Raw genomic sequence first — 72,089 nt, forward strand, 5'->3', positions numbered from 1 at the left:
TCTTGATGTCCATCTTCCAGTTCCTGATCTCCGTGTTCCAGTCCAGATGTCCGTCTTCAGTTCCTGATGTCCGTGATCCAGTCCAGATATCTGTCCTCCGTTCCTGATGTCCACGTTCCAGTCCAGTTGTCATGAACCCCTGGTTCCTCGTCAAAACCTTTCCTGGCGTACCATGTCATGGTCCGTGACCAGCCCCACAGGTGGGCTGTGTAGGGTGCCTCCGCAGTGCAAGCCTCCAGAAGACATCTGCTTGAATCCTAAGTCTTGAACCCCAAGTTGTCTGAAAATCCTGTATCTTGTATCCTGACCTTGAATCCTGTCCTGGCCTTTGGAGCCCCTTGCATTTGCGCCCGTCCATGTCTAAGACTCTGTTTGAACCTGCCCCGTCCCAGCATGGTCCGCGACCAGCCCTGCGGATGGGCTCTAACAGCCAGAGTAACTTCCTGTCTAGCATCAAAAGTGTACAAAAACTAGTTCCCATTAGCCAGCCTCCCAACTGATGACGGTTGCATGCTAAATTAAATTAGCAAGTCCTAGGCCACCACTATCCCATTTCCTCATTAGGGGAGAAAGAGAAATGGGGGATTTGGCATATTACCTGAGGAACTGATACCTAACATAGTAACGATGGCAGAAAAAGACCAAAATGGTCCATCCAGTCTGCCCAGCAAGCTTTCCAAGGTAGTAACTGCCGCTCCATGCAGGCTACCCCCATGTTTTTGTTAAGGGTAGTAACTGCCGCTCTGTGCAGATTACCCCCATGTTTCTGTTAAGGGCAGTAACTGCCGCTGCATGCAGGTTACCCCCATGTTTCTGATAAGAGCAGTAACTGCCGCTCCGTGCAGGTTACCCCCATGTTTCTGTTAAGGGTAGTAACTGCCGCTCCGTGCAGGTTGCCCCCACGTTTCTGTTAAGGGTAGTAACTGCCGCTCCGTGCAGGTTGCCCCCACGTTTCTGTTAAGGGTAGTAACTGCCGCTCCCTGCAGGTTGCCCCCACGTTTCTGTTAAGGGTAGTAACTGCCGCTCCGTGCAGGTTGCCCCCACGTTTCTGTTAAGGGTAGTAATTGCCGCTCCCTGCAGGTTGCCCCCAAGTTTCTGTTAAGGGTAGTAATTGCCGCTCCCTGCAGGTTGCCCCCACGTTTCTGTTAAGGGCAGTAACTGCCACTCTGTGCAGGTTACGCCCAAGCTTTTTTATTCATTTCCATCCTCTAGCTTTTAGAGATCCAGTGTTTATCCCATGCCCCTTTGATGATCCCCTTGTACAGGTGCTTGGTGAGGCCTCACCTGGAGTCCGTATCTCAAAGGAGACAGGATGGAGGTGGTCCAGAGAAGGGCGACCAGAAAGGTGGAGGGTCTTCATCGAATGACTTATGAGGAGAGATTGAAGAATCTAAATATGTACACCCTGGAGGAATGGAGGAGCAGGGGTGATATGATACAGACTTTCAGATACTTGAAAGGTTTTAATGATCCAAAGACAACGACAAATCTTTTCCGTCAGAAAAAGGTCAGCAGAACCAAGGGTCACGATTTGAAGCTCCAGGGAGGAAGACTCATAACCAATGTCAGGAAGTATTTCTTCACGGAGAGGGTGGTGGATGCCTGGAACGCCCTTCCAGAGGAAGTGGTGAAGACCGAAACTGTGAAGGATGGGGGATAAATACTGTGGATCCATAAAGTCTAGAGTATGTGAATGAAAAGAAGAGGCATGGGGGTAGCTTGTGGGAATGACTGCTACTACCTGGTGATTAATACCCTTATTCAATAAACATACACACGGTAATGTGACTCCAGCATTGCTCTATGCTTCAAGGGCAAGAGGAAATGTGGGAAAAAGGATTTGCATTCACAAAAAAAAAAAAACCGGGGAGTAGCTTGCTTGTTGCGGTGGTTACTACCCCAAACCAAATAAGCCTGATACTTTACTTTCAATGCATATCCAGCATAGCTCTCTGCTTCAATGGCAGGGGGAATGAAGAAAAGAGGATTTATATTCAGACAACCACCAAGGACTGAATGGCACAGGCTGGGTAAACAAATAAGCATGGGTGTAGCTTGCTTATTGCGGCAGTTAATACCCCTAACCAATTCAGCTAGATACTTCACTTAGATGCAGCTCCAGCACTGCTCTCTACATCAATGGTGGGGGTGGATGGTAACTAGAACCAAAAAGTTACTAATAAGGGCCAAGAGTAACAGATAAGTATGAGAAAAAAATAAGTATAAAAGCTTGCTGGGCAGAATGGATGGGCTGTTTGGTCTTCTTCTGCCGTCATTTCTATGTAAGATACAGCCTTGTCACATTGCTTTGCTACCTTCAGATCAGTCACTTTAACCCCAAGATCCCTCTCTTGGTCTGGGCACATCAGTCTTTCACCCCCATCACATACATCTCTTTTGGATTACATCTCAGATGCATGCCTCTGGACTTCTTGGCATTAAATCCCAGCTGCCAAATCTTCAGCCATTCTTAGATCACTTTTCATTCTCTACTCCTTCAGGTGTGTCCACTGTGCTGCAGATCTTAGTATCATCCGCAAATAGACAAACTTTACCTTCTATCCCTTCTGCAATGTCACTCACAAAGGTATTGACCAGAAGTGGTCCCAATACCGATCCCTGTGGCCCTCCACTTAATTTAAAAGCTCATATGCCACTAGATTCCAGAGTGGAGTATTTGTTTAAAGCAGATTTCATTATCACATCCATAATAAAATCAAACACTGCTCTCTTCAGAGTAGGCTCCATTTACCATTACAGTGTCTCCTTTCAGTCTGCCACCTGGGTGCTCACTCCCAAGCTTCTCATTTTATTCACAAGGCTCCCGTGCACAGACCATATTTAAACTTATAGATCGCTACTGCATTAGCCTGAAGCAGCTCACAGCTCAACATGAAACATACATAGCACTAGCAGTCTCAGAAGCTTGTCTGAAATCCAAGTAAATCACAGTGGGATCTTCCTTAATCCAAACTTCTAGTCCCTCAATCAAAAAAAGTCAGATTTATCCAACAGGACCTTCCGCTGGTGAATCCAGGCTGGCTCAGGTCCTGCAGCCCACGGGATTGTAGATAATTCATTATTTCCTTCTGCACTATCCTCTGCTTTAGGCACCCTAAACCCATTTCTGGAAATGCAGATTTAACACACAACTCACACCTCTCAGGACCAGATTAAAAAAAAAAAAAGCTAATATTCAAGTGAAGAGCAGAGTCAGACGAGCCCTGCATGGCCCCGAGGCAGAGCTGAAGTGTTTAAGAAGGGGTAGACCTTGCATCCATAGAACCTGATGAAATGGTGAATGCTGACATTTTCAGACAGCATGGCTTTTTAGAAAGTACTTTGATCTGAGATTATATATTTCTCACAGGACAAGCAGGATGTTAGTCCTCACAAATGGGTGACATCGAGGATGGAGCCCTGTACGGAAAACTTTTCTGTCAAAGTTTCAACAAGCTTTGACTGACACTGGCACACTGGGTGCACTGAGCATGCCCAGCCTGCAATTATCCCTGTGAGCCACAGGTGTCTCCCTCAGTCTTCTTTTTTCCGCTCTGCAGTCAGCATAGCGGTTGGAGCTCTGTGAGGATTTTTTAACTAATTACCTCATGGAAACACTTAACTTTTCACTTCAAAAAACACTTTTCCCTGCACAGGTCTCCCTCCGCGTACGTTTTTTACGACGCTCGGTGAGTACTAATTCTTATTTTTCGGTCGGTTCCTGTCACTATCTTAAGGCTGTTAACTGACTGAAGCCTTCCCTTCCCCCATTTTTCAGTTAGCTTTAAACAGCTTGCGAGTATCTCTGTGACACTCTGCTTGCTTATGCTAGTGGGGTAGGGATTTTTTCCTTAACTTTAGGACCTCTGTAGCTTCAAGTCCTTCGTTCCCTGATACCCTCACGCAGTCGATACCCTATCGCTACACCGGGACCCTCCTAAACCGCCCTGGGCTTTTATATGTCATCAGCGCCCCTCCCCCCACGGTGCCCTGATGCCTTTATCCATGTTTTTTGCTTTTCAGTGCTACCAGGCTTTTTCCTCCTACGCACTGTTTTTTTCCTTGGGCTTCCTCGGTGCCGTCCCTACCCGGATGCATGCCATTGACGCACACGCTGTTAGTCACTGCCATGCATACTCGGGTCGCCGCCACCGCTGCCCGAGACACTTTTTAACGATCCCAGGGTCACTTCATCGATGCCACCCCCCCTTTTGGGGATGCCATCGATGCCCCATCCTCCCCACCGATGTCCAGCCCTTTTCCATCGGTGGGCATCGATGCCGGATGGTCCCCATCGGTGGACATCGGTGCCGGATGGTCCCCATCGATGGACATCGGTGCCGGATGGCTTGTCCGTCGATGGCATTGGTGCCGGATGGCCGTCCGTCGATGGCATCGGTGCCAGGTCCTTTTGCATCGATGGACACCGATGCCCAGGTGTTTCATCCATGGGCATCTATGTTAGAATGCATCCATCGAGGGCAGTCGATGCCAGGCTGCTCCCATCGGTGAAATTCGATGCCCAGGTGGGTCCCATCGGTGGGTATCCATGCCGGCTCGATTCCGTGGATGGGCGTTGATGCCAATGCCAGCCTTATGGCTGGCATCGATGCCCATGCCGATTCCAGGACTGGCGTTGATGCCGGGATGGAATTCATCGACTGGGAGATCCATGCCATCGATTCCATACGTGTCCATATCGATGCCACCGACACACGTGTCTGGGGCACCGATGCCATGTACACTTGGAAATCTGAGTCTGTCCAAATCGATACCGTCAACGTCTGTGGCCCTATAGTTGATGCCCGTGGCCATGCCACAAACGGCATAAATGCCCGCCTCCATGCATCGATGCCCTCGACACCTCCGTTTTCCTTCGGTGTCCTTGACGCCCTATTGATTCGACTTCGTCGATGCCGGTATCTTTTTCAATAACGGCAATGTTTTTCGATTATTCAATTCCACATCGTTTCAAAGATACCTATGCCACTGCTGTCAGTGCCCGTCACTGTCATCATTCTCCTGGCCAGTCATCGACGATTTTTCATACCCATTTTGATGATATCCTCGAAGCCCCTTAGGTTGCCTTCAATATCGTCAATACCGACATAGCACCGCCACATAATACCCTCACCTCCTCACATTGCTCCACGCTTGGGTTCTTTATTAAGCCCCGTATTAGCTTAAGACACTCCATTGTGTCAGGAGCAGAGCAGGCGTGCTGACAGTTCGTCATCGATCGCCTTCCAGGACGACGAGGGCTTCCATCTCGGCGCTGGGGAAAGACCGGGCCGAGCACCGTGGCACCCATCATCGCCGACATCGTGATCGTCCGCCGCTGACGCCATCCAGCACATCGGTGCCATCCTTCTCCAGGCTGGACAACGCTCGGGCAGAGCGACATCACCACTGCCATCAGCACTGTTCCTACAGTTTTGGCAGTCCTTGGTGATCCAGAACTTCCGGATCCAGGTCCGACAGCTTCTGCATTGGCGTCACGACACATCGAGCCGCTGTGACGAGGGAAGGGAACATGAGTTCCGTTAGGGCTCCTCTGTTCCTGGCGTGCCCCACCGTCAAGTGGTGTGGGACTATGGCCATCTGTTACACTTAGCAGTCTAAACGCCACTCACGCCTGGCCTGTCTCCTCTGTACCTGTGCCACCATACCGGGTTTCAGAGCGAGATGGACGTTTACGTCCCCGGCCTTACCCTCGAGGACTCCGGAGACCGTCGGAGTCAACAATCTTCACCGGCTCGTCTTGCGGCGATACACGTCGGATGGTAAGTACCCGCTTCGGCGGCATTCCCATAGAGTTGTGTTCTCCCATTCGGACCGTGGTTCGAAAAGTTCTGGGTCATGTGCCTTTTAGAACTGTATTAGTGTCACATATCACTATGTTAGCCACAATATCAGGAGAACCCCTCTATCTTCTTGGGATTGCAGCAGGGCTTCTTCTCTTGTCAGTAACAAGTCCCTGTGCCGACCAATGCTCTGACTCTTGGTTCCCTCCCAACCAAGGTCCAGCTGCATTGGCTGATCTGCTAAACATGAGATTCAGCAACCATTGCCCCATGTACAAGTCCACCTTGAGGCCTGGCCACAGGTCTCAGTGTCTCCTTGTACAGCATACAGAAATGCGGGTACCACTTACCGCTCACACACCTGCAGGAGCCTACATGATATCCTCCATTGGGACACCTCCTGGTCTCCCATCTGGTCAGATATCAGAGCGGCCACCCCACCTTGTACCAAAGTCCCGGTACACTCCCCCAGGCGCTACGAAGTGCAGAGGGGAGAAGGGAGGGGGGTTGGGGAGTTTTAATTGCACTATTCTTTCTTTTAACAGAAAATAGTTACTCTCCGCACATCCTGGACCTAAGAAACTCCAACTTTCTTTAGAAGTCACAGGTACAATGGTATCTTTGGTTACCATCACTCCATATTGCAGTAAGTACATTATTTTAATGTTTCTATGTGCTTTATGGTGAGTCAACATTACAACCCCAAGCTCTGCCGCTGGCACCAGCTTCGGTAAGTGAACTGTCTCTTGCATCACTGTTGGTGAATGCTGTTTTCTCTGCGGAGTGTAACATCATTCAATTTCCTTGCATAGACTACTGCTAACCACTTTCAGTACATGCAAGGAGCTCTCACTTTTTCAGGACTCACTATACATTTACTAACTGGGATTACTGTCACTGCCATAAATCCCTTCTGTAACACTTCTGGACACCACAGTCTTAAGACCCTCTTGTTCAGCATGCGCACAGACATTCTGATACATTGTTATATGTCCCTGCGCATATTTTCCATAACCTCAGCCTTTCAACTTTTCATGGTTGGGCTATGGGGTTTCTTCCCACTATGCATTTTTCTCATAATTCAAAACTGCTATGGGTTATATTCAGTGACATTCTATACTCAATGGACCTAAGTGGTTTCATTGCTTTCGTCCCTGATTCTTATCCCAGTTCGAACTAGGACCTAGTCTCCTTCGACTCATGCTCGCAATTCCTTAGGGTTATAAAGTTTCTCCTGAAAGCTGTCAACCCATTATGCATCTATTGCACTCCAGCATAGTTTCTCATAAACTTCCTGGACGTTGCACCCATGAGTTATGCCCTTATGCCTTCCAATACTGCTTTTGCAACAATTCTTTGTGCATACAGACAGACAGCATAGGGACAATGTGCTTTCCAACTCATAAGCACGCATTACCTCTTAGCTGCTCTGCTAGACAGCTGCGCAGCTCTACCCTTGGCCCTTGTTCACTTCATGCGTCCTTGGGCCACATATCTAAGAGATTTAATGAACGCTCTATCAGACCTTCTCCACGTAGGTTCTATCCTCTCGAATGGTCTCAATTACATGTGTACAGGGCAAATCTTTTAACGCTGAGTTTAACTAAACTTTCCTCGGAGTCTGCATCATTCCATACGATGCACAGGTTCTGCTCCCTGCACATGTTTCCTATGCGTTCCCTTAGATGCCTTTTCTTCCATCAAAGGCCTCTTCAATATATCTCTTCTGCTGCCTCTCGTAGCCAGCATTCTTCTAATGTTGAACTGGGATGGGGTTCAGTATTCTTTTCCCCACTCCCTGACTGAGATCAGAATGCTTCCCATACTTCTCAATCCATCATATCAGTAACCTTTTATTCCCTCACCAGTCAGTCCCAAATCATAGACTTACTGATGTTCTTAGGTTCTGGTAGCGTCACAAAACCTTCTAAACATAAATCTTGCCGTTTAATATGGCAGGCTTTACCTCCTGACGCTAAAAAAAAAAAAAAAAAGAGGTATTACCCCTTTTACTTTTCCACCATTTTTTCTTACTCCCTCGGATTCTGTTCTCCAGACATCCTCCACATAGATACACCTTTCTCTTAGGAGGTGTATCGTTTTGGGAGTTGGGTTCCCGTTTTCGGTAATCCTCTCTGAGTCAGCTTACCATGGATTATCCACTGATCAAGCCGCCTCTATTTCTCTAATCACGGAATGAACATATATATTCTCCTTATAAGTCTCATACATTCTACGTTTGAGCCTTTCCATTCCTCTCTTCCACAGTTTGGCAAGGGAACTTCTTTCCCTCTTAATGTCATTCCTGCCAGCAGGGTCCGTGAGTTATGCACTCTTTCCATACTCACCTGACTCCGTTCCTCTGCCACTGAGTAGTTCTACGCATTCAACTTTCTATCCTTTTCAGGTAGATGTTGTATCTCCTTTCCTCAGGAAATACTCTATTAATTTTTCCTAACCTCTCTCTCTCGCCCTAGGGAGAGACTGGGTTTTCCACATTCCTGGACAGTAATGCTGCGCTTACATTCTATCTACATTGCACTGCATTCCATGTGAATTCCACTTGACTCTTTCCTTCATGCAAGGGTCAAGCTGCTACTTCCAGTGGCCACACAGACCTAATCCTTCTGATTAAGTGGTCTATATTTCCTTTCCTACCAACAAGCAGACATTTCACTACAACACTGTGGGTATCCACATACTGTTGTGTCCGTCTTAGCCTTAACAGCTTCCCTTTGGTTACTGCTGCTTGTACTTTTTTATCAGGTTGCAGCCTGGAGTCCTCTCCATACCTTCGCAGCCTATTATTGCTTACATTTGACTAGCCGGCATGCTCCATGTTTGGCCAGTCCGCCTACTCTTACTTTTTTCAATTCACTACCCAACATCCTTCCACGAACCCATTATGGTGTTGCGGATGCCCTCCGTTCCCATTTCCACCTCAGTCGTTACGCCTTTGCGCATCTGCGGTGTTTCTGGTGCATTCCCGGGCATCCTCAGCTCGGTACTCACCCATTTGTGAGGACTACCATCCTGCTTGTCCTGTGAGAAAGCAAATGTTGCTTACCTGATGTAACAGGTGTTCTCACAGGACAGCAGGATGTTAGTCCTCACGAAACCCGCCCGCCACCCCGCGGAGTTGGGTCTGTATACTTTTATTTTAGTTTCGCTTGCGCTTTTTAGCTATAAGACGAGACTGAGGGAGACACCTGTGGCTCACAGGGATAATTGCAGGCTGGGCATGCTCAGTGCACCCAGTGTGCCAGTGTCAGTCAAAGCTTGTTGAAACTTTGACAGAAAAGTTTTCCGTACAGGGCTCCATCCTCGATGTCACCCATTTGTGAGGACTAACATCCTGCTGTCCTGTGAGAACACCTGTTACATCAGGTAAGCAACATTTGCTATATTTTTTTTTATTTCAAATCAGATTGCATTCAGGTAGTGGAGATATTTCCTGTCCCCACAGGGCTGAATGTAAAGTTGTACCAGAGGCGGCAGAGTAAAGTGACTGGCCCAAGGATTTGAACGCTGGTGTCCCAGATTTATGTAGTCTGCTTTTCCTTCACTAAATATAGCCTGGTGCTTAGCATTTATTGCTGATAATTTTAGGTAGATGTGTGCATGACGGTTAGATGTGAATTGAGATGGTTTGTGAACATTAGATGTCAAGAGTCACATGTTGTATGTAGTAAGACCTAGGACTATGGCATGCAGAGCCAGACCAAGGTCCTTCCAGCCCAGCATCCTGTCTCCAACAGCAGCCAAAGACTAGATGCATTCCCTAGCTGTCAAGAGTCACATGTTGCATGTAGTAAGACCTAGGACTATGGCATGCAGAGCCAGACCAAGGTCCTTCCAGCCCAGCATCCTGTCTCCAACAGCAGCCAAAGACTAGATGCATTCCCTATTGCTGATGCCCAGGGATAAGCAGCAGTGGCTTTCCCAGTCTACCTGGCTTAACAATGGTTCATGGACTGCCTGACTCTTAAACCCCACAGTGCTAGATGCCTTCACCACACTCCAGCAACAAATGCCACAGCTTGATTGGCGAAAGCTTTTTCAATAAATGCACAATTTGTGCTAAATCTGCTACTTTATGGTGTCACGAGCCTCCCAGTACCATTTGAAAGGGTAAATAACCATTCCCTGTTTGCCTCTTCCACCCCACCCAGGATTTTTTGGCCCTCTCTCACCTCTTCTCCAAACTGGGGAGCCCTGAGCTGTTCTAGCCCTTTGATAGTTCCACGTTGAGATTGACTATTGTGCATCCTGACAGACCAACTCAAAGGGTATGGCGAGCGGGCACTCTGAGCTGAGTGCCCGCTCTCCTGGGCATGCGATTCTCTATTTAAATGAGGCCGAGTGCTAATAAGGAAGTGCTAGGGACATTAGTGCATCCCTCATGCCTCCTTAATGATAGAGGTGGCTGTCAGCAGGTCCAACTGATGCTTCATTTTACCAGCAGCTGTTTTGAACCCCCTGACAGCCACAGGTTAGAGAAACGCATGCCAGCAAAGTTCAGTGTCTGTTTTTCTAACTTGCTGGCAGGTGGACAGATTTTTTTTTTATTTTTGGTGCCTCTGACTTAACATTGCTATGATATTAAGTTGGAGGGTGTACAGAAAAGCAGTTTATTACCCCTTATACTGTAAGAGTGTGTCTAAAATGCCCGGCCTGAAAGTGTAGTCACAATTGGATTGATAGAGAGGCAATGTTTTGTTTTATTCTTTTTACTTCTGCCAGACGAGGATGTCAGTATATTTCAGTGTATAGGTTATACATCCCCTACAGCAACAGTAGTATTTCTAGTCTGATGAATAAGTGTTCAGCTCTGGATGATGTAGAGAAAACCTTACTCTGCACAGAGATTAGTCTGTGACGAGGGCAGCTCCTTAAGGCCCTTCTACTTGCTAGCGCAGTAACCCACAATCCCAGCTAAACTCTAGCAGGCTTCAGTAAAGCACCAGAAGGAAGCATTTTCCATCAAATGAAAAGCTGATGGACAAGGTGTCATCCTATCAAGCTGAAGGGAGGGAGGCAGATGTCTGAAATGAACTTCCAGTAGAGGTTACAGGAGTCGAACATGCATGCTACAGCCACAAAAGGAATTTTGCAGGCATGGGAGAAGGAGACCACAGATCACACAAGACCAGTGCCCACAGGCAGTACAACGGGGGTGCTTCTCTGCCTAAAGATTGTCTGTTATAGGAGTGCAGCTGCTGCCATTTTACATTACTGCAGAGTTGATATAGCCTAGAAGAAACTCCATATTATTCAGGAGCTCCAACAAGGAAGGACATTCCCCAATAAGCTATATGGAGAGAACTAAGGGCCTGAAGAGACTAAGAATGGACAAACCAGCTAAAGCAAATCTAAGCTAGACAGTTATTCAATAGTTACAAAAGAGCCATTGCCTTGCTTAGCAGCAAGAACCACTCTGCATACCTCTGGGGACAGAGGGGACGAGTCACCAGCCATGCAAGAGACCTGGGTTCAGTTTACAGCTGTTAGGAGAAAAGTGCTAGCCATTGCACAATGGCAACACCAAGCGACCAGACTCCAGGTGCACGAGTACCAGAATGTACTGTGCTCCATGGCTGGGTTAGTCTGGGAGGAAAAGCCTAGCTGCTTGTGCATGAAGTCTTATGGTTCATTTAAACAGACCCAGGAGAGTCTGCTTCCAACTCAGCTGAAAGCCCAATGGTGTAGGAGGAAGCCAGCCCGCTGGTTCATGATTGTACGAAGGCAAACCAAACTTTCAGAAGAGCATTCAACATCTTGAGTTTTACACCAAGACAACCTTCATTCAAAGCATAAACAGAATCTACCAGTCATCCACTAGATATGCTTTATTCTCAGATTACGGTGTGCACGAGGAAAACTGGTCAACTACTTTGTCACGTCTCAAATTAGGAACCTGTCAGTCATACAAACTTGTCTTCTACTGTTGGCAGACAAGCCAACTCTGCTTTCTAACTATATAAGTTACTGGTAAGGTAGTAAACTGTTTCCAAGACAATCTTACAGCGCTAGGAAGATAGCCAGAAGCAAATTAAAGGGAGCCCAGTGATTTCCAAACCACTCAAGATTTTCCCAGACAGACATGAGATAACTGCACGAGTGGTCAAGAATCTACAGTTCATTTCCAAAAAGCTGAATTTTTCCTTCCTGAATGCAAGGAAATTCTAAACTGAGGCTGCACAGAGGTCAATAGCGGAGGGCACCTTCAGTCATTCCGTATCTTTTATGGAAATGTAGAACATTTTACATCTTTATTAACAGGTGGTGGACTCTGCCACACCAAGCAAGGACTGAAGATGCAGAAGAAAAACTACCCAGTCAAATGCGTTTAAAAAGATCTGGACTGATTTTTATTATAGAAAGGGCATCATAATGAAACAAAAATAAGCTCCATTTGCAGAAATAAAATACAATCACAGTATAGGGCGGAATTAATATTCCTCTCCCTCATCTTCATCCTCGTAAGAATCTATCCCAACCTCTTCGTAATCCTTCTCCAGGGCAGCCATGTCCTCCCGGGCCTCCGAGAACTCCCCTTCCTCCATCCCCTCTCCCACATACCAGTGCACAAAGGCTCGCTTGGCATACATCAGATCAAACTTGTGGTCCAAGCGAGCCCAAGCTTCAGCAATGGCTGTGGTATTGCTCAGCATACACACAGCACGCTGCACTTTGGCCAGGTCACCCCCAGGCACCGCAGTAGGGGGCTGATAGTTGATACCAACCTTAAAACCAGTTGGGCACCAGTCTACAAACTGGATACTACGCTTTGTTTTGATGGCAGCAATGGCTGCATTGACGTCTTTGGGCACCACATCTCCACGGTATAGCAGGCAGCAAGCCATGTATTTACCATGGCGTGGGTCACATTTCACCATCTGGTTAGCCGGTTCAAAGCAAGCATTGGTGATCTCAGATACAGAAAGCTGCTCATGATAAGCTTTCTCTGCAGAGATCACTGGGGCATAAGTGGCTAGAGGAAAATGGATACGAGGATAAGGCACCAAGTTGGTCTGGAACTCTGTGAGATCCACATTCAGGGCACCGTCGAACCGGAGGGAGGCTGTGATTGAGGATACAATCTGACTAATAAGACGGTTCAGGTTAGTGTAAGTTGGGCGTTCAATGTCCAGGTTTCTGCGGCAGATGTCATAAATGGCCTCGTTGTCCACCATGAAGGCGCAGTCGGAATGCTCCAGGGTGGTGTGAGTGGTCAGGATGGAGTTGTAGGGCTCAACTACAGCTGTGGAGACCTGAGGAGCTGGGTAGATGGAGAACTCCAGTTTGGACTTCTTGCCGTAGTCAACAGATAGTCGCTCCATCAGCAAGGAGGTGAAACCAGATCCAGTGCCACCACCAAAGCTATGGAAGACCAGGAATCCCTGCAGTCCTGTGCACTGGTCAGCCTGCAGGCAATTGACAAAATTCAATGTTACAATCAAATCAGTAAGTGCAAGAGATGCATGGTAGGTTAAAGCAGATCTTCCAAGGCCTTGCTAGGGGAAGGCTGCGTTTTCAGAATATCCATGAATTCTATTTCCTAAACAGGTCTCTAATGGATGCAACTATAGCCTGGGTATTCTCATTGTGAATATCCTGACCTCCTCAGGACAGGTTTGGGAAGTTTTTTCTCCCTTATACATTCTGCTGCTAGCACCTTGGGGTGCTGGAGAACCAGGATGGTATTCCTTCCTGTCTTCCAGATCACTTAGTTTAGGTGATGTAACTTTGAAGGAAGGGTTTCTTGCCTTTTTTGATCAGATACTCACTGAGATTATAAAAATGTATAACTGATAATCTGCCAAATAAATTCTATTTATATTTTACTATGGAACATAATCCAAAAGCGTTCCGTGCTCCATAAGTGATGTCACTACGCCAAAATGGATGAATTGATGCACAAGGCCAATGGGATCTCACACTGTCCTGCTGTCTGTCTCCTTCCCCCAGAGAAGGCAAGAGAAACTGAGACAAGCCAGGCTGTCTTCATCCTCCCTATCCAGCTGCTGAAGCACTGGGACCGTCTGCTTCTACCCCTCCTGCAGAAAGGACTCACATTTTCTACATTTGTACATATTTTATTCCTCTCAGTGGATAAGTTTAGTTGGGGTAGCTTAAATAATTAAATAATTTCTGGAAAATGCAGCCTGGCAAAGAGGTGCTTGGTGCTCAGAGCTCTCGTGAAGCTTCTGGGAGCCTCAGATGACCAGCACAGAGCATGAGCAATAGGTCTGGGTTAAAGGTCCCATGACAAGGGCAGTTTGTGCTGCACAGTGAACGTCTTCACTCCCCCTGGCCACTGCCTTGAAGGCGTCCGTGCATAGCACCAGGGCTGAGCCTGGAAGAGCACGACTCAGGAACAGACTGGGTAAACTTCATAGGCCATCTCGCAGAACCTTGGATCTGGGACCCTGCAAACAAACAGCTCAAGCGGCTTCAGTATAGGAGCTGCCCCTGGGTCATGGAACCTGCTTACCAGTTTTCTGATCCTGTCCAGGACAGAGTCAATAATCTCTTTGCCAATGGTGTAGTGCCCACGGGCATAGTTATTGGCAGCATCTTCTTTGCCACTGATGAGCTGCTCCGGGTGGAAAAGTTGGCGATAGATGCCCATGCGAACCTCATCTGGAAGAGTAAGACTGCCATATTACTACAAACAGCTCCCTCGGTATCCTGCAATCTCTTCAGTCAGCTTTCATGCTAATTAGAACCCTGTCGGGTCCATGTCCCAAAGTCCTATTTCTTCCTCTCTTCCAATGAGCCTGTTCTCTTTTCATTGCAGTCGGCACATGTCGTGCTATGCCACTGAAGACAGGAAAGGCCTGGCATTTTTGCCTGCGTTCTGTACAGACGGACATCGCCCATCTGATGTCACCACTCTGCCAGGTCATCTGCTTGCTGTGGTCAGCAACCAGTTTCACCTGTCTCCTGAACCCTGACTAGCTTTCTCCTTATGGTACTCAACCCCTTGATGCATGCGATTGTCCAGCAATGGCCCTTCCTACGGTGCAGTTTGTAGGCCACTCCAAGTGATCCGCAGAGTAGGTTACCTAACTTTGTTTACTTGGGGGTTCAGTTTAGATCAGATGTGTCTGCTGGCACAAGAGCCATGTCCAGATGGTGCCACACATCCAAGTAATCATTAAGGCCTCGCTGGGAGGGAGATCTGGGGCTGCTCACCTGACTTTAAGCAGAGTTTTGCGAGATTTTGTTTAAGCTTGATCAAACATTTCTTCTAAGAGGGGAGGGAAGAGTGATACCCACTGTCCTTCTCAGGTCAGGGGGGCCAATCTCTTCCATGCCCTGAATTTCAGCAATAGGATCTTAAAATTTATAGCAGCAAACTGGAATTTTCCCAAAACTTATGGAAGCTGATTGGTTTTAGCAGCCTCCGTCACTGGACAGCACACTTGGCTTTAGAAGCACATAAAATGTTAATTTTTTTCTCTCATCCACAAAAACTGGAGTTGTAAAGTGTTTTCATTTAATCTACTGGGTTAATACTGGGATAATAAATTATCTATTGTCCAGTTTATAATAGAAAATGGAAACAGTAGGCATGAAGCTGGGGCCTGTGCTACGATCCTGAACCATCTCAGTGGCCAGCACCATTATAAACCATTGTAAATAATTCCTGATTTTATCTAATCTTCCATAGGATCTGTGCAAGTTATCAGAACAGAGTCACCGCCACTAGAACTCAGCTCTGACTGCTGTGCATAATAAAGTGTTTAGAACCTATTACATCTAATTGCACCTGCAAGCAAACTTCAGATACATCATAAAATATTAGGAAGCAATAGCATGCTCTAAATTCTATTGCTTTTGGAAGTTTCCAATGCAAATAAACATTTGCACTTTTCTAAAGGGGATGCTGAATGTAGGTAACCGTTGAAGAGGACATTAATCTACAGGAAATGCACTCCCACAGTATCTGCACCTACCAATCACACATGACTTGAACTCTGGTCATGCAATTACTCACCAATGACGGTGGGCTCCAGGTCTACAAAGACAGCTCTGGGGACGTGTTTGCCAGCACCGGTCTCACTGAAGAAAGTCGTAAACGAGTCGTCTCCACCCCCAATGGTTTTCTCGCTGGGCATCTGTCCATCAGGCTGGATGCCATGCTCCAGGCAGTACAGTTCCCAGCATGCATTGCCCATCTGGACCCCAGCCTGGCCCACGTGGACAGAAATGCACTCACGCTAGAGATAAAAGGAGACTGATCAGGTGTTTGCAGCACTGCTTTATGGCGAACATTCAGCAGAGAGCACACTAAGGCCTACGCTGTACCCTCAGAAAGTGGTACCTTTGGGGGCACAGCCCACTGTAGCGCTGCTTCCGCTCCTGTCTCCGACAGCACCGAGCAGGGGTGTCTCATCCCCTCAAGCACTTCAGTGTAATCACAGAAGATTCAGGAGAATGAGAAGCTGGGGGGAGGGGGGAGGGAGGTTTCATGAGGCTCTAGCACAATAGCTCAGACCAGGATTTCTCCTCCCTTCCACTAGGGGGAGACAGATGGAAGCCAAGTCCAGGTCCCACTCATGACTACAGCTCTATTTTCCAGTACTCCCTTTTCAAACCAAGGAAATCCTAGGCTACACCAAACATGGATTCAGTTCTTATTGATTTTTCACTCATTTAGAAGCAGCCAACATACAGATACTATTTGGGTCCCACCGAATTTGTGGCATGATCTACCCCCACTTCTGGCACCTCCAAATATCCCTGATCCTAACTGCCCCTCAAGCACAAGAGGAAAGGCTGAAAAGCATTTCATACTTCCCTACGCCAGGGCATGCTGATGTTTACTCAGGAAATTTGGGTTTGAAGAATATTTCTTGTAAATAAAACTTCAAAGCAAATAGTAAGAAGCATCATTATGTTGCAAGGTCCCAGGAAGGACGGCAAGGATCAGCCTCTACACTAAGTGCTTGAGCACGAGCTCACAACCTCAGCCCCCATCAGATGCCGGATTCTCACTGCTTCTGTGCTAGCTGCTCTCTCCTCAACCCCTCCGCTCTCATGGCTGTATATAGGTGCTACATTCTGTTTTAATTATTCATTGAGTCAACCACTAGTAACATAGAAACATAGAAATGACGGCAGAAGAAGACCAAACGGCCCATCCAGTCTGCCCTGCAAGCCACGCACTTTATCCATTTTTTTCCCCCTTTTTCTCTCCCACCTGTTACTATTGGCTTCCAGTACCCTCCAGCCCTAATTCCCCTCCACCAATTTAGAGAGCAGCTCCGTATCTGCATCCAAGTGACATCCAGCTCAAATTAGGGTTAGCAACCGCTGTAACAAGCAGGCCACCCCCTTGCCCCATACTCTTACCCACCCCTGTTTTTATTTGGTTTTTTTTGGAGATAGCCCTCCATCCTTCCGCTCCATGAAGGTGGAACACCAACTACTGACCACTGGCATCCCGCTCCATGAATGCCTCTGTGGTAAATTTAATTGTAAGGATTGTAACTTGGGGAAAGGTAGAAAATCAAATGTTTATAAACAAAAGCAGCATTTCAAAGTGCAAAAGTGCAACAAAACACCCCAGAAAAAAGTGCAACAAAACACCCCAGAATTTACATTGTAGATTTTCAGAAGGCGTTTGACAAAGTTCCTCATGAGAGGCTTCTAGGAAAAGTAAAAAGTCATGGGATAGGTGGCGATGTCCTTTCGTGGATTGCAAACTGGCTAAAAGACAGGAAACAGAGAGTAGGATTAAATGGGCAATTTTCTCAGTGGAAGGGAGTGGACAGTGGAGTGCCTCAGGGATCTGTATTGGGACCCTTACTGTTCAATATATTTATAAATGATCTGGAAAGAAATACGACGAGTGAGATAATCAAATTTGCAGATGACACAAAATTGTGCAGAGTAGTTAAATCACAAGCAGATTGTGATAAATTGCAGGAAGACCTTGTGAGACTGGAAAATTGGGCATCCAAATGGCAGATGAAATTTAATGTGGAAAAGTGCAAGGTGATGCATATAGGGAAAAATAACCCATGCTATAATTACACGATGTTGGGTTCCATATTAGGTGCTACAACCCAAGAAAGAGATCTAGGTGTCATAGTGGATAACACATTGAAATCGTCGGTTCAGTGTGCTGCGGCAGTCAAAAAAGCAAACAGAATGTTGGGAATTATTAGAAAAGGAATGATGAATAAAACGGAAAATGTCATAATGCCTCTGTATCGCTCCATGGTGAGACCGCACCTAGAATACTGTGTACAATTCTGGTCGCCGCATCTCAAAAAAGATATAATTGCGATGGAGAAGGTACAGAGAAGGGCTACCAAAATGATAAGGGGAATGGAACAACTCCCCTATGAGGAAAGACTAAAGAGATTAGGACTTTTCAGCTTGGAGAAGAGACGACTGAGGGGGGATATGATAGAGGTGTTTAAAATCATGAGAGGTCTAGAACGGGTAGATGTGAATCGGTTATTTACTCTTTCAGATAGTAGAAGGACTAGGGGACACTCCATGAAGTTAGCATGGGGCACATTTAAAACTAATCGGAGAAAGTTCTTTTTTACTCAACGCACAATTAAACTCTGGAATTTGTTGCCAGAGAATGTGGTTCGTGCAGGTAGTATAGCTGTGTTTAAAAAAGGATTGGATAAGTTCTTGGAGGAGAAGTCCATTACCTGCTATTAGGTTCACTTAGAGAATAGCCACTGCCATTAGCAATGGTTACATGGAATAGACTTAGTTTTTGGGTACTTGCCAGGTTCTTATGGCCTGGATTGGCCACTGTTGGAAACAGGATGCTGGGCTTGATGGACCCTTGGTCTGACCCAGTATGGCATTTTCTTATGTTCTTATGTTCTTCTTTCTTATGTTCTTATGTTCATATATTTTAAGCCCGTCATTACCATTCACACATTCACCAGATGAACACTTAGCCTGAGATCCAGGTGTAAGATCCCCAAATCTTTCTAGTCCACTTTGTTTTACCTGCCCTGCAGGCCGGCAGTGACCCCAGGAAGTTTGGTACCGGGTACTACGGTTTCCTTTCAATGGAAGGGACTCCCTGCAGGGCTGCTTCAGTAGCAAATCCTTCATCAAGGGCAGGGACACAGGCCAGGCAGCCTTGATCCGGACGAGACTCAAAGCGCATTACAGTAAGATAGAAGAGCTTAAGAGGTCCGTATCAGAGCAGAGCTCAAGCAGGACCAACACTACCCGAACCAATACAACTTAAAATACCAGAACCAGAGCAGCATTGGCCTCTGGCAAAGTGGGTGGCAGCTCATAGTTAAGAAAGACAGATTGCAAGATCTACGGGTGGTGCAGAAGTGCAGTTCTGTATCAGTTTAGCAGCTTTGGTTCCCCTCCATAGAAGTTCATGGGTGGTGGGATTAGAGCAGTTTTATCAAGCAAACCGGGAGAAGGCCTGGCCAAATAGCCATTCCTTTGCTTTCTCTCTGAAAGGGAGGGAGCACGGAAAGCAGAACCATGTTCCAGAGTTTGGGTGGGATTAGAGCCGGCAGCCTCCTTTCTCCTGCACAAAGCATCTGAGAGGACCTGAACTCTTGTTGGGATGTAGAGGCAGCAGATACTCTGGGACTCGTTTATACGCACATTTGTGGGTGAAACAGGATTTTGAGTTTTGTCCTGGTGAAGATTGTGAAGGACTGAAGATCTGGCACTTACCAGAGGTCTGGCCACTGTGCTTTGTACAAGTTGTGTCCATTTTACAAACTAAACTCGATAAGTCAGGGTGGGAAGACCATTATGACTGCTATTCTCCAGCACACCCTGGCTATCATAGGGACTTGCAGGAAAGGGTCATTGGTGGTGGAGTTGGGACCTGTGATCTAAAGAAAGGGACGAGTGACCTTACCAAATTTGCAGATGACAAAGTTGTTCTGAGTTGTTAAAACGGCAGCAGACTGAAGAACTGCAGAAGGACTTAGGAGACTGGGCTTGTAAATGGCAGATGCAAGGTAATGCACATAAGGAAAAACAATCCCAGCTCCAGGTACCCGATGCTGATTCTGTGCTCGGAGTCACCACCCAGGAAAGAGACCGCCGAATCCTTGTGGACAATACTTTGAAATCTTTGGCTCAGTGTGTGACATTCAAAGAGGCAAAATGAGAGTTAGGAATGTGGAAATGAATAGAGAACAAGATTGAGAATATTATAATGCCCTTCTCTAGAACCATGGTGAGACTGCACCTCGAGTCCTGTGTGCAGTTCTGGTTGCCCATCTCAAAAGGGCATAGATGACATAGCAGACATGGAAAACTTTACAGAGAAGTGAGTCAAAATAAAGGCAATGAAAAGCTCCCTTATGGAGGAAGGTTAAACAGATTAGGGCTCTCCTGCTTGGAAAAGAGACGACAGATTTATAAAGTCATGAGTGAGGTGCAATGGGTAAATAGGGAATGTTATTTATCCTTTAAGACACTAGCACTGGGGACACTCCATGAAGCCAACTAGATAAAAAAATCATAGGATGTATTTTCTCACTCAGTGCATGATGAAGCTATGGAATCTGTTGCCAGAGGATGGGGTTTAAAAAAAGAGGATTGGAGAAGTTCCTGGAAGGAAAAGGTCCATAAACAGTTATAAGCCAGGAAGACTTGGGAAAGCCAGCACTTATCCCCGAGAGTGAGATACAAGAAACGGATCAATTACTGGGCGATCTGCTGGGCTCGATGGACCCTGCTCTGACCCAGCATGGCATTTCTTACACTCCATAGGAATATGGATCAAGGGCTCAGGGTATGACAGCTGCATTCTCCTGATGGTTCACGTTCCCTTGAGATCTATTTCTGGAACTCCATTTGCATCAAATCTTCTCTATTGCAAGTTTATTCTCCTAGCTGAAGTGACCTGCTGAGGTAGTCTGCTTGTGTGTTCATTTGACCCAAGATGTGTACTGCTGAAAGATCCAGAAGAGATGATCCCAGAACCTTTTCTCTCTTAAGGGTCTTCTAGGAAATTGACAAACCATGACGTTAATACAATCACGGTCGTACAAGAGTGTCTCAAACCTTAGATCTGGGGGGAATACAGGCCATTTATTATCTTTTAACATTTTCATCAGGACTTCAATCTTCAGATATCATGGAAGGCTAATTAATCAAATGTAATTTAAACATCTGCCCTCCACTAATAAAAAGGCACTTGCTATTAGGTTGATGTGGCGTCCACGGGTCTTCCATACCCACTAGGACTGTCAACGTCTCAAGACTTTTGCTCTGAATGTCCCTCGTTACAATGATTCCAAGTTATTTGTCACTTTCCCGATGGCTGGATGCACAGACTACTGCAGTAGACCTACTCATAGCTGATCTTACTGTTTCAGAATTGAACACCAAATCTATTTTACTGTCCATGTAATGCTTTAAAGTTGCTGCTAGTCCATCACTAGGCAGTGTAAGTAGAAGTCTACTCCCCGTTTCTGCATTTGCTTTGGACCCTTTCAGTCCCAGTTCTGATTTGGACTGTTAAGTTGTTCCCATGCCTGTGTTTACTTTATTTGTAATACGTTTCCTATCTGGAGCCTTCCCCACGAGCAGAACGAACCGGCTGTAACTGCAGAGAGCAGAATCTGTGTCCGGAGGGGATGAAGAGGAGTTTTGCTCCGTGTTTCGAGCATCTGCCACCCTTTCTACAAAGATTGCCTCTAAGTTTCCCATCGTGACACCTCATTCTAGAAAGGTTTTCACTGAAAAACGTAAATGTCCAAGAAGCAAATCTGTACCTGAGAGCGGGAAGGTAGTAAATAATTAAGTCTCAGAGGGCTTTTGGTGCAAGACTGCATCATCTTTGTAGCTTTTCTCCAGACCTCATCCGCTCTAACGTTTCTGGAGGTTTGGTCTTCAGAAGTGGACACAAGTACTTCAGGTGAGGTCTCGATTTGTAGAGCATCACGTTTTACCTAGATAGTGCTTCTTTCCCTATGCAGCGTCACCTGCCTCTTACTAGCTCCAGCCTATGTTTGCACGAATGACTGGGCCTGTGTTATTGTTTGGATTTTCTTCTCTTCCCTCTATATTTTTGTATTCTTTATGGAGTGATGAATGCAGCATACTCTGTGTGCACACATTCGGGGGGTAGCTGAAGTGTTTGCACCAGTTGAGTTGTTTCTGAAGGATTTAGATTAAAAGAATAACAGATCAATGGAGGCATTACCAGATGTTTACGTGGTCACTGGTGTGCAGAAGTCACCGACACCTTAAGTTAAGTTTGCGGATGAGCGATAGTAGGTATCCAGGGTACATTATGGGGGCAAAAAGAATGTACTTGTTAAGTTTGCACCTTTTTGCACAGAGTGGGTTTAGGGACATTGCTGCAGAAAGCCTAATTTAGGATTTACAATAACTAGAAGTCCTAACAAAATAAAATAGGCACCCACAAGCTGGGTCTGTCTGGCAGGCTAGATATTCAGACAACAGCTTTATTAGCTATGGGGAGGGGTGCTGGAGGGAAGAGAAGCTCGTGGATAGGGCAGCAGACGTGCTCTGGGATATCTCCTTACCAGGGGGGACAGAACTGGGTCACTTGATTTCTTGTTACTAGAAGAAAACCATGTGGTGGATGAGGAAGAGAGGAGAGGCCAAGGGGTACTGGGCAGACTCACAGTGCCTCTAGATTTGTCCACAAGGCATGACCGTGATGAAGTGTTGAATGTAGAATATGTTTAAGGGCTTAATAGGCCAGTCCAAAAAAAAAGGAAACAATGGGAATGGTCTTCTTAAAGGAACCCATTTATCACAGAGGGAGGATAAATTAAAGGGAATGGGCAGATTATGGAGCCTCTGTCAAGTGTCAGAGTAAGGGGGTAGCCATCCTGTTCCCCTTATTGACACAAAGTTAATCAGTCTCAATGGGGCGCTTGTCACCAGAGTAGTGAGCATGCCAGGTCTTAACTAATAGAGTCTCTGAAGTCCAGGAGGGCTGTATTGATGGAAGGGGATTGGAATAGGATTTTGGATTGTGTTGCTAGGTCAGGACCCAATGCTTTCCATACTTTGGAGAGGCTAATATGGAGGTCCTGGGGTTGGATGATGTATGACAGGGCCACCAATGGCTAACCAGCATCCTGTGCGAGAACTGGAGTGCCCCCTCCCCCCGACCACAAAACACAAGTCTGCACAGGGCAAACGGCACCTACCCCCCCCCCCCCCCCCCAAACTGATCCATGCTCCTCAGGGGCAAAGGTAAGGAGGTCAGACTGGGGACGGGGAGGGTAAGGGGCAAATAGCACCCCCCCCTAGAGTGACAGATTAGTGACAAAGGGGCAAACTCACCCCCCCCCCCCCCCCCCGGTGCTGGCCTAAGAAATACACATTCCCCAGATATAGGGATCCTGCATCTGCAGAAGAGACTTTTTCATTTCCCCATTGCCTGCAGAACTGAGCCAAACAAATTCCAAGTTGTGTCTAAATAACCAAGAGCAGCACATCCCGAAAGTGCTTCCCTTGGCTTGCTGTTAACTTTATCTGGCAACTTGGCTACAAGTCACTGCAAATAAGACTCCTAAGACCATGCGGGCAGGAAAGAAAGCCGGGGCTAGTTTTAGCCACTCAGCATTGTATCATCTTTAGAAAATGGATACAAGATCTTATTCAGATATTTAACACCTCAGATTACACAAAATATATCCAACAGATGTCTGTCTGTCAACTGCTGGAGACAAATACAGAGCATCTCATAACAAGAAGTGTGTGCTCCAGTTCAGTCTCTCCACAACAAGCCAGACTGTATGCAGAGCAGCCCCCAGCAATACTCACAATATCAAACAATAAAACAAATATAAAATCAGGAATATCCACAAGAAGCCAGACTGTATGCAGAGCAGCCCCCAGCAATACTCACAATATCAAACAATAAAACAAATATAAATCAGGAATATCCACAAGAAGCCAGACTGTATGCAGAGCAGCCCCCAGCAATACTCACAATATCAAACAATAAAACAAATATAAATCAGGAATATCCACAAGAAGCCAGACTGTATGCAGAGCAGCCCCCAGCAATACTCACAATATCAAACAATAAAACAAATATAAATCAGGAATATCCACAAGAAGCCAGACTGTATGCAGAGCAGCCCCCAGCAATACTCACAATATCAAACAATAAAACAAATATAAATCAGGAATATCCACAAGCCAGACTGTATGCAGAGCAGCCAACAGCAATACTCACAATATCAAACAATAAAACAAATATAAATCAGGAATATCCACAAGAAGCCAGACTGTATGCAGAGCAGCCAACAGCAATACTCAAAATATCAAACAGGAATAGCAAAGCCATACTAACACACAACATCCAGCGATTAAAGAATGTTAAACATTCCCCAAAGCACCAATCACGTAGCAGCCACAAATTAAAACTAAGGATTAAAAGGTTCTCCCTCACTCTGTACCTAGGATCTTTTTATTTCCAGTCACCCCAAGATTGTTGGGGGAGGGCTGAAGCAGCTTTATCCTCACACATACACCCTATGCATGCGAGAGAACATGCGACTACAGGCTCACTCGTGTATGAACTTGTACGCATGCGTGTGACAGGCTCACACCCATTGTCCATCCTCCTAAATCAGCTGGCGAACATCAGCATTACAGGTACTGCACTGGCCTGGTTCAAAACATTCCTCGGGAACAGAGGCTACAAGGTCAAACTTCACAATAAAGAATCTCAGCGTTATCCATCCCCACTAGGAGTTCCTCAGGGCTCCTCCCTCTCTCCCATGGTCTTCAACATTTATCTTCTCCCACTCTGCCAGTTGCTGACCAAACTGAACCTAAAACACTTCTTATACGCCGATGTCGTCCAGATCGTGATCCCCCTTAAAGAGTCCATCACAAAAACTCTAGAATTTTGGGACAATTGCCGTCTAGAAATCAACGGCCTCCTCTCCAGTCAACTTAATACTAAATTCCTCAAAAAGCGAACTTCTCATATCCCCGGAAAACAGCAACACCACAAATCCACCAACCAACCTACAAATTTCACAAGTAAGAGACCTGGGAGCTATCATTGATAATCTGCTAAACCTAAAATCATTCATTAACCAATGAACTAAGGACTGCTTTCATAAACTTCATGTCCTAAAAAGAATAAAACCACTCTTCCTCTTTCATCACTACAGAACAGTTCTGCAAGCAATAATCTTCTCTAAGATAGATTACTGTAACTATCTTATTAGGTCTCCCCTCATCTCACGCCAAACCTCTTCAGATGCTTCAAAACTTGGCAGCCAGAATATTGATAAACACGAGGAGAAGAGACCACATATCTCCCATCCTCAAAGACCTTCACTACAGAATCCTATACAAGTCCATAACCACCATCTACAAATCTATCCATCACCATGCTCTGCTTAACCTACAAATCCCATTCAGAAAACATACCTCCTCCAGACCCAGAGATTCACTACATGTACCACACCCCAAAACCTCTCAACATACAACCTTCAGAGACCGGGCCTTCTCCACAGCAGGACCTCCTCTCTGGAACTCCATCCCTCCGGATCTGCGACAGGAACCCTGCCTGCCAACATTCAGGAAAAGGTTCAAAACCTCTCAACATACAACCTCCAGAGACCGGGCCTTCTCCACAGCAGGACCTCCTCTCTGGAACTCCATCCCTCCGGATCTGCGACAGGAACCCTGCCTGCCAACATTCAGGAAAAGGTTCAAAACCTCTCAACATACAACCTCCAGAGACCGGGCCTTCTCCACAGCAGGACCTCCTCTCTGGAACTCCATCCCTCCGGATCTGCGACAGGAACCCTGCCTGCCAACATTCAGGAAAAGGCTCAGAACGTGGCTATTTAAGAAAGCCTTTCCAGACCCCAACAACCTCAATTCACTGTCAATCTGCTCTCAGTCCTTACCATAACACAGTAAACAATAACATTCTCAATCCCATAACTTTGTAAATTGCTCTTTCGCTTTTTTTTTCTGCTCCCAGTTGTGTACATCCCTGTTTTATTGTAACTGCAACGTTTTCGCTCCACACCTGTTAAAGTTTTATTTTTCATTTTACACCCCCTTGTTGATTGTAAACCAGCATGATGTGATACATATCTCGAATGCTGGTATAGAAAGACACTAAATAAATAAAATGGGAGGTGATATTGCCCCTGTCTAGGTCCCTGGTGAGACCTCACGTGGGATATGAGTACAGTTCTGGAGACCCCACCTTCAGAAGGATAGAAACAGGAGGGAGTCGCTCCGGAGGGGGCTACTAACATGGGCAGTGGTCTTCAGTCTAAGCACATGGGGAGAGACTTAAAGATCTAAACACGTACCCCTGGGAGGAAAAGTGTGATATGGGACATTTGATAGAGACATTTAAATACATGCAAGGTTTCCATGCACAGGAGGTGACCCTTTAGATCAAGAGGTCATGAGATGAGGGTGAAAGGGGGGAGACTCAGGAGTAATCTCGGGAAGAGAGGGTAGTGGATACGTGGAAGAGATGGAGACAAGGACATGTCTGAATTAAAGAAAACATGAGAAACAAGATCTCTGATGGCGTAGTTTGGATATAGTTGCTGTGGATGGTCCCATTTTGAGGGGAAGTAGAGAGTGCAGTGGACATGGCAGGAGACGTGGACTGCATGTATGAGGAAGCAGAACAGCTGCTCTCGTCACTCTGAATCTGGTCACGTGCTATGCACTTATCACATGAACTATCAGCAAACAAGACTTTATAGCCTGTGCAGGTCCAACCCTCCCACATCACAGCAGGGTCAGACCATTGCTGGGGGCTAAAGGCCCTCTGCAGATCCAGGACGCTCATTAGGATTCTCCTCATTCAGCTCCTCCCCGCACCCCACTACCCCTTTCTCTATCCCCACGGCTGAGAAGAGATTGGAAGTCTGATGCACTTACCATAGCTGGATTTAAAAAAAAAAAAAAAAGGTTTGACAAGAAGTCCATAAATTATTAACCAAGTAGACGTAAGAAATAGCCATTACATATTGCATGATAGCAGCAGGAGATCTGTTTTGTATTTTGCCAGGTACTTGTGACCTGGATTGACCACTATTGGAAACAGAATACTGGGCATGATGGACCATAAGAACATAAATTGCCATACTGGGTCAAACCAAGGATCCATCAAGCCCAGCATCCTGTCTCCAACAGAGGCCGATCCAAGTCACAAGTAACTGGCGAGTACCCGAACATTCAATAATCTCAAGGTACTATTCCTTATTCATAGCAGTTTATGGACTTCTCCTGCAGGAACTTATCCAAATTTTTTTTTAACCCAGTTATACTAACTGCCAATACCACATCCTCTGGCAAGGAATTCCAGAGAATTGTGAGTAAAAAAAAATTCTTCAGTTTGTTTTACATGTGCTGCTTGCTAACTTCATGGAGAGCCCCCTGGTCCTATTATCTGAAAGAATAAATAACCGAGTCACATCTGCCCGTTCTAGACGTCTCATGATTTTAAACACCTCTATCATATCCCCCCTCAGCCCTCTCTTCTCCAAGCTGAAAAGTCCTAACCTCTTTAGTCTTTCCTCATAGGGGAGCTGTTCCATTCCCCTTCTCTGTACCTTCTCCATCGCAATTATATCTTCTCATTACCTCACTCATCGTATTCCTTTCCAGATTCTTTATACATATATTGAAAATCTGTCGTCAGCCACACACATGCTTAAGGGAAGCGTGTTGGCAGGCAGCTGGCGGTGTCCAGCCTCGAGGGAAGCTGGCGGCATCTTGCCTGAAAGAGCAGCAGGACCTGCAGTGGCCGAGAGTGGCCTCCTACCGCAAGCACATCTTATTCTGCCCAGGGCCCGGACTGAGAGGTGAGGGGGCAGTTTGCAGGGTTGGTCCACAAACCACCAAATGCAACACGAGTCTTCTCTTCCCCCTACTCTGTCTCTTTCCCTTCATCTGTCCTCGTCTCTTGTGCGTCTCTCCCCACCTCCTGTGAGACTACACTGACTGTCTAGCACCAGGGCCAATGAGGGCAAGAGGAGGAAGGTCCCGGGGCAGAGATGGACGGTAAAGGCTGCTTTTATACAGACCAGCAGTCATGCTTGGGAGATCCCCTGAAAATGAACTGTGTTAATGTTCATTGACTGATGTGCCCAGCACAGCTGTTAGCAACACAGCAGAGCAATTGTGCAGATAGGCAGACAAGCCGGAAACAGACCATACGGCTGATATTGCTAGGAGCAAAGAGGGTGAGATTTGCACTCTGAACTGCAGGGCTGGGGGTGGAGGTGTGCTGCTTTTGCGAATAACCTTGGACTTAAAGGCTGGCATGCACTGATAATGCAGAATAAATAGGAAATATCATTGCAGAAGACAAGGTCCCGGCAGGCCCTGCACAGGCTCACTGGATGTCACCTCCGTGCACGGGCAGGTCCTGCACACGCGCCAGGGACTTCCCTAGTCACCTCTGCCTCGCGCCATTTGCAATCAGCACATTCCTGACCTTCAGCAGGAGGGTCAAAGGGACTGAGAAATCAAGGCTGGCAACTAAACCCCGCCCCCCAGAGAAACACCTGAGGCAGGTACCCCAGATCAGGTGTGACCCCCACCCCCAAACAGGGAGGCTTCCAAGTACATACAGGGAAGAATGAGTGCACAGAGCTGTCACCTCCCCTGCCAGCTGCCAACCTTCAACCAACTTCCTGGCTTCATCATAGAGCAAACTCGATTTTAGTTCCACCCCCTCCTCCATAGAGACACCCACTACTCCCCCTCCTCCACAGAAATACCGCACTGCTCCCCTTACATCCCCCTCCTCCAGAGGAGCACCCCACCCTCCCTTCACAGATACACCCCACCCCCGTCCCTTCACACTCCTTCCACGTCTCCCCCACAAGCACCCCACTCCGGGGAGTCTCCTTCCACGTCTCCCCCACAAGCACCCCACTCCGGGGAGTCTCCTTCCACTTCTCCCCCACTCCGGGGAGTCTCCTTCCACGTCTCCCCCACAAGCACCCCCCTCCGGGGAGTCTCCTTCCACGTCTCCCCACAAGCACCCCACTCCGGGGAGTCTCCTTCCACGTCTCCCCCACAAGCACCCCACTCCGGGGAGTCTCCTTCCACTTCTCCCCCACTCCGGGGAGTCCCGTCCCCCCCTGCCAGGTCATCATGCCTGTGCTGTGCTTCAGATGCCCTCCCTGGGGGAGCCCCCGCACTCACCATGACTGCAGTTCCCTTCTCACCCACAACCTGCAACGAGTCTCAGTGAGAAATGACGAAGCAGCAGCGGCGCGGCACCTTATATCCTGCGGGGCGGGGCTCGCGCTAACCACGCCCAGGGGGAGGAGCGTCCGCGAAACGCCCTCTGCAGTAAACTGCTGCAGGCCACGCCCCCGCAGTGCCCCGCCCGCCGCCTCGCTACGGGAGGGGCTGAATTAGCACAGGTGTCCAGAGCGGAAGCGGGGGCGATCGCCGCGGCGGCGGCCCACGAGTCTCAACCTTGGGCTGATTCGACCCCCCCCCCCCTTCTTATGGCAGCGCCTCCTCACCCCTCTCCGAGGATGGGGGCGAGGGAGGGCAGACGTGCGGCTCCAGCGCCACCCAGGGCAGAGAGCGATGCCCCGGCCTGAGGCACAGTGACTGCCCCGTCCCCTCAGACTCTGCCCTCACCGCTCCCCGGCTGCAGAGCACGGCCCCCTCCTAACCCTCCTCCCTCTAATTCTGTCTGGGGAGGGCGGAAGCGCCGCGCTCGGTGTACAAAGAGCCCAGCTGCTGCCTGCCTTTCCACGTCGGCACCAGTCCTGGGCCTTTGAACTCGGTGCCGCGGCCCCGTTAGGGCTTCAGCGCAGGCCGGTGAGGTGGCAGCTCTGCGCCTGGTGCCAGGCCTCACTGAATAATGAATTACGCCACTGGTTTTGTCTGCACCGCCGCCCCGGGATGCTTAGGGGATCCCCAGTTATTTTCTATGCTAGCTCTGAATTTACCTCCCTGGAGTCTTGTTCTAGAGCAGTCCTTGCTTCTCGTACCCTGTTTATATACCTTTGAGATATCTGAATGGCTCCATCCATATCCCCCTGCCTCCTCACCTCTTGGGTACGTGTAATTGAGCTCTCACCAGTTAGAGCTTTTTGATAGAGACCAAACACCATTTTGGTAGCCCATCTCTGCGCCGCCTGCACCCTGGCCTCCAGAACTGGACACAGTATCCCAGATAGCTCATCAAGGACCTGATCGGATGCATTCTCACCAACGTCTTCCTCTTGTTGTGTCACAGGGTGAGTGCCCTTCAGCTGTGGTAAGATTGGCGCTGCACGGCTGGTGGACCACTTGAACCCCCAATGACAGTAGGCAGGCTCGCTCAGACTAGAAGAGGATCCAAGCTTCACCTTTACTGGTCTCTTCCCCCAGGTTGAGCCAAGGTCCTGAGGAGAGCGGTCTGGCAGCGTTGGAAGCTAGGCTGAGGTGGGGGGCAGTCAGAGGTCACTGCTGGTGTCAGTATCCAGAGCAGAGGTGCTGCGACCGCTGTGGCTCACCTCTTGCTTGACTACACTGACTCCTCAGGGTCAACTCGCGGCCTCCGCCAGCTATCACCGACCTGCACGCCCTGGTTCCCGGGTCCCCCTGGTAAACACAAAAAAATAGATGCCTGGATCTTTTCCAACACTTTATTGATGCAGAGACGTGTCAAGTAAAAACGCCCGACTCAGGCCGAGTTTCGCAGCTTTACAGCCGCTGCCTCAGGGGCTCCACTATTCCAATCAATGATGCTGTTTCATCCAATCAATTGCACTAGTATTGCCAGCAGTACAAGAACAACTTGTGCACGAAGGTTCAAATCGCAAGCCAGCATAACAGACCGTAGTCTCCATTGTAAGCGGGTGACATCACAGGGTGGAGCCCAATCACGGAACACTTCTGTCAAAGTTTCTAGAACTTTGACTGGCCCCTACTGGGCATGCCCAGCACGGCACCAACCCTGCAGCCAGCAGGGGTCCCCCTTCAGTCTTCTTTTTTCCGCGCAGCAGTAGCCTCGCGGGTTAAGGAGCTCTAGAGATTCCTGACTGGAATTTTCCTTATGGAACTTCTTTAAAAAAAATTTTAAAATTCTACCCCATAGGGGTCCCCCTATCGATATCCGTACTCCGCAGTCGAAAGGTAAGGCTTTACCCTCGTTTGCGGTCGATTCCCGTCGAGTTTTCCCTTCGGGGCCTACCGGCCATTGACCGCACCATGGCTAACGTTTTGTCGAAGCCATGGCGTCGGGTTTTCGTCGGTGCCCCGATTGTCCTCGGACAATGTCCATCACAGACCTGCATAGAGTTTGTGTATTGTGCTTGGGGGCCGGCCATGATACCCTAACTTGCACCAAATGTGCCCAAATGTTGCCGAAGGGCTGTAAAGCCCGCTTAGAAAAGATGGAGTTTCTTTTTCATTCAAAACCCCCAACTCCATCGACCACTTCGACTTCGTCTGAGCCGATGCCATCGACCTCTCGCCAGCAGCAGGACACCGGTGCTGCCTGACTGGCATCGACTACTCCGAAGGTGTCGACTTCTTCCTCATCGCCTCAGGAGAAGGACCGAGGCACTGATGAAAACCCGACACCATGGCTTCGACATCGGATGGCGAAGAAACACCGATACCCATACCGCTATCTAGAATTTTGCCACTGTCTCATCTATCGATGTCGCTGGTTCCATCGGTGCCACCATCGATGCCGTCAGTGCCTCTTCCGATACCGTCAATGCCCAGGCCTGGCCCTTCGGGAATAATGCCATTTCTTCCTTCTGAAGATCCTCAGGGAGCTGGTGATCAACCTTATGATCCTTGGACTGATGACTCTTCCCAGGATACAGATGATCTGCCTTCAGAGCCCTCTCCCCCTGAAGAGAGAAGGCGTTCTCCTCCAGAGGATCCGTCCTTTATTAACTTTCATTAAAGAAATGTCTGAGACAATTCCATTTCAGCTTCAGACAGAAGAGGATTCAAGGCACAAGATGCTGGAAGCACTCCAGTTCCTTGATTACCCCTAAGGAACTCATGTCCATTCCTATTCATGAAATCCTCATTGACCTGCTGAAGAGGAATTGGGAACACCCAGGTTCAGTTCCGCCTGTCAACCGTAAAACAGATGCCACCTATCTTGTACAGTCGGCTCCTGGGTTTCAAAGGTCTCAACTGGATCATCACTCTGTGGTTGTGGAATCAGCCCAGAAAAAGGCACGTCGTTCCAAACCTCAGTCCTCCATACCTCTAGGGAAGGATCAAAAATCCCTGGATGCGTTTGGCAGATGGGTCTTTCATGGCTCAATGCTTATATCTCGCATTGCTTCTTAACAGTTATACATGACCCAGTATAACAGAAACCTTTTTAAGAAGATCCAGGATTTCTCTGAATCTTTACCTGACCAGTTCCAGGATGACCTTAATGCTCTGGCTCAAAAAGGCCTGGATGCGGGCAAGCATGAGTCCGCGCTGCGTACGGCATATTTGACACTGACTCTAGGGTGTCCGCAGCTGGGATTAGTGCAAGAAGGTGGGCCTGGTTGAAATCCTAAGACCAGAGGTACAGGACAGGTTACCACCTCAACTTCCTGACTGTACCGGCGGACTCCCCACCTCGGCTGACGTGGGGATCGTCCCACCACTCTCCCCTTCTAGAAGAGGAGATTTTAACCCTCCTCCAGTCCCGAGCAATAGAACCAATAGAACCCTCTCCCAACAGGGGCAAGGGTTCTATTCCCAGTATTTCCTCATCCCAAAAAAGTCAGGTGGCGTTCGTCCAATCCTGGACCTTCGTGCCCTAAACAAGTATCTACAAAGGGAAAAGTTCAGGATGGTGACCTTGGGCTCTCTACTTTCTCTTTTACAAAGAGGGGATTGGCTGTGCTCTCTGGATCTCTAAGACGCATACACACACATCTCAATTATTCCATCTCATCACAAATTCCTGCGATTCCTGGTTGGCCCTCGCCACTTCCAGTACCGTGTACTACCATTCGGCGTAGCGTCCGCCCCACAAGTCTTTTCCAAGTGCCTCGTGGTGGTCGCAGCCTTCCTCCGGAATCAGGGTGTCTATGTCTACTCTTATCTTGACGATTGGTTGATAAGGGATCCGACTCAACAAGCCGCATTGGCATCCTTGCGTCTCACTCTCCATACCCTGATCTCCCTAGGGTTTCTAATCAACTATCCCAAATCCAAGATAGTTCCATCCCAAACCCTATCTTTTATAGGGACCGACCTAAACACTATACAGGTGAAAGCCTTCCTCCCTCAGGATCGGGCTTTCAGCCTGGCCTCCCTGGCACATCTTTTACAGACCTGAGTATCCTCGACTGCTCGTCACTTCCTCATATTGCTGGGTCACATGGTGTCCAAGGTGCATGTCACTCCGATGCCCGCCTAGCCATGAGAGTAATGCAGTGGACCTTAAAATCCCAGTGGGTTCAAGCTTGTCAGCCAATGTCCAGTATTACCACACAGCTCCGCCTGTTGCTCGCCTGGTAGATGCAACACTCCAATCTACTTCAAGGCCTTCCATTTCAGGCTCCAGAACCTCAAATTACCTTGACGACAGATGCCTCCAACCTCATGGGAACCTGGTCTCCAGAGGAAGCCAAACACCAGATAAATTTCCTGGAGCTTCGGGCAATCAGATATGCTCTCAAGGTTTTTCAGGATTGCATTTCCAACAAAGCCATCCTAATTCAAACCGACAATCAGGTGGCGATGTGGTACATCAACATGCAAGGGGGAACGGGCTCCTACCTCCTGTGTCAGGAAGCTGCACAGATATGGGCGTGGGCCCTTTCCCACTCGATGCACCTCACAGCCACCTACTTGCCGGGCGTGGACAATGTGTTGGCGGACAAATTGAGTTGCACATTTCATCCGCACAAGTGGTCTCTCAACCCCATGGTAATGGACACAATATTCCAACGTTGGGGTTACCCTCACATACACCTCTTTGTGTCAGCCACAACCGCAAAGTAGAAAACTTCTGCTCTCTAACTCGCAGCCACCACTCGCAACCGAGGGACGCTTTCGCCCTCTCGTGGGCCAGTGGTCCTCTACGCGTACCCTCCACTTTCACTCATATCGAAGTCTCTCGTGAAGTTACGGAGGGACAAGGGCTTAATGATTCTAATAGCCTCTCATTGGCCCTGCCAGGTGTGGTTCCCAATCCTCCAGGACCTCTCATGGCGCTGACACATTCCTCTGGGGAAGGATCCGCTTCTAATAACTCAGAACTACGGGTGCCTACGCCACCCCAACCTCCAGGCCCTATCCCTGACGGCCTGGATGTTGAAAGGTTAATACTCCAACCTCTTAACCTTTCAGAGTCGGTGTCCCGAGTCCTAGTAGCTTCACGAAAGCCTTCCATGAGAAGGTCTTATCGTTATAAATGGAAGAGGTTTACAGTCTGGTGCACTTCCATGTACGTAGACCCCTTCACTTGTTCCACGGCGAAGTTTCTGGACTATCTCTGGCACCTGTCAGAGTCAGGCCTGCAAACTTCCTCCATCAGGGTGCACGTCAGTGCGGTAGCCGCGTTTCATAAGGGCGTGGGGGATGTCGCTATTTCAACACAACCCTTAGTAACGCGCTTCATGAGATGCTTGCTCCACTTAAAAACTCCACTGCGCCCTCCGCCCCTGCTTGGGACCTTAACGCGGCTCCTGAAACCTGCATTTGAGCCTCTCCACTCCTGTGGTCTGCATTATCTCACCGGGAAAGTAGTTTTTCTTTTCGCTATGACCTCCGCTCGCAGAGTTAGTGAGTTGCAGGCTCTAGTTACCTACCTGCCTTACACTAGAAATCTGCATGACAGGGGAGTGCTCCCCACTCACCCTAAGGTTTTTTTTTTTAATTTTATTTTATTTTTATTGAAATTTAAACAAAATCTTACAGAAACAAATTGTTCCAAGAATAACAGATAATTCAGAAATAGCCCTTATTTAGAGGAAATCAGTACGTCTAGATATAAAAATGACATCTCAATTCTGAAAAATAATAGGAAACTTGGGAGTCCACAGGTAATATTCATATAGTAACAATAAATAACCCGTTTAGAGTACGACTCATGCAATAACTCACTTATGCGCTACATCCCTGTGGTGCTATCTCAGGAGTGTGAATCTAAGTACAATTTTAATTGCAAAGGATGAAAGAAAATATATCTAGACTGTTGGTAAATTACAAAGCATTTGCAAGGGAAACGGAGAGTAAATGTTGCCTCCACCCCCTTGATATTTATTATTTATTTATTTAACAGTTTTTTATGCCGACCTTCATAGTAAATTACCATATCGGATCGGTTTACAGTTTAACAAAGGGAAAAACTAGAGTAACAATTCACATAAACAAAAGATAACAATAATAGCCTGCCAACCGCGAGGCGCTGCGTCCAGGCCCTTCCTCGTTCGAGGCCCAACTTACCTGCGTCCACAGCGATCCCCCAGCCTGCCAATCACGAGCCAGGCGCCGGGGTGACCTCATCACCAGCCGCCGCCTCAGGGGCATTTAATCGGCGTTCTTCTCCGGCGGCCTTCTCTTCTTCGACGGACTTCGGGGGAAGCGGCTGCTCGGGCCTGCGCGATCGGCGCGAAAAGCCAGTCGGGGTAAGGCCTTCGATTTTACCCTTCCCCCCAACGGGCTCCCTGCCGACCGCGAGGCGCTGCGTCCAGGCCCTTCCTCGTTCGAGGCCCAACTTACCTGCGTCCACAGCGATCCCCCAGCCTGCCAATCACGAGCCAGGCGCCGGGGTGACCTCATCACCAGCCGCCGCCTCAGGGGCATTTAATCGGCGTTCTTCTACCGGCGTCGTGCGCCCGGCGTCGCGCGCACGAAGGAGCGCGACAAAGGGGCCTGCCCCTTTGTTTCGCCCCTTCGTGTCGCCCTGTGCAGCGCTCTACTATTCCTCCTACACTGCATCCAGTAATGTGACTAAGGCTAAGATCACCCCGTCAAAATCCGACGCTTGCCCTTTGGAGACAAGAATACACTAAGAACAGGCCATGGACTATACACAAACTTCTGCCACCCCATGTTACAAATTTCAAATACTGTGTTCTTTTCACGTCAAGCGTATCAAACGTGAGTCCAGTATCTGCATTTCATAACCTACGTTATCTAAATGCCTGACTACCATTTGTAACTGTAACTGTTATAATACTACTAGTTGTTATATTACAACTACAATTTGCAATTGTTTGCTATATTACATTAAGCTATTCTCCTGCATTACCCTTACCAATTGCTGTCAGCTGTGAAATTGCATGTCTTCTACACCAACTCCACTACTCCCACCAAGTGCAATAGTTTGTTTAAGTTGCCTCAATCTGTTCATTTGTAATACCGTGCATGCATCTGCATTATTCTGCTACAATTGTTTTAAATCTATTTAATTGCCTTAAGGTTCCCTCACATCCCAATTTGTTTTGCTTTCCAATACAACTGTTTACTAGCCCCCCATCCAATAATGCCCCCTCACGCTCACCATCGTCCACCCATTTACCCACTCGGACCCACTTCTAAACTATTCCTCCCCTCTTACAGCCACCACAACACTCAAAAAAGGCGTCTGACCTCCATCCCTATATCTCCCACCTCCCAGGCCCTTACCATCTCCCTCATTTCACTTCTACTCATCAACGCCCAATCCCTTAAACAAAAAACACACCTTCTCAATGACATTCTAACTGACTCCAAACCAGAAATCTTTGCAGTAACCGAAACCTGGTTCAAACCCTGCGACACCCCCCTCATTAACCAACTACCTTCCGAAAACTATGACATTTTCTCTATCCCCCGAAAAAAGAAAAGAGGAGGGGGCCTACTCCTCATAGCTAAAAAAGAATTCAAGCTCACCTCACAAACCTGCAATATTCCCAACCAATATGAAGTAGGCCTGTTCAAATCGCAATCCCTACAAATATGCCTTATATATACCCCTCCTGGTCTACTAGAAAAAGACCCCTCCCCCCTCATTGAATTCCTCACCATCTCCCTCTCCCCCGACATCCCCACGATACTCCTTGGCGACTTTAACCTGCATGTCGACACCATCCCACAATCCCCTACATGCGAAGCCTTCATCACAACCTTAGACGCAATGGGCCTTACCCAACTTATCCACTCTCCAACCCACAAAGCTGGTCATACCCTTGACCTCATTTTCACCAACTCACTCATAAACATCATCCACTCCCCTACATGCCTTCCTGTCCCCTGGTCCGATCACTCCATCATCAACACAATTCTCTCTCTACAAACCCCTCCCACCTCCCCCCCTACCCAGCCTAAATCCTTCCAATTCCGTAAAACCTGCCCTATAGATACCCTGGCCACGGCTTGCTCCAACATCACAAACCATATTGACCAAGAGTCAGCAGACAGTGCTATATCCACCTGGACAGAAACTACCCTGAAAATCGCCAACAACCTCTGTCCATTCATTCAAAAAACAATCACCCAAACCAAATCATCTAAAAAACCCTGGTACACCCAGACACTCAAAACCCAAAAAATCCAGCTTAGAACAGCAGAAAGACACTGGCGCAAACACCCCACCACTGCCACAAAAACCATTTATTACCAACTCATGCACGCATATAGAAACGCTATTCAAACTACAAAAAAGGAATACTATGCCAAGAAAATTCACCACCTCCAATTCAACCCAAAAGCACTGTTCACCCTAGTCTCAAATCTTACCAAACCTAATATGTCTGCACCCCAAGTCCCCTCCACACAGACCCGATGCAATGATATTGCCCTATTCTTTAAGAACAAAATAGCTAACATCACCGCCAAGTTTACCCCTAACCCCAAAAATTCCCCCAACACTAACAGTATAACCCCCTCCATCCTACAAACACCTAACATCCTCACTTCTTTTGAACCCTCCTCAACACTAGAAATAGAAAACATTTTAAAAAAGATGAGACCCTCCTCCCACCCCTCAGACACTATCCCTACTAAACTACTACTCGCTATTCCTAAAACAATAGCCACCTCACTCTCCAAAATCGTGAATTGCTCCCTGGAACACGGCCTGGTACCCAACTCCCTGAAACAAGCTGTGGTCAAACCTATCCTAAAAAAACCCTCCCTTGATCCTTCCAACCTATCCAACCTCCGTCCCATCTCCAATCTCCCTTTCCTCTCCAAAATCATTGAGAAACTAGTTAATTCCCGCCTCTCTGACCACATAGAACAATCCAACATACTCCCACCTACACAACATGGCTTTCGTAAACACCTCAGTACCGAATCCCTACTCCTTTCCCTCACAGACACCATCATCAAAGGAATGGATGCCGGTAAATCCTATCTCATTGCCATGCTAGATATTTCCGCTGCCTTCGATACTATAAATCATAACATCCTTATCAACACTCTCACCAGTATAGGAATCTCAGGTACTGCCCTCTCCTGGATAAAGTCCTTCCTCCAAAACCGCACCTACACAGTCCTCATTGATAATTACACATCCCCCCCTGTTAATCTCGACTGTGGCGTCCCCCAAGGATCCTCCCTCTCTTCCTCGCTATTCAACATTTACATGCTCCCCCTCACAAACCTCCTTTCTAACCTTGGTATTACACACTTCATCTATGCAGATGATGTGCAAATACTCATTCCTTTCACAGATACTGTACTCATTGCTCTACATAGATGGGACACCATTCTCACTTCCATTAACCAACTTCTCACCGACATGCACTTAGCCCTCAACCCTCAGAAAACTGAACTCCTCCTCATCTCCTCCAAACATGCACCCATACCCTGTCCCTCCACGCTTCAGACTCCTAACTTTATCTCCGACACAAGAAACTTGGGTGTTATACTTGACAACCAACTAACCTTCAAACCATATATCAAATCTATCCTTAGCAGTTGCTATTTCAAACTCCAAACCCTCAAAAAACTCAAACCCCTCCTCTACTTCCATGACTTCCGCACAGTACTCCAATCACTAATTTTTTCAAAAATCGATTACTGTAACGCACTCTTACTTGGACTCCCTGCCACCCACCTCAGACCTCTCCAACTCCTTCAAAACGCTACTGCACGCATCCTCTCTAATGTCAAGAAGAAAGACCACATTACCCCCACCCTCATCAATCTCCATTGGCTGCCCATCCATTCACGCATCCTATACAAGACCCTTACCCTCATCCACAAAAGTATTACTAATGAACACTACAACTGGTTAAGCCCACCCTTCCTCCCTCGTACCTCCACAAGACCTACCCACTCCTCCCTTCGTGGAACTCTTATCCCCCCATCTATAAAATCCACAAGACTCATCTCCACCACCAATAGGGCCCTTTCCCTCGCAGGCCCTTCCCTGTGGAACTCCATGCCACTTGACCTTCGCACCGAAACCTCCACACCCACCTTTAAAAAGAAACTCAAAACCTGGCTCTTCCTCCAAGCATACCCCCAATCACCTTCACCACCTATAAACACCTTAACCCAACCTCCATCTAGTACTAGTACTAACACCCCCACCACAGGACCTACACCCATCCCCTCAAGACAACCACAAACCCCTCACTTATCATGCACACAATAATTTATCTCTTATTAGCACCGTACATATCTTCTTACCCTTTTCACTGTTGCCCTTGCGCATTTTCAAATATTGCACACAACCTATGTACATACCACTTGTTCTTTGTTTCCCTGTACATATTTTCTCCTCACGTTTCCGTCTTCACCCCCCCCTGCCCCCCCCCCTTTGTCTCGACCACCCCCTCCCCTCCCTCCCCTATTTATTTAGTTATTGATCTGTTACTATGTTCTAGGTTACACAATGTTCCTTGTAAAGGCTTTGCCTATATATATCCTTGTTTTAAGTTATCTGTAAACCGGCACGATGTGCAAACAGTTGCCGGTATATAAAATTAAATAAATAAATAAAATAAATAAATAAGTAGGAATAAGTCAAAGTTACAATCAACAGGGGGAGAGAACTTGGAAGCTTGCAACAAGCTGGAAAGAAGAAAGGCTGGTAAAAATATTGTTACCATAGAGTGTACGAGTTAAAAACTTAAGAACGGTGCTTTAACCTGAAAGTCTCAGAGTCCATTTTTTTTTTTTTTCTTTGAGAAACGGAGTGCCAGACCGGGTAGGAATGAAGGCCAATTAGTAATTGTCTGGTGGTTCAGGGAAGGCTTGGTGAAAGAGCCAGGTTTTGAGTCTTTTTCTAAAAGTTAAAAGGCAGGGCTCCAGTCTGAGATTTGATGGGATGCTATTCCAGATAGATGGGCCTGCTATCGAAAAGGCTCTGTCTTTGGTCGTAGCGAGGCGTGTGGCTTTAGTGGGGGGAACATTAAGAGTGCCTTTGTAAATATCTCTAGTTGGTCTGATAGAAGAGTAGAGTTTGAATGGAATTTCCAGGTCAAGTTGAAGTTGATGATGGATGGTTTTGTGGATTAAGGTGATTGATTTGTATATTGATTTATATATATATATTTTATATTTATATTTATATATATATTTATATATATAATATATATTTATATATTTTATAATACATATATAATATATATAATATATATAAATATATATTATATATATATATATATATATATATATATATAATATAATATATATATTATATATATTTATATATATAATATATATTTATATATATATATATTTATATATATTTATATATATTATTTGTATATTTATTATTGATTTGTATATTGATTTGATATGACTTCCTTCCTCATCGAGAGGAATCTCTTTCTTGTTTCTTGAGTGTTCTTTGTCACCTCAGGGTATCTCCGTACTCTGTATCCGTGAAAATGATGTTGTTGGTTAGGAAGGAATATTCTTAAGACCGAGTCCCTTTCTGTAACAGACAGCGAGGTATCTCTCATTTCTGTAACCGTCTAGCAATGCTGCAATATTTAAAGAGGTTTCCTGTCCTTCTCGTTGTGGCTGCAAAACTTCCTCTTTAATCCTAGCTATGTAGTATTTCTTTGACATGGCAGGAATTCCTTCTGGGGGGAATTTTAATACATTTATTAAAGAACTTTTAAACAATTCTCTTGGGGAAACTGCTTTCATCCTTGGAAAATTAAGGATTCTCAGGTAAACTCTTCTACTTTCATTTTCCAATGTTTCCATTCTATTAAAGCAGATAGTATCTGACGTAATAAGATTATTTTTAACTTCTTCCACCTTTTTGATTTTCCACTCCATCTCTCTTACTGAGTTTTCCAACAAAATTACCTTGGAACCAAGCTTTTCAGTATTCTCTAAATTTTCCTTTAACGTGCCAAGGTATTTATCTGATAACAAAACGTTCCACATAGAGTCTGAAGTTATTATTGCAGGTTTAACCAATGGCGTTTGACAAATAATTTGTACCTCTGGTTCACTTTCTCCCTGCTCCACAGGGTCCCCTTCTTCCTCAGCTGCAGCAGCGGCTTCAGAGCCCGTGGCGCCCTGTAAGAGAAGAGCGTGCGATATCCACCTCTCAGATCTTATCAAAGCTGCTTGCTCCTCTCTCCATTCGGCAGTACCTTCTCCGAGAATCCGGGTTGGTGGTTCTGGGGTCGGCGCACCGGGATATTCCTTCTGCCGTGGAGCTCGGCGTCTGCTCAAGGTCGGCGGCTCCCGCGGCTCCTCCCTCCGGTGTCTGTTGCACAGCTCAGGAGAACATCGCCTCGATTAGCGGTTGTCTGTAATCCAAATTTGGTGTAGAGGTAACATTTCATTTTACTTTTCCCTTTCGCTTAGTGTGAGGCATTTCAGGAAAAGATTCCAAGCAATTAGGCACTTAGGAAAAATCTTCCACGGAGCGAGGCGCTGTACGTCCATCTAGGACTCCCCTCACCCTACGTTTTTACCAAAGGTAGTATCGGAATTTCATCTTAATCAATCCATCATCCTACCTACCTTTTTTCCCTGGCCCCATGCAAACCCAGGAGAACAGGCTCTGCATTCTTTGGACTGCAAACGTACATAAGAACATAAGAAAATGCCATACTGGGTCAGACCAAGGGTCCATCAAGCCCAGCATCCTGTTTCCAACAGTGGCCAATCCAAGCCATAAGAACCTGGCAAGTACCCAAAAACTAAGTCTATTCCATGTAACCATTGCTAATGGCAGTGGCTATTCTCTAAGTGAACTTAATAGCAGGTAATGGACTTCTCCTCCAAGAACTTATCCAATCCTTTTTTAAACACAGCTATACTAACTGCACTAACCACATCCTCTGGCAACAAATTCCAGTGTTTAGTTGTGCCCTAACCTTCTATCTAGACCGCACGTTGGCCCACAGGAAATCCACTCAACAGTTTGTTTCTTTTGACACCATCAAATTGGGAAATCCTGTGAGAAAGCAGACCCTCTCCTCCTAGTTATAGAACTGTGTTTCTTTTTGCTACCAGCAAGCAGACCTTCCGCTACCAGAATTTGTAAACGCACACTACTGTCAGGACCATGGCGACATCAGTAGCGCCCCTACGCTTAGTGCCACTTCCTGATATCTGTAAGGCTGCTCCCTGGAGCTCTCTCCACACCTTCGCAGCACATTATTGCTTAGATAAGACTGGCAGACAAGATTTCATCTTCGGCCAGTCTGTTCTACGCAACTTGTTTTCAGTTTAACTACCCAACATCCTTCCACCAACCCGTCCAGGGTTTCAGGATGCCCTCCTAACCAAATTCCACCCCAGTTGTTGTGCTTGTTGCCCGTCTTTGGGTGCATTTGGTGCATTGCTCAGGCATCCTCAGCTCGCTACTCACCCATATTTGAGGACTACCGTCCTGTGAGAACACCTGTTACAGGTAAGCAACTCTGCTAAATGTATCACTTTCTTTCTTTGTAATACACCTGCAAGGATGGCGTAATAAAAAGGTAGCCCCTAAAGATATCGCCTCCTGTCTCATATTTAGAAAACCCTTACGGCTCTCCTGTGTGATCTTGGATATATCCGGAAACATGCGGACCTTACTGCCATGAAACAAAGTGTTTACATTTTTGAAGTAACATACCATTAATTTACTAATATCCTTTCCTTTATGAAAGAGACTAACAATGTGGAAAAATCTATAACCGCTGTGGCACAAGATTCCAAAAAATGTGTCAAATTTTGAAAATCAATAGGAGGAGCAGCCTGTTCCTTTAAACGATTTTGTACATTTGAAGGAAGAAAATACACCTTATTTATCAAAGGAAATTGTGTCTCAGGTAAATTAAGGATTTCTGCAAGATATCTCTTAAAAGTAATTATCGGCATTTCCCCCATTATTCTTGGAAAATGTATTAGTCTTAAATTTAGAAGAATGTTCCAATTCTCTAAGAGTTCTAAACGCGGAGATAGAGCCGCTCTATCTTTTATGGTGGCAATATTAAAGTTCTTTATCTGTAGAATATCCGCCTCTGCCTTTGCAACGGTGCTCTGAACTTGAATCAGTGCGTTTTCTTGAGCTTGTGTTTTTTGGTTCACGGATGACGTCATTCTTCAAGGACTCTTAAGCCGGCTGACCCTGCCTACCTACGACTTGGCAACAAGTTCCCGCATTGCTGAAACTGCTTTGCTCGCTACAGACGTTTGTTCCAGCTCCTGGTTCTGTGGTGTGAGACGTTCTGGGTACCCGCTCCTTGGGGGCCCCTCCTGTCTCTGGCTATCCGCTCCTCGGAGGGCCTTCCACCTAGGACTTCTGCCTGCTCCATTCCCCGGGACCTTCTCTGGAACTTTCACTCTGCTACAGTGAGTACCCCACTCTGCGGACCATTGCCATTATATCTAGGAACCCTCATCGGTGTACCGCACTCTGCGGACCATTGTCATACCATTACTACAGAGGATCCCTCATCGGTGTTCCCCACTCTGCGGACCATTGCCATTATATCTAGGAACCCTCATCGGTGTACCGCACTCTGCGGACCATTGTCATATCATTACTACAGAGGAACCCTCATCCGTGTACCCCACTCTGCGGACCACTGTCATACCATTACTACAGAGGAACCCTCATCGGTGTACCGCACTCTGCGGACCATTGACATACCATTAATACAGAGGATCCTTCATTGGTGTACCCCACTCTGCGGACCATTGCCATTATATCTAGGAACCCTCATCGGTGTACCCCACTCTGCGGACCATTGACATACCATTACTACAGAGGAACCCTCATCGGTGTACCCCACTCTGCGGACCACTGTCATACCATTACTACAGAGGAACCCTCATCGGAGTACCCCACTCTGCGGACCACTGTCATACCATTACTACAGAGGAAGCCTCATCAGTGTTCCCCACTCTGTGGACCATTGCCATTATATCTAGGAACCCTCATCGGTGTACCGCACTCTGCAGACCATTGACATACCATTACTACAGAGGATCCCTCATCGGTGTACCCCACTCTGCGGACAATTGTCATACCATTACTACAGAGGAACCCTTATCCGTGTACCCCACTCTCCGGACAATTGTCATATCATTACTACAGAGGGACCCTCATCGGGGTACCCCACTCTGCGGACCATTGTCATACCATTACTACAGAGGGACCCTCATCGGTGTACCCCACTCTGCGGACCATTGCCATACCATTACTACAGAGGAACCCTCATCGGTGTACCCCACTCTGTGGACCATTGCCGTACCATTACTACAGAGGAACCCTCATCGGTGTACCCCACTCTGCGGACCTTTGCTGTTCCATTACTACAGAGGAACCCTCATTGATGTACCCCACTCTGCGGACCATTGCCGTTCCATTACTACAGAGAAACCCTCTTTGGTGTACTCCGCTCCGCGGGCAATGTCACTCTACTTCTCTAATAAAGTTTCAAGGACTCTCAAGCTAGTACTAACATCAGCTCCCGTGCTGACATTCCATGACTCCACCACCAGGGGTCACTCTCTCTAGCTTCCTCTGCCTCTCACTTTTCTCTCTCCAGCACTTGTTGCTCTACATGCCTCACAGCTGAGAACTCGCCTCCCAATGATGAGGCTCACGGGGCTCCTCCCCATGGGCACTACCATCTCTCACCTCGGCCCGGGGGCCCACATACCCACAAATCCTAACACGAGATCAGGGCCCAAGAGGCAGTCAGAGTGAGAGAAAGACAAGGACAAGAGGATGGAGACCAGATGAGGAACTGTACTGTAACGGATCTGGATGGTGGTGCCAAGGAGTGGTTGATGCAACCTAACGTATAACCCGCTAAGTCCACTCCATCATCTGGTGGGCACGCCCTGTGATAGGATGGATTGGAGCTTCCCCTATACCACCCGCCTTTCCCGTTGCTGTGTCCGTCGCTGTCTGACGTCTCTGCTCCGCCCACCTTACCTAGTTGGTGACTCCCTTCGGGGTTGATGGAAGGCTAGCTGCTGTGGCGTCTGCAAGCCGCCATGTTGACCAGATGCCTAAGGGCGCGCGTACACGCCCCGACTGATGAATCAGCATTGGTGCAAACCTCAGGGGCATCCCCCTGAGATGACATCACTGGCTCCAGATATTTAAGGTCTCAGTTTTCGCTAACAAGATGAGTTAGCAAGGGTTTGCTTCCTCCTGGTCATTGCGGATCGGATTCGCTCTCCGCAAACCTAGCTACTCTGCCTCCTCGGACTTCACTAGAGGTACCCGATCCTCTGGGGCCTCACTCTCTTTACTTTTCAGGTCGCAGTCCGGAACCGGTACTCGCTCCTCAAGGGCCCACGTCCCGGACCTGCCCCTGGATATCACTTCTGCTAAGAAGTCATCGCTGCTTACAACATCAGTGATTTTACATCTATCTCTCAGAGCTTTCCCTGGGACCAGGTACTCACTCCTCGAGGGTCTAATGCATACCATCTCCTGGGCCTCTATGAGACATTGTGTGAGTGATACCTTCAGGTTCTGTCCATGAACTCTGCATACCCTGCCTACTCACTATATTTCAGCCACCTTGGGATCGCTGTTCCAGTACCTGAGGGACTACAGCCCAGCCGGGTGCTTCCAGCTCACTACTGCCACCTTTGGTGGTTTAACATATTGCTTACTAAGAAGTCTTTATTGCTTAACATCAGTGAGTCTATATTTATCTCTCAGAGCTTTCCCTGGAACCAGGTACTCGCTCCTCGAGGGCCTAATGCATACCAACTCTTGGGCTGCCTTAAGAGAGACTATTGTGTGAGTGTTACCGTCAAGGACTTGTTCCTGAACTCTGCATGTCTTGCCTACTCACCTTCTTAGTTTCTCTACAGCTCAGCCACCTGGGGATCGCTGTTCCAGTACCTGAGGGACTACAGCCCAGCCGGGCTCTTCCAGCTCACTACTGCCACCTCTGGTGGTTTACTATATTGTCTAATAAAAGAACTAGTGTGTGTCTGTCTCCATACTCTGAGCCTGACCGGTGGTCCCTCTCGGGAGCTTCCCCGAGGGCGTGGTCACCTGCCACTGGTCCAAGGATCCACCCACAACTATTCTAAATAACAACAGGTAGCTCATCACAGAGCTTTATCAACAGAGCTTTCTAACAGATTGCTAACTCCTATCTGATTGCTCTTCCCATCAGATAGCAGATTCACGACACCCACAGGTTGAGCCCTTGGGTTCTGGCAGGTGGCAAGAACAAGAATCCAAGGCCAGACAGAAGTCAGAGCAGGCGGTTGACAAGGAGAACCAGGAAACGAGCCAGAGGTCAGGGCAGGCAAGGAGAACCAGGAATGGAGCCAGAGGTCAGGGCAGGCAGCAGGCAAGGAGAACCAGGAAACGAGCCAGAGGTCAGGGCAGGCAGCAGGCAAGGAGAACCAGGAAACGAGCCAGAGGTCAGGGCAGGCAGCTGACAAGGAGAACCAGGAAACGAGCCAGAGGTCAGGGCAGGCAGCAGGCAAGGAGAACCAGGAAACGAGCCAGAGGTCAGGGCAGGCAGCAGGCAAGGAGAACCAGGAAACGAGCCAGAGGTCAGGGCAGGCAGCTGACAAGGAGAACCAGGAAATGAGCCAGAGGTCAGGGCAGGCAGCTGACACGGAGAACCAGGAAATGAGCCAGAGGTCAGGGCAGGCAGCAGGCAAGGAGAACCAGGAAACGAGCCAGAGGTCAGGGCAGGCAGCAGGCAAGGAGAACCAGGAATGGAGCCAGAGGTCAGGGCAGGCAGCTGACAAGGAGAACCAGGAATGGAGCCAGAGGTCAGGGCAGGCAGCAGACAAGGAGAAGCAGGAAACGAGCCAGAGGTCAGGGCAGGCAGCAGGCAAGGAGAACCAGGAATGGAGCCAGAGGTCAGGGCAGGCAGCAGGCAAGGAGAACCAGGAAACGAGCCAGGGGTCAGGGCAGGCAGCAGGCAAGGAGAACCAGGAAACGAGCAGGAGATGAGGTGCAGGCAGCAGTCAGGAATGGTGAAGGTCCAGGCAGCGGTTAGAATCCAGAGAAGCAAGCCAAGGGAAAGACAAGACAAGGACAGAGACATGACGAGGAAACAGGGGACACAGAGGCAAGGGGAAAATAAGAGGAGAGCAAGGCAGACAGGGACACAGAAGCAAGAACATGGCAGGAGCAAAGGAATGCAGGAACTCAAGAACAAGACAGGAACTGATAGTAACAGAGTAATGACGGCAGAAAGGACCAAATGGTCCATCCAGTCTGCCCAGCAAGCTTCTCATGGTGATATCTACCGCGCCGTGTATCTCATCCCCACATTTCTCTTAAGGGTAGTCCCTGCAGTTACCTCCAATCCTTATGATAAGGGTAGAAATATTTACAATAAAAAAACAAGCAACTGTCAAACCAGAAAAAAAAATTACTTCTAGCAACATTTTTACTGGTGAGGAGCCCTCCTGAAACTTCCAGCACGGCTGGCGTGCTTTGCTTTTGGACTTGGCTGTAGGAGTTCTGTGCTTTTTTCCCTGTCTGCATATGAAGTCAACCCAAATCCCGTTCCACCCCGCCCCCTGCGATGTTGCAGTTGCATCAAAAGGTATCAAGGTGTATTGGTTAAGGGTAGTAATCCCATGCCTTCTGTTAAGGGCAGTAACTGCCGCACCAGCAAGTTACCTCCATGCACTCATTTCTTCATTTCCATCCTGCAGTCTTTAGGGATCCTCAGTGCTTATCCCACGCCTCTTTGAATTTTTCACTGTTTTCATCTTCACCGTCTCCTCAGGAAGGGCCTTCCAGGCATCCACCACCCTTTCCATGAAGAAATATTTCCTGCGTTGGTTCTGAGTCTTCCTCCCTGGAGTTTCATTTTGTGACCCCTAGGTCTACTGATTTCTTTCCAATGGAAAAGGTTTATTGATTGTGCATCATTAAAACCTTTCAGGTATCTGAAGGTAATGGACTTCTCCTCCAAGAACTTATCCAAACCTTTTTTAAACACAGCTACACTAACTGCACTAACCACATCCTCTGGCAACAAATTCCAGAGTTTAATTGTGCACTTGAGTGAAAAAGAACTTTCTCCGATTAGTTTTAAATGTGCCCCATGCTAACTTCATGAAGTGCCCCCTAGTCTTTCTGTTATCCGAAAGAGTAAATAACCGATTCACATCTACCCGTTCTAGACCTCTCATGATTTTAAACACCTCTATCATATCCCCCCTCAGTCGTCTCTTCTCCAAACTGAAAAGTCCTAACCTCTTTAGTCTTTCCTCATAGGGGAGCTGTTCCATTCCCCTTATCATTTTGGTTGCCCTTCTCTGTACCTTCTCCATCGCAATTATATCTTTTTTGAGATGCGGCGACCAGAATTGTACACAGTATTCAAGGTGCGGTCTCACCATGGAGCGATACAGAGGCATTATGACATTTTCTGTTTTATTCACCATTCCCTTTCTAATAATTCCCAACATTCTGTTTGCTTTTTTGACTGCCGCAGCACACTGAGCTGACGATTTCAATGTGTTATCCACTACGACACCTAGATCTCTTCCTTGGGTTGTAGCACCTAATATGGAACCCAACATTGTGTAATTATAGCATGGGTTATTTTTCCTTATATGCATCAACTTGCACTTATTCACATTAAATTTCATCTGCCATTTTGATGCCCAATTTTCCAGCCTCACAAGGTCTTCCTGCAATTTATCACAATCTGCTTGTGATTTAACTACTCTGAACAATTTTGTGTCATCTGCAAATTTGATTATCTCACTCGTCGTATTTCTTTCCAGATCATTTATAAATATATTGAAAAGTAAGGGTCCCAATACAGATCCCTGAGGCACTCCACTGTCCACTCCCTTCCACTGAGAAAATTGTCCATTTAATCCTACTCTCTGTTTCCTGTCTTTTAGCCAGTTTGTAATCCACGAAAGGACATCGCCACCTATCCCATGACTTTTTACTTTTCCTAGAAGCCTCTCATGAGGAACTTTGTCAAACGCCTTCTGAAAATCCAAGTATACTATATCTACCGGTTCACCTTTATCCACATGTTTATTAACTCCTTCAAAAAAGTGAAGCAGATTTGTGAGGCAAGACTTGCCCTGGGTAAAGCCATGCTGACTTTGTTCCATTAAACCATGTCTTTCTATATGTTCTGTGATTTTGATGTTTAGAACACTTTCCACTATTTTTCCTGGCACTGAAGTCAGGCTAACCGGTCTGTAGTTTCCCGGATCGCCCCTGGAGCCCTTTTTAAATATGGGGGTTACATTTGCTATCCTCCAGTCTTCAGGTACAATGGATGATTTTAATGATAGGTTACAAATTTTTACTAATAGGTCTGAAATTTCATTTTTTAGTTCCTTCAGAACTCTGGAGTGTATACCATCCGGTCCAGGTGATTTACTACTCTTCAGTTTGTCAATCAGGTCTACCACATCTTCTAGGTTCACCGTGATTTGATTCAGTCCATCTGAAGCATTACCCATGAAAACCTTCTCCAGTTCGGGTGCCTCCCCAACATCCTGTTCAGTAAACACCGAAGCAAAGAAATCATTTAATCTTTTCGCGATGGCCTTATCTTCTCTAAGTGCCCCTTTAACCCCTCGATCATCTAATGGTCCAACTGACTCCCTCACAGGCTTTCTGCTTCGGATATATTTTAAAAAGTTTTTTACTGTGAGTTTTTGCCTCTGCGGCCAACTTCTTTTCAAATTCTCTCTTAGCCTGTCTTATCAATGTCTTACATTTAACTTGCCAACGTTTATGCATTTTCCTATTTTCCTCTGTTGGATCCTTCTTCCAATTTTTGAATGAAGATCTTTTGGCTAAAATAGCTTCTTTCACCTCCCCTTTTAACCCTGTCTCACTCCTGGCTCCTGCCTCCTGCCTTTGAAACATTAATCTTAGTCCTGGGGTGAGGAGCTCTCTAGTATTGCAGGGAGGTCATTGATGGAGACCTTGAAGAGGGTGGAGCTGAGGTTACCTCCCTGTCTCACTCCTCCCTTCTGTCTGAAGCTGGCTGCTGGCTGAGTATTTTTACCTTACAGCTGATGGAGGAATTCATAGATTTAATTAAATTGGAGATTTCCCCCAATTCCCGTCTCTGTCTCTCTCACGTTCCTCTGTCACAGACTCACATGTCTACATTTCTCTCTCTCCCACTCTCCTAAATCTTTCTTTCTCCTCTTACAGTTGCCCTGTGTCTGGTGCAGGATGTTGGGAATGGGGAAATGATTTTCCTTCTTTCCATTTTCATCGTTCTCTCCTCTCCTCCTCCTAGCTCTCCTTTGCCCCCGGGTTTTTGTCTCCTTTCCTCTATCACTAGACAGAGACATTAATAGAGATGAGATTCTGCCTTTTTTAGGGGAAAGCTGAGAAGTCAGCGCAGTGGGGAGGAGAACCGGTCCAGCGAGTTCCCACACGATGGTAGCAGGAGGGTGGGGAGCGCCCAGCCCTGCTCCAGTATGTGAGAAACTGGAAGTCAGGGCCTGGCACATTACTATTATTATTATTATTATGAAACGGCCGCCCTCGCTGCAGCTTTATTCCATGAGGTGCAGCGCTAACCAATGCTGGTCATGAGGCCAAAAATGGCACCACTTTCCTCTCTAACGCCTCTGACAGAAATCCTTTGGGTCTGAATGAGGAAGCTGACTGGATGTGCGCGACGGTGCAAACGATTTCAATAGCCTAAGACGAGGATCCGTTTTGGGTACTTGCCAGGTTCTTGTGGCCTGGATTGGCCACTGTTGGAAACAGGATGCTGGGCTTGATGGACCCTTGGTCTGACCCAGTATGGCATTTTCTTATGTTCTTCTGTTTCTTCTGTTCTTATGCCCATTAAATTTCAGAGCTTGAAGAAATTTGTATAAAAGAAAGAAGAAAAAATGTATAAAGAAACAAATACAAATTTACCTTTGGATATCCTAATTACTATGCAATAAGCAGTAATCCAACATTCAAAAATGAGCTTTATCAGGAAATATTTATCTTCAATAAAAGAAAGTATAGCTTCTTTACTTATTTTAATGACAAAACTAGTTTAGTCAAATTTACCCCTCAATATCTTTTTTGATTCCAAAAATATTTTCAGATCCTCCGGGTCAAAATATATATACCTAGCATTTTCATATCTTACTAAGCATTTACAGGGATAACGAACTAACATAAGAACATAAGAAATTGCCATGCTGGGTCAGACCAAGGGTCCATCAAGCCCAGCATCCTGTTTCCAACAGAGGCCAAAACCAGGCCACAAGAACCTGGCAATTACCTAAACACTAAGAAGATCCCATGCTACTGAAGCAATTAATAGCAGTGGCTATTCCTTAACTAAACTTGATTAATAGCAGTTAATGGATTTCTCCTCCAAGAACTTATCCAATCCTTTTTTGAACCCAGCTATACTAACTGCACTAACCACATCCTCTGGCAACAAATTCCAGAGTTTAATTGTGCGTTGAGTGAAAAAAAAATGATCTGATTATTCTTAAATGTGCTACCTGCTAACTTCATGGAATGCCCCCTAGTCCATGTTTATGCCCAATTTTCCAGTCTCACAAGGTCCTCCTGTAATTTATCACAATCTGCTTGTGATTTAACTACTCTGAATAATTTCTTCAAAAGTTAAAATTGGTAAAAGATTAAGTATTGTTTATTTTTGGACTATAGATATCGGTAATTGTAATTGACTGTATAAGTCATGATATTTATAAAATTAATAAAATATAAATAAATTAAAAAAATTTTAGAGCATGGCAGGGGAGGCGGGGGTGCCATGCTAGAAAAGAGCGAAGGAGGCTGGCCCCGGAGGGGAGGTGGCGCTGCACACCCTGGTTTAGGAGTCTATTCCTCCCTTGTTTTGAGATAATATTGATGAGGCTCTTTGTAGTCGCTGCGGTGGAATCCCCTGACGCAGGAACTCTCCTAATGTCTGCTTTGCGTTTCAGCACTTGAGCGTAGAGGGAGGGGGGTCTTTTAAAGATAAATAACTATCTGCTAAGAATAAAGCCGAAAGTTTCTTCCACTATAGTAAAAGTTTATAATTTTACCAGTAGGGAAGGATGAGGAAAGGTAAATGGCGTTATTGCAAGGGCTTGTTTTATCACTGATTGAAGTCCATTGAATTAAATTTATGTTAAGCACATGCAAAATGATTATTTAGAGTTTAACAATCATCCTCGTAAAAAACTGATTTGTCACGCTGTTCGAGGTCTAATGCTCAGTAATATTGTAAAGGAAACTGTTCTACATGTCCCAGAAGGCACTGGAAGAAAGAGGAAATCAGCAGAGCTGGAGAACAGAGCCCGGATACACCACTAACAAAAGCCCTACAGCATCCTCCGCTTTTCCTGCACTGAGACCCCTCCCTCACATACACACAGCTCTGCCAATGCACCTCCCCCGTGCCCTGCAGCACCCCCTGCTGTTCCAGCACTGAGACCCCTCCCCTCACATACACACAGCTCTGACAATGCACCTCCCTCCTGCCCTGCAGCACCCCCTGCTGTTCCAGCACTGAGACCTCTCCCCTCACATACACACAGCTCTGACAATGCAACTCCCTCCTGCCCTGCAGCATCCCCTGCTGTTCCAGCACTGAGACCCCTCCCCTCACATATACACAACTCTGACAATGCACCTCATTCCTGCCCTGCAGCACCTCCTGCTGTTCCAGCACTGAGACCCCTCCCTTCACATACACAGAGCTCTGACAATGAATCTCCCTCCTCCCCTGCAGCATCCCCTGCTGTTCCAGCACTGAGACCCCTCCCCTCACATACACACAGCTCTGACAATGCACCTCATTCCTGCCCTGCAGCACCCACTGCTGTTCCAGCACTGAGACCCTTCCCCTCACATACACACAGCTCTGACAATGCACCTCCCTCCTGCCCTGCAGCACCCCCTGCTGTTCCAGTACTGAGATCCCTCACCTCACATACACACAGCTCTGACAATGAATCTCCCTCCTCCCCTGCAGCATCCCCTGCTGTTCCAGCACTGAGACCCCTCCCCTCACATACACACAGCTCTGCCAATGCACCTCATTCCTGCCCTGCAGCACCCCCTGCTGTTCCAGCACTGAGACCCCTCCCCTCACATACACACAGCTCTGCCAATGCACCTCCCTCCTGCCCTGCAGCACCTCCTGCTGTTCCAGCACTGAGACCCCTCTCCTCACATACACACAGCTCTGACAATGCACCTCCCTCCTGCCCTGCAGCACCCCCTGCTGTTCCAGTGCTGAGACCCCTCCCCTCACATACACACAGCTCTGACAATGCACCTCCCTCCTGCCCTGCAGCATCCCCTGCTGTTCCAGCACTGAGACCCCTCCCCTCACATACACACAGCTCTGACAATGAACCTCCCTCCTGTCCTGCAGCACCCCCTGTTGTTCCAGCACTGAGACCCCTCCCCTCACATACACACAGCTCTGACAATGCACCTCATCCCTGCCCTGCAGCACCCCCTGCTGTTCCAGTAATGAGACCCCTCCCCTCACATACACACAGCTCTGACAATGCACCTCCCTCCTGCCCTGCAGCACCCCCTGCTGTTCCAGTACTGAGATCCCTCACCTCACATACACACAGCTCTGCCAATGCACCTCATTCCTGCCCTGCAGCACCCCCTGCTGTTCCAGCACTGAGACCCCTCACCTCACATACACACAGCTCTGCCAATGCACCTCCTCCTGCCCTGCAGCACCCCCTGCTGTTCCAGCACTGAGACCCCTCCCCTCACATACACACAGCTCTGACAATGCAACTCCCTCCTGCCCTGCAGCACCCCCTGCTGTTCCAGCACTGAGACCCCCCCCTACACGCACACAGCTGTGCCAATGCACCTCCCTCCTGCCCTGCAGCACCCCCTGCTGTTCTAGCACTGAGACCCCCCCCTACACGCACACAGCTGTGCCAATGCACCTCCCTCCTGCCCTGCAGCACCCCCTGCTGTTCCAGCACTGAGACCCCTCCCCTCACATACACACAGCTCTGCCAATGCACCTCCCTCCTGCCCTGCAGCACCCCCTGCTGTTCTAGCACTGAGACCCCTCCCCTCACATACACACAGCTCTGCCAATGCACCTCCCTCCTGCCCTGCAGCACCCCCTGCTGTTCTAGCACTGAGACCCCTCCCCTCACACACACACAGCTCTGCCAATGCACCTCCCTCCTGCCCTGCAGCACCCCCTGCTGTTCCAGCACTGAGACCCCCCCTACACGCATACAGCTGTGCCAATGCACCTCCCTCCTGCCCTGCACCACCCCCTGCTGTTCCAGCACTGAGACCCCTAGTCTCACATGCACACAGCTCTGCCAATGCACCTCCCTCCTGCCCTGCAGCATCCCCTGCTGTTCCAGCACTGAGACCTGTCCCCTCACATATACACAACTCTGACAATGCACCTCATTCCTGCCCTGCAGCACCCCCTGCTGTTCCAGCACTGAGACCTCTCCCCTCACATACACACAGCTCTGACAATGCACCTCCCTCCTGCCCTGCAGCATCCCCTGCTGTTCCAGCACTGAGACCCCTCCCCTCACATAAACACAACTCTGACAATGCACCTCATTCCTGCCCTGCAGCACCCACTGCTGTTCCAGCACTGAGACCCTTCCCCTCACATACACACAGCTCTGACAATGCACCTCCCTCCTGCCCTGCAGCACCCCCTGCTGTTCCAGCACTGAGACCCCTCCCCTCACATACACACAGCTCTGACAATGCACCTCCCTCCTGCCCTGCAGCACCCCCTGCTGTTCCAGCACTGAGACCCCTCCCCTCACATACACACAGCTCTGACAATGCATCTCCCTCCTGCCCTGCAGCACCCCCTGCTGTTCCAGCACTGAGACCCCTCCCCTCACATACACACAGCTCTGACAATGCACCTCCCTCCTGCCCTGCAGCACCCCCTGCTGTTCCAGCACTGAGACCCCTCCCCTCACATACACACAGCTCTGACAATGCACCTCCCTCCTGACCTGCAGGAATCCAAGCTGTTCCTGCACTGAGACCCCTCCCCTCACATACACACAGCTCTGACAATGCACCTCCGTCCTGCCCTGCAGCACCCTCTGCTGTTCCAGCACTGAGACCCCTCCCCTCACATACACACAGCTCTGCCAATGCACCTCCCTCCTGCCCTGCAGCACCCCCTGCTGTTCTAGCACTGAGACCCCTCCCCTCACACACACACAGCTCTGCCAATGCACCTCCCTCCTGCCCTGCAGCACCCCCTGCTGTTCCAGCACTGAGACCCCCCCTACACGCATACAGCTGTGCCAATGCACCTCCCTCCTGCCCTGCACCACCCCCTGCTGTTCCAGCACTGAGACCCCTAGTCTCACATGCACACAGCTCTGCCAATGCACCTCCCTCCTGCCCTGCAGCATCCCCTGCTGTTCCAGCACTGAGACCTGTCCCCTCACATATACACAACTCTGACAATGCACCTCATTCCTGCCCTGCAGCACCCCCTGCTGTTCCAGCACTGAGACCTCTCCCCTCACATACACACAGCTCTGACAATGCACCTCCCTCCTGCCCTGCAGCATCCCCTGCTGTTCCAGCACTGAGACCCCTCCCCTCACATAAACACAACTCTGACAATGCACCTCATTCCTGCCCTGCAGCACCCACTGCTGTTCCAGCACTGAGACCCTTCCCCTCACATACACACAGCTCTGACAATGCACCTCCCTCCTGCCCTGCAGCACCCCCTGCTGTTCCAGCACTGAGACCCCTCCCCTCACATACACACAGCTCTGACAATGCACCTCCCTCCTGCCCTGCAGCACCCCCTGCTGTTCCAGCACTGAGACCCCTCCCCTCACATACACACAGCTCTGACAATGCATCTCCCTCCTGCCCTGCAGCACCCCCTGCTGTTCCAGCACTGAGACCCCTCCCCTCACATACACACAGCTCTGACAATGCATCTCCCTCCTGCCCTGCAGCACCCCCTGCTGTTCCAGCACTGAGACCCCTCCCCTCACATACACACAGCTCTGACAATGCACCTCCCTCCTGACCTGCAGGAATCCAAGCTGTTCCTGCACTGAGACCCCTCCCCTCACATACACACAGCTCTGACAATGCATCTCCCTCCTGCCCTGCAGCACCCCCTGCTGTTCCAGCACTGAGACCCCTCCCCTCACATACACACAGCTCTGACAATGCATCTCCCTCCTGCCCTGCAGCACCCCCTGCTGTTCCAGCACTGAGACCCCTCCCCTCACATACACACAGCTCTGACAATGCACCTCCCTCCTGACCTGCAGGAATCCAAGCTGTTCCTGCACTGAGACCCCTCCCCTCACATACACACAGCTCTGACAATGCACCTCCGTCCTGCCCTGCAGCACCCTCTGCTGTTCCTGCACTGAGACCCCTCCCCTCACATACACACAGCTCTGACAAAGCACCTGATTCCTGCCCTGCAGTACCCCCTGCTCTTCCAGCACTGAGACTCCTCCCCTCACATACACACAGCTCTGACAATGCACCCCCCTCCTGCCCTGCAGCACCCCCTGCTCTTCCAGCACTGAGACCCCTTCCCATACATACACACAGCTCTGACAATGGACCTCCCTCCAAGCCTGCAGCACCCCCTGCTGTTCCAGCAATGAGACCCCTCCCCTCACATACACATAGCTCTGACAATGCACCTCCCTTCTGCCCTGCAGCACCCCCTGCTGTTCCAGCATTGAGACTCCTCCCCTCACATACACACAGCTCTATCAATGCACCTCATTCCTGCCCTGCAGCACCCCCTGCTGTTCCAGTGCTGAGACCCCTCTCCTCAAATACACACACAGCTCTGACAATGCACCTCCCTCCTGCCCTGCAGCACCCCCTGCTGTTCCATCACTGAGACCCCTCTCCTCACATACACACAGCTCTGACAATGCACCCCCCTCCTGCCCTGCAGCACCCCCTGCTGTTCCAGCACTGAGACCCCTCCCCTCACATACACACAGCTCTGACAATGCACCTCCCTCCTGCCCTGCAGCACCCCCTGCTGTTCCAGTACTGAGATCCCTCACCTCACATACACACAGCTCTGCCAATGCACCTCATTCCTGCCCTGCAGCACCCCCTGCTGTTCCAGCACTGAGACCCCTCACCTCACATACACACAGCTCTGCCAATGCACCTCCTCCTGCCCTGCAGCACCCCCTGCTGTTCCAGCACTGAGACCCCTCCCCTCACATACACACAGCTCTGACAATGCAACTCCCTCCTGCCCTGCAGCACCCCCTGCTGTTCCAGCACTGAGACCCCCCCCTACACGCACACAGCTCTGACAATGCACCTCCCTCCTGCCCTGCAGCACCCCCTGCTGTTCTAGCACTGAGACCCCCCCTACACGCACACAGCTGTGCCAATGCACCTCCCTCCTGCCCTGCAGCACCCCCTGCTGTTCCAGCACTGAGACCCCTCCCCTCACATACACACAGCTCTGCCAATGCACCTCCCTCCTGCCCTGCAGCACCCCCTGCTGTTCTAGCACTGAGACCCCCCCTACACGCACACAGCTGTGCCAATGCACCTCCCTCCTGCCCTGCAGCACCCCCTGCTGTTCCAGCACTGAGACCCCTCCCCTCACATACACACAGCTCTGCCAATGCACCTCCCTCCTGCCCTGCAGCACCCCCTGCTGTTCTAGCACTGAGACCCCTCCCCTCACATACACACAGCTCTGCCAATGCACCTCCCTCCTGCCCTGCAGCACCCCCTGCTGTTCCAGCACTGAGACCCCTCCCCTCACACACACACAGCTCTGCCAATGCACCTCCCTCCTGCCCTGCAGCACCCCCTGCTGTTCCAGCACTGAGACCCCTCCCCTCACATACACACAGCTCTGCCAATGCACCTCCCTCCTGCCCTGCAGCACCCCCTGCTGTTCTAGCACTGAGACCCCTCCCCTCACACACACACAGCTCTGCCAATGCACCTCCCTCCTGCCCTGCAGCACCCCCTGCTGTTCCAGCACTGAGACCCCACCTACACGCATACAGCTGTGCCAATGCACCTCCCTCCTGCCCTGCACCACCCCCTGCTGTTCCAGCACTGAGACCCCTCCCCTCACATACACACAGCTCTGACAATGCATCTCCCTCCTGCCCTGCAGCATCCCCTGCTGTTCCAGCACTGAGACCTGTCCCCTCACATATACACAACTCTGACAATGCACCTCATTCCTGCCCTGCAGCACCCCCTGCTGTTCCAGCACTGAGACCTCTCCCCTCACATACACACAGCTCTGACAATGCACCTCCCTCCTGCCCTGCAGCATCCCCTGCTGTTCCAGCACTGAGACCCCTCCCCTCACATAAACACAACTCTGACAATGCACCTCATTCCTGCCCTGCAGCACCCACTGCTGTTCCAGCACTGAGACCCTTCCCCTCACATACACACAGCTCTGACAATGCACCTCCCTCCTGCCCTGCAGCACCCCCTGCTGTTCCAGCACTGAGACCCCTCCCCTCACATACACACAGCTCTGACAATGCATCTCCCTCCTGCCCTGCAGCACCCCCTGCTGTTCCAGCACTGAGACCCCTCCCCTCACATACACACAGCTCTGACAATGCATCTCCTCCTGCCCTGCAGCACCCCCTGCTGTTCCAGCACTGAGACCCCTCCCCTCACATACACACAGCTCTGACAATGCATCTCCCTCCTGCCCTGCAGCACCCCCTGCTGTTCCAGCACTGAGACCCCTCCCCTCACATACACACAGCTCTGACAATGCACCTCCCTCCTGACCTGCAGGAATCCAAGCTGTTCCTGCACTGAGACCCCTCCCCTCACATACACACAGCTCTGACAAAGCACCTGATTCCTGCCCTGCAGTACCCCCTGCTCTTCCAGCACTGAGACTCCTCCCCTCACATACACACAGCTCTGACAATGCACCCCCCTCCTGCCCTGCAGCACCCCCTGCTCTTCCAGCACTGAGACCCCTTCCCATACATACACACAGCTCTGACAATGGACCTCCCTCCAAGCCTGCAGCACCCCCTGCTGTTCCAGCAATGAGACCCCTCCCCTCACATACACATAGCTCTGACAATGCACCTCCCTTCTGCCCTGCAGCACCCCCTGCTGTTCGAGCATTGAGACTCCTCCCCTCACATACACACAGCTCTATCAATGCACCTCATTCCTGCCCTGCAGCACCCCCTGCTGTTCCAGTGCTGAGACCCCTCTCCTCAAATACACACAGCTCTGACAATGCACCTCCCTCCTGCCCTGCAGCACCCCCTGCTGTTCCATCACTGAGACCCCTCTCCTCACATACACACAGCTCTGACAATGCACCCCCCTCCTGCCCTGCAGCACCCCCTGCTGTTCCAGCACTGAGACCCCTCCCCTCACATACACACAGCTCTAATAATGTAATTCCCCCGTGCCCTGCAGCACCTCCTGCTGTTCCAGCACTGAGACCTCTCCCCTCACATACACAGAGCTTTGACAATGAATCTCCCTCCTCCCCTGCAGCATCCCCTGCTGTTCCAGCACTGAGACCCCTCCCCTCACATACACATAGCTCTGACAATGCACCTCATTCCTGCCCTGCAGCACCCCCTGCTGTTCCAGCACTGAGACCCCTCCCCTCACATACACACAGCTCTGACAATGCACCTCCCTCCTGCCCTGCAGCACCCCCTGCTGTTCCAGCACTGAGACCCCTCCCCTCACATACACACAGCTCTGACAATGCACCTCCCTCCTGCCCTGCAGCACCCCCTGCTGTTCCAGCAGTGAGACCCCTCCCCTGGCTTATACACAGCTCTGACAATGAATCTCCCTCCTGCCCTGCACCACCCCCTGCTGTTCCAGCACTGAGACCCCTCCCCTCACATACACACAGCTCTGACAATGCACCTCCCTCCTGCCCTGCAGCACCCCCTGCTGTTCCAGCACTGAGACCCCTCCCCTCACATACACACAGCTCTGACAATGCACCTCATTCCTGCCCTGCAGCAGCTCCTGCTGTTCCAGTACTAAGACCTCTCCCCTCACATACACAGAGCTCTGACAATGCACCTCCCTCCTCCCCTGCAGCATCCCCTGCTGTTCCAGCACTGAGACCCCTCCCCTCACATACACACAGCTCTGACAATGCACCTCATTCCTGCCCTGCAGCACCCCCTGCTGTTCCAGCACTGAGACCCCTCCCCTCACATACACACAGCTCTGACAATGCACCTCATTCCTGCCCTGCAGCAGCTCCTGCTGTTCCAGCACTGAGACCTCTCCCCTCACATACACAGAGCTCTGACAATGAATCTCCCTCCTCCCCTGCAGCATCCCCTGCTGTTCCAGCACTGAGACCCCTCCCCTCACATACACACAGCTCTGACAATGCACCTCATTCCTGCCCTGCAGCACCCCCTGCTGTTCCAGCACTGAGACCCCTCCCCTCACATACACACAGCTCTGACAATGCACCTCCCTCCTGCCCTGCAGCACCCCCTGCTGTTCCAGCACTGAGACCCCTCCCCTCACATACACACAGCTCTGACAATACACCTCCCTCCTGCCCTGCAGCACCTCCTGCTGTTCCAGCACTGAGACCCCTCCCTTCACATACACAGAGCTCTGACAATGAATCTCCCTCCTCCCCTGCAGCATCCCCTGCTGTTCCAGCAATGAGACCCCTCCCCTCACAAACACACAGCTCTGACTATGCACCTCATTCCTGCCCTGCAGCACCCCTGCTGTTCCAGCACTGAGACCCCTCCCCTCACATACACACAGCTCTGACAATGCACCTCCCTCCTGCCCTGCAGCACCCCCTGCTGTTCCAGCACTGAGACCCCTCCCCTCACATACACACAGCTCTGACAATGCACCTCCCTCCTGCCCTGCAGCACCCCTGCTGTTCCAGCACTGAGACCCCTCCCCTCACATACACACAGCTCTGACAATGCACCTCCCTCCTGCCCTGCAGCACCCCCTGCTGTTCCAGCACTGAGACCCCTCCCCTCACATACACACAGCTCTGACAATGCACCTCCCTCCTGCCCTGCAGCACCCCCTGCTGTTCCAGCACTGAGACCCCTCCCCTCACGTACACACAGCTCTGACAATGCACCTCCCTCCTGCCCTGCAGCACCCCCTGCTGTTCCAGCACTGAGACCCCTCCCCTCACGTACACACAGCTCTGACAATGAATCTCTCTCCTCCCCTGCAGCACCCCCTGCTGTTCCAGCACTGAGACCCCTCCCCTCACATACACACAGCTCTGACAATGCAATCTCTCTCCTGCCCTGCAGCACCCCCTGCTGTTCCAGCACTGAGACCCCTCCCCTCACATACACACAGCTCTGACAATGCACCTCCCTCCTGCCCTGCAGCACCCCCTGCTGTTCCAGCACTGAGACCCCTCCCCTCACGTACACACAGCTCTGCCAATGCATCTCTCCTCCTGCCCTGCAGCATCCCCTGCTGTTCCAGCACTGAGACCCCTCCCCTCACATACACACAGCTCTGACAATGCACCTCCCTCCTGCCCTGCAGCACCCCCTGCTGTTCCAGCACTGAGACCCCTCCCCTCACATACACACAGCTCTGCCAATGCACCTCCCTCCTGACCTGCAGCATCCCCTGCTGTTCCAGCACTGAGACCCCTCCCCTCACATACACACAGCTCTGACAATGCACCTCCCTCCTGCCCTGCAGCATCCCCTGCTGTTCCAGCACTGAGACCCGTCTCCTCACATACACACAGCTCTGCCAATGCACCTCCCTCCTGACCTGCAGGAATCCAAGCTGTTCCTGCACTGAGACCCCTCCCCTCACATACACACAGCTCTGACAAAGCACCTGATTCCTGCCCTGCAGTACCCCCTGCTCTTCCAGCACTGAGACTCCTCCCCTCACATACACACAGCTCTGACAATGGACCTCCCTCCTGCCCTGCAGCACCCCCTGCTCTTCCAGCACTGAGACCCCTTCCCATACATACACACAGCTCTGACAATGCACCCCCCTCCTGCCCTGCAGCACCCCCTGCTCTTCCAGCACTGAGACCCCTTCCCATACATACACACAGCTCTGACAATGGACCTCCCTCCAAGCCTGCAGCACCCCCTGCTGTTCCAGCAATGAGACCCCTCCCCTCACATACACATAGCTCTGACAATGCACCTCCCTTCTGCCCTGCAGCACCCCCTGCTGTTCGAGCATTGAGACTCCTCCCCTCACATACACACAGCTCTATCAATGCACCTCATTCCTGCCCTGCAGCACCCCCTGCTGTTCCAGTGCTGAGACCCCTCTCCTCAAATACACACAGCTCTGACAATGCACCTCCCTCCTGCCCTGCAGCACCCCCTGCTGTTCCATCACTGAGACCCCTCTCCTCACATACACACAGCTCTGACAATGCACCCCCCTCCTGCCCTGCAGCACCCCCTGCTGTTCCAGCACTGAGACCCCTCCCCTCACATACACACAGCTCTAATAATGTAATTCCCCTGTGCCCTGCAGCACCTCCTGCTGTTCCAGCACTGAGACCTCTCCCCTCACATACACAGAGCTTTGACAATGAATCTCCCTCCTCCCCTGCAGCATCCCCTGCTGTTCCAGCACTGAGACCCCTCCCCTCACATACACATAGCTCTGACAATGCACCTCATTCCTGCCCTGCAGCACCCCCTGCTGTTCCAGCACTGAGACCCCTCCCCTCACATACACACAGCTCTGACAATGCACCTCATTCCTGCCCTGCAGCACCCCCTGCTGTTCCAGCAATGAGACCCCTCCCCTCACATACACACAGCTCTGACAATACACCTCCCTCCTGCCCTGCAGCACCCCCTGCTGTTCCAGCAGTGAGACCCCTCCCCTGGCTTATACACAGCTCTGACAATTAATCTCCCTCCTGCCCTGCAGCACCCCCTGCTGTTCCAGCACTGAGACCCCTCCCCTCACATACACACAGCTCTGACAATACACCTCCCTCCTGCCCTGCAGCACCCCCTGCTGTTCCAGCACTGAGACCCCTCCCCTCACATACACACAGCTCTGACAATGCACCTCATTCCTGCCCTGCAGCAGCTCCTGCTGTTCCAGCACTGAGACCTCTCCCCTCACATACACAGAGCTCTGACAATGAATCTCCCTCCTCCCCTGCAGCATCCCCTGCTGTTCCAGCACTGAGACCCCTCCCCTCACATACACACAGCTCTGACAATGCACCTCATTCCTGCCCTGCAGCACCCCCTGCTGTTCCAGCACTGAGACCCCTCCCCTCACATACACACAGCTCTGACAATGCACCTCCCTCCTGCCCTGCAGCACCCCCTGCTGTTCCAGCACTGAGACCCCTCCCCTCACATACACACAGCTCTGACAATGCACCTCCCTCCTGCCCTGCAGCACCTCCTGCTGTTCCAGCACTGAGACCCCTCCCTTCACATACACAGAGCTCTGACAATGAATCTCCCTCCTCCCCTGCAGCATCCCCTGCTGTTCCAGCAATGAGACCCCTCCCCTCACAAACACACAGCTCTGACTATGCACCTCATTCCTGCCCTGCAGCACCCCCTGCTGTTCCAGCACTGAGACCCCTCCCCTCACATACACACAGCTCTGACAATGCACCTCCCTCCTGCCCTGCAGCACCCCCTGCTGTTCCAGCACTGAGACCCCTCCCCTCACATACACACAGCTCTGACAATGCACCTCCCTCCTGCCCTGCAGCACCCCTGCTGTTCCAGCACTGAGACCCCTCCCCTCACATACACACAGCTCTGACAATGCACCTCCCTCCTGCCCTGCAGCACCCCCTGCTGTTCCAGCACTGAGACCCCTCCCCTCACATACACACAGCTCTGACAATGCACCTCCCTCCTGCCCTGCAGCACCCCCTGCTGTTCCAGCACTGAGACCCCTCCCCTCACATACACACAGCTCTGACAATACACCTCCCTCCTGCCCTGCAGCACCTCCTGCTGTTCCAGCACTGAGACCCCTCCCTTCACATACACAGAGCTCTGACAATGAATCTCCCTCCTCCCCTGCAGCATCCCCTGCTGTTCCAGCAATGAGACCCCTCCCCTCACAAACACACAGCTCTGACTATGCACCTCATTCCTGCCCTGCAGCACCCCCTGCTGTTCCAGCACTGAGACCCCTCCCCTCACATACACACAGCTCTGACAATGCACCTCCCTCCTGCCCTGCAGCACCCCCTGCTGTTCCAGCACTGAGACCCCTCCCCTCACATACACACAGCTCTGACAATGCACCTCCCTCCTGCCCTGCAGCACCCCCTGCTGTTCCAGCACTGAGACCCCTCCCCTCACATACACACAGCTCTGACAATGCACCTCCCTCCTGCCCTGCAGCACCCCCTGCTGTTCCAGCACTGAGACCCCTCCCCTCACGTACACACAGCTCTGACAATGCACCTCCCTCCTGCCCTGCAGCACCCCCTGCTGTTCCAGCACTGAGACCCCTCCCCTCACGTACACACAGCTCTGACAATGCACCTCCCTCCTGCCCTGCAGCACCCCCTGCTGTTCCAGCACTGAGACCCCTCCCCTCACGTACACACAGCTCTGACAATGAATCTCTCTCCTCCCCTGCAGCATCCCCTGCTGTTCCAGCACTGAGACCCCTCTCCTCACATACACACAGCTCTGCCAATGCACCTCCCTCCTGCCCTGCAGCACCCCCTGCTGTTCCAGCACTGAGACCCGTCTCCTCACATACACACAGCTCTGCCAATGCACCTCCCTCCTACCCTGCAGCACCCCCTGCTGTTCCAGCACTGAGACCCCTCCCCTCACATACATATGGTTTCCGTAAATCACGCAACACTGAAACCCTCCTCATCTCACTAACAGACCATATTATTATGGGGTTAGATAAAGGACACTCCTTCTTACTAGTCTTGTTAGATATTTCGGCGGCTTTCGACACCGTCAATCACACCATCCTGTTGGATCGCCTAGCAGATATCGGCATCTCTGGATCTGCGTACAATTGGTTCAAGTCCTTCCTCAGCAATAGGACTTACAAAGTCAAAATCAATAATAAAGAGTCACCCCTAACAAAATCTAATCTTGGCCGTACCACAAGGATCTTCTTTATCCCCAACCCTCTTCAACATATACCTCCTCCCCCTCTGCCAAATGTTAACAGATCTCAACCTATTTCATTATCTGTACGCAGACGACGTACAGATTCTAATCCCCATAACAGAATCAATCTCAAAAGCGCTCACCCATTGGAATAACTGCCTACTTTCCATCCCCAATCTACTCAACAGCTTAAACTTGGTCCTTATACGCTTCTAAGACAGAGCTTCTCCTCATCTCCTCAAATGACAACAATATCCACCAACCTACACCACTCGACTCTCACATCACATGTAAGCAGGTTAGAGATCTTGGGGTGATTCTAGATAACCGACTAAACCTAAGGAAAATGGTCAATACTACAACGAAAGACTGCTTTTACAGATTACAGGTTCTAAAACGACTTAAACCTCTCTTATTCTTCCACGACTTCAGGACAGTCCTCCAAGCGCTACTGTTCGCCAAAATAGACTACTGCAGCGCACTTCTACTAGGACTTCCCAAATCCGCTACTAAACCTCTGCAGATGATTCAAAATGCGGCAGCAAGATTGTTAACCAGTATCAGCCGCTACGATCACATATCACCAATTCTCAGGAAACTACACTGGTTACCAGTAAATTACAGAATTCTATACAAATCGATTACCTTAATCCACAAAACCATCCATCATCAACTTCAACTTGACCTGGAAATACCTTTCAAACTCTACTCTTCTATCAGACCAACTAGAGACATTTACAAAGGCACTCTTAATGTTCCCCCTACTAAAGCCACACGCCTCGCTATAACCAAAGACAGAGCCTTTTCGATAGCAGGCCCATCGATCTGGAACAGTATCCCATCAAACCTCAGACTGGAGCCCTGCCTTTTATCTTTCAGAAAAAGTCTTAAAACCTGGCTCTTTCAACAAGCCTTCCCTGAACCACCAGACAACCACCTTCCCTGAACCACCAGACAATCACTAGTTGGCCTTCATTCCTACCCGGTCTGGCACTCCGTTTCTCAAAGAAAAAATAAATGGACTCTGAGACATTCAGGTTAAAGCACCGTCCTTAAGTTTTTAACTTGTACATTCTATGGTAAAAATTTTTACCGGCCTATCTTCTTTCCAGCTTGTTACAAGCATCCAAGTTCTCTCCCCCTGTTGATTGTAACTTTGACTTATTCCTACTTATTGTTATCTTTCGTTTACGTGAATCTGTTACTCTAGTTTTTCCCTTGTTAAATTGTAAACCGATCTGATATGGTAAATTTACTATGAAGGTCGGTATAAAAAACTGTTAAAATAAATAAATAAATAAATACACACAGCTCTGACAATGCACCTCCCTCCTGCCCTGCAGCACCCCCTGCTGTTCCAGTACTGAGACCCTCTCCCCTCACATACACACAGCTCTGACAATGCACCTCCCTCCTGCCCTGCAGCACCCCCTGCTGTTCCAGTACTGAGACCCCTCCCCTCACATACACACAGCTCTGACAATGGACCTCCCTCCTGCCCTGCAGCACCCCCTGCTGTTCCAGCACTGAGACCCCTCCCTCACATACACACAGCTCTGACAATGCACCTCCCTCCTGCCCTGCAGCACCCCCTGCTGTTCCAGTACTGAGATCCCCTCCCCTCACATACACACAGCTCTGACAATGGACCTCCCTCCTGCCCTGCAGCACCCCTGCTGTTCCAGCACTGAGACCTCTCCCCTCACATACACACAGCTCTGCCAATGCACCTCCCTCCTGCCCTGCAGCACCCCCTGCTGTTCCAGTACTGAGACCTCTCCCCTCACATACACACAGCTCTGACAATGCACCTCCCTCCTGCCCTGCAGCACCCCCTGCTGTTCAGTACTGAGACCCCTCTCCCTCACATACACACAGCTCTGACAATGCACCTCCCTCCTGCCCTGCAGCACCCCCTGCTGTTCCAGTACTGTAGACCCCTCCCCTCACATACACACAGCTCTGCCAATGCACCTCCCTCCTGCCCTGCAGCACCCCCTGCTGTTCCAGCACTGAGACCTCTCCCCTCCCCTACACACAGCTCTGACAATGCACCTCCCTCCTGCCCTGCAGCACCCCCTGCTGTTCCAGCACTGAGACCCCTCCCCTCACACACAGCTCTGCCAATGCACCTCCCTCCTGCCCTGCAGCACCCCCCTGCTTTTCCAGTACAGACCCCTCCCCTCACATACACACAGCTCTGACAATGCACCTCCCTCCTGCCCTGCAGCACCCCCTGCTGTTCCAGCACCTAGACCCCTCCCCTCACATACACACAGCTCTGACAATGCACCTCCCTCCTGCCCTGCAGCACCCCCTGCTGTTCCAGCACAGACCCCTCCCCTCACATACACACAGCTCTGACAATGCACCTCCCTCCTGCCCTGCAGCACCCCCCTGCTGTTCCAGCACAGACCCCTCCCCTCACATACACACAGCTCTGACAATGCACCTCCCTCCTGCCCTGCAGCAGCTCCTGCTGTTCTGGCACTGAGAACCCTCCCCTCATTTACACACAGCTCTGACAATGCACCTCATTCCTGCCCTGTAGCACCCCTTGCTGCTGTGGTACTGCTAGGAATGGACGCTCATTGCATAGAGGTCCTGGTGTGGCAGCAGCTTAGTGAATGGAGCTGGAAGGAAGTTTGCTGGAAAATGGTGAAAATGCTTTGAAAGTATCAAGCCAAAGACCAGAAATTGTGCCTGGAACTGGAGAAAATAGGAAAGGAGAAAGCCAAAGACAGAAATTGTTCCTATGTAACCTTGCACACAGATACATAGTTTCTTGCTGTCACACCTAGGTACACTGTGGTACGTAGATGCAGAATTTCACAGTGTCACACTGAAGTACACCGTGGCACGTAGATGCACAGTTTCACAGTGTCATGCTGAGATATATAGTTTCTCGCTGTTACACTGAGATACACTGTGGTACATAGATGCAGTTTCAGTGTCATGCTGAGATACACTGTGGCTCACAGATACATAGTTTCTCGCTGTTACACTGAGATACACTGTGGCACATAGATGCACAATTTCACAGTGTCACACCGAGGCACAGCATGGCACGTAGATGCACAGTTTCACAGTGTCATGCTGAGATATATAGTTTCTCGCTGTTACACTGAGATACACTGTGGTACATAGATGCAGTTTCACAGTGTCATGCTGAGATACATAGTTTCTCGCTGTTACACTGAGATACACTGTGGTACATAGATGCAGTTTCACAGTGTCATGCTGAGATACACTGTGGCTCACAGATACATAGTTTCTCGCTGTTACACTGAGATACACTGTGGCACATAGATGCACAATTTCACAGTGTCACACCGAGGTACAGCGTGGTACGTAGGTGGACATTTTAACATTGTCACACCGAGGTACAGCGTGGCACACATACTCAGTTACACCCAGATTATAGAGTTTTACAGTGTCGTACTGAAGAACATTGTGGTACATAGAAGCATACATTTACATTGTCACACTGAGCTCCATGACGCCATGCAGATGCAGAGTTTCAGAATGTCATACCGAGGTACACAGAGTCACAGCCATGAACAGTTTCACAGTGCCATGCAAGTTCACTAAATCATGCAGATGCACAGTTTTACAGTGTCACACTGAGACACACTGCATCAGGCAGATGCACACTTTTACATTATCACGTTGTGGGCCATTTGAGTCACATAGACAGACAGTTTCACATTGTCACACTGTTGTACACTAAATCAGTTTTATATAGGTAATTAGCTGCAGAGATACAAGGGTACTTTTAAGGCTGCACATAAACTCATTTTTAACTATAAGATAACCTACATAAATTGTGTTTGAAAATCAGTTCGATATGCAGTTCTCTGTGTGTAAGATTAGCTGTTTCAAAATGATTGTGTTAGTTAGTGTCACAGAGTGACCCCGGTGTCCCCCTTTTTGTGTATGCCTGGTCCACCTTAAGTCCCACAGAGGGAGAGAGCTCTGTGGGTGGAACCCTGCAGGAAAGGGGAGAGTCCACAGGACCAGCTGGGACATGATAAGAGCGGGAGCCCATTTGGGTTCATGAGGAGGAAAACCAAATCCCAGGGAGTGGGAAGTGAACTGCAAAGGTAGGCAGTCGTTCTATTGTGTCCTGTACATGGTCCAGAGTGAAGGCAGTCGTTCTTTTGTGTCCTGTACACTGTTCAGAGTGAAGGCAGTCGTTCTTTTGTGTCCTGTACACTGTTCAGAGTGAAGGCAGTCATTCTATTGTGTCCTGTACACTGTCCAGAGTGAAGGCAGTCGTTCTCTTGTGTCCAGTACACTGTCCAGAGTGAAGGCAGTCGTTCTCTTGTGTCCAGTACACTGTCCAGAGTGAAGGCAGTCGTTCTTTTGTGTCCTGTACACTGTTCAGAGTGAAGGCAGTCGTTCTTTTGTGTCCTGTACACTGTTCAGAGTGAAGGCAGCCGTTCTATTGTGTCCTGTACACTGTTCAGAGTGAAGGCAGTCGTTCTTTTGTGTCCTGTACACTGTTCAGAGTGAAGGCAGTCGTTCTATTGTGTCCTGTACACTGTCCAGAGTGAAGGCAGTCGTTCTCTTGTGTCCAGTACACTGTCCAGAGTGAAGGCAGTCGTTCTTTTGTGTCCTGTACACTGTTCAGAGTGAAGGCAGTCGTTCTTTTGTGTCCTGTACACTGTTCAGAGTGAAGGCAGCCGTTCTATTGTGTCCAGTACACTGTCCAGAGTGAAGGCAGCCGTTCTATTGTGTCCAGTACACTGTCCAGAGTGAAGGCAGTCGTTCTATTGTGTGCTGTACACTGTCCAGAGTGAAGGCAGTCGTTCTTTTGTGTCCTGTACACGGTCCAGAGTGAAGGCAGTCGTTCTATTGTGTCCAGTACACTGTCCAGAGTGAAAGCAGTCGTTCTTTTGTGTCCTGTACACGGTCCAGAGTGAAGGCACTCGTTCTATTGTGTCCTGTACACGGTCCAGAGTGAAGGCAGTCGTTCTATTGTGTGCTGTACAAGGTCCAGAGTGAAGGCAGTCATTCTTTTGTGTCCAGTACACTGTTCAGAGTGAAGGCAGTCATTCTTTTGTGTCCTGTACAATGTCCAGAGTGAAGGCAGCCGTTCTATTGTGTCCTCTACACTGTCCAGAGTGAAGGCAGTCGTTCTATTGTGTCCTCTACACTGTCCAGAGTGAAGGCAGTCGTTCTATTGTGTCCTCTACACTGTCCAGAGTGAAGGCAGTCGTTCTATTGTGTCCAGTACACTGTCCAGAGTGAAGGCAGTCATTCTTTTGTGTCCTGTACACTGTCCAGAGTGAAGGCAGTCATTCTTTTGTGTCCAGTACACTGTTCAGAGTGAAGGCAGTCATTCTTTTGTGTCCTGTACAATGTCCAGAGTGAAGGCAGCCATTCTATTGTGTCCTCTACACTGTCCAGAGTGAAGGCAGTCATTCTTTTGTGTCCTGTACAATGTCCAGAGTGAAGGCAGCCATTCTATTGTGTCCTCTACACTGTCCAGAGTGAAGGCAGTCGTTCTATTGTGTCCTCTACACTGTCCAGAGTGAAGGCAGTCGTTCTATTGTGTCCAGTACACTGTCCAGAGTGAAGGCAGTCGTTCCATTGTGTCCTCTACACTGTCCAGAGTGAAGGCAGTCGTTCTATTGTGTCCTGTACACTGTTCAGAGTGAAGGCAGTCATTCTTTTGTGTCCAGTACACTGTTCAGAGTGAAGGCAGTCATTCTTTTGTGTCCTGTACAATGTCCAGAGTGAAGGCAGCCGTTCTATTGTGTCCTCTACACTGTCCAGAGTGAAGGCAGTCATTCTATTGTGTCCTCTACACTGTCCAGAGTGAAGGCAGTCGTTCTATTGTGTCCAGTACACTGTCCAGAGTGAAGGCAGTCGTTCTATTGTGTGCTGTACACTGTCCAGAGTGAAGGCAGTCGTTCTTTTGTGTCCTGTACGCGGTCCAGACTGAAGGCAGTCGTTCTTTTGTGTCCTGTACACGGTCCACACTGAAGGCAATCGTTCTTTTGTGTCCTGTACACGGTCCAGAGTGAAGGCAGTCATTCTCTTGTGTCCTGTACGCGGTCCAGAGTGAAGGCAGTCATTCTTTTGTGTCCTGTACATGGTCCAGAGTGAAGGCAGCCGTTCTCTTGTGTCCTGTACACGGTCCAGACTGAAGGCAGTCGTTCTCTTGTGTCCTGTATGCGGTCCAGAGTGAAGGCAGTCATTCTTTTGTGTCCTGAACATGGTCCAGAGTGAAATGAGATTCAGAGAGGGATGGGATACCGTGGCAGGGGGTAGATCAAGGTGAACTGCATGGGGATAAGGATGGGGTGAGATGAGGGCAGATGATACAGGGCAGGTATGAGAAAACTTTCTTTTTTCTACCAGGGCCACATTTCAGGTTCCTGTTTGCATTAGGGGTCAGGGGGCAGGAGGTCCTCCATGGAGATCCTAGTACAGATTTTCTGTGGTCTCTTTCAAAGAAATGTTTTAACGCTGAAACAGGCGCTGTCTGGAGCGAGAAGCACTGTAGGTAAGAGCTACCTTAGTATTCCACCATTCTCTCCTCTTTCATGCCAGGAGCCCCATTACAGAGCTGCACCCTCACTCTCTGGTACAGGTCTGTGAGTTTGTTCAGCACCCACCATGATGTGGGTAGGAATTAGGTAGGATCTCTCTAGTTCCCTGCTAGTGCTCTCTCTAATACCCGCATTGTGCCAGAGCAGGCATGGCCAGTTATAAGCAATGGCAGTTCTCACAGCCTGACCTCTGTGTACCTGGAACTCTACACCGGGGCCTCCGTCAATGTCTACCCCCATTACAGAGAGCACCTAACACTGGGGCCTCCGTCAACATCTACCCCCATTACAG

At 49.3% G+C, this 72,089-nt stretch overlaps 2 protein-coding genes across 3 annotated transcripts in view; one reads left to right on the forward strand and one right to left on the reverse strand.

Annotated features, from left to right (window-relative positions):
* Window positions 1-12,148: 12,148 nt before the first annotated feature.
* LOC115093359 (tubulin alpha chain) lies at window positions 12,149-29,132 on the reverse strand. The gene is made up of 4 exons (XM_029604993.1): window positions 28,983-29,132; window positions 15,811-16,033; window positions 14,302-14,450; window positions 12,149-13,231 (listed from the first exon to the last, which is right to left on the reverse strand). Exons 1-4 carry the CDS (start codon window positions 28,983-28,985, stop codon window positions 12,257-12,259), a joined length of 1,350 nt encoding a protein of 449 aa, XP_029460853.1. The 5' UTR covers window positions 28,986-29,132; the 3' UTR covers window positions 12,149-12,256.
* Window positions 29,133-69,247: 40,115 nt separating this feature from the next.
* Window positions 69,248-72,089, forward strand: part of LOC115093357 (tubulin alpha-1A chain-like) — a 45,371-nt gene continuing 42,529 nt past the window's right edge. The window contains exon 1 of one of the 2 annotated variants that reach the window (XM_029604991.1): window positions 69,248-69,340. The gene's annotated coding sequence lies outside the window, so the exon portion shown is untranslated. The remainder of the gene's footprint in view (window positions 69,341-72,089) is intronic. The other variant, XM_029604992.1, reaches the window with a different exon arrangement.

Source organism: Rhinatrema bivittatum, chromosome 6 (genome assembly GCF_901001135.1).
Source record: "Rhinatrema bivittatum chromosome 6, aRhiBiv1.1, whole genome shotgun sequence".
NCBI classification, from domain to species: domain Eukaryota; kingdom Metazoa; phylum Chordata; class Amphibia; order Gymnophiona; family Rhinatrematidae; genus Rhinatrema; species Rhinatrema bivittatum.

Bases quoted from the DNA above. Each gene is read 5' to 3' on its own strand.
- LOC115093359 (XM_029604993.1), bottom strand. The intron at 14,451-15,810 runs GTGAGTAATTGC...TTACTCTTCCAG, and splicing joins CCTGGAGCCCACCGTCATTG to ATGAGGTTCGCATGGGCATC. The intron at 13,232-14,301 runs GTAAGCAGGTTC...AATTGCCTGCAG, and splicing joins TGGACAGGATCAGAAAACTG to GCTGACCAGTGCACAGGACT.